This window comes from Gossypium raimondii, chromosome 5 (assembly GCF_025698545.1).
Source record: "Gossypium raimondii isolate GPD5lz chromosome 5, ASM2569854v1, whole genome shotgun sequence".
NCBI classification, from domain to species: domain Eukaryota; kingdom Viridiplantae; phylum Streptophyta; class Magnoliopsida; order Malvales; family Malvaceae; genus Gossypium; species Gossypium raimondii.
This window is the reverse complement of record NC_068569.1, coordinates 14979340-15044656: the sequence shown is the minus strand read 5'-3', so window position 1 is coordinate 15044656 and position 65317 is coordinate 14979340. Positions and strand designations below refer to the sequence as shown.

Here is a 65317-nt window from a genome sequence, read left to right as displayed (position 1 = left end):
ATTTAATCAGGTGTCGACCATTAATGTGTTAGCACAAAAAAATTTGAAAAAAAATACATAAATGCTGGCCATCTAGTGTCTAAAACCACAAAAGTTATTTTTTTAATAGAAAAAAATAGTGGTGTCGATCATCTACTTCTCATAATTCAATTTTACTGTTTATTTCAAATTATTTGAGTGAATTTTTTCTAATCAGAGTTATTTTTGAAAATATTGTTTTTTTGGGGGTCAAATGGGTAAAATAACCTTAAAAAGTGAAGAGTCGCTGTATGGCTGCCTCCTTGATTTGCTAGGTAGGGTGGCCGTGGAATGGACATTTTAGGCGTTCTAGCTGAATTTTAATGCATCAATCCCTCTTCATCTCCCGATAGGCATTATTACCGTTACATTTTAATTTATTATAGCCTGTAGGCATCGCTTTTTGATACCAATCTCAAGAGCAAGACTGAGCAGTGCACGCCTATCATCAATATTCTATTATTGTAATACTCAAAATAAATGCTTCAATTCCAAGGGTTTTTCAATATATTTTACTCTGACCCAGAGTTCTTTTTTTTTTTCCTTCTAATTTGCAATGTTTCTAACGTTTTGTTTTGGCACGTAAATTTGCAGCCAGAAATCATCAAAAGGGGAAAACGGGGAACCCACAACAACAACAACGCCAACGTCACCTCTTATAAACAGCACAATGGTCTACGAAGGTGCCTTGAATGAAAATGCAGCATCACCGTCCACGTGCACCCACGTGTTCGTCGGCATAACATTGTTTATGGCGTTTTGGTGGTCATGGCCTATTTCACTAACTTCATCCATATTAGAGGCCATATAGGGCTATAAACTTACGAAAGCCCCATCAATATTTGGGCCTTGTGACCCCAGTAGGCCCATGAGCGTGGGCCACTATGACGTGGGATCCGGGCAGGACTTAAAAGCTCATCCGTCAAATCAACGGAAGTTTGCCCAACCATTTGCTTTTCAACTTGCAACGGTCCAATGGAGCACTTGATGGGTGGGGCTGGGGGTGAAGAAGCTAATGAAGGAAAGGGAGGCTTTTAGGTTTATTTTAAAGTTATTTTAGGATGAATATTTTTTTTATAGTATATATTACAGGAGGGGAGGGGATGGGATTCTTTCGATTGTTGAATTCATGGAATGTATGGACTATATTAGTATTATCATGTACGCTGCCACTACCAACAACTGCAACATTTGCTTCCAAGCAAAATGAAATTATGACCTGTTTTATGTCGTATCCATTGGGAGTTTGATTAAATTAAATTAAAAGGATCGAGTGTTAAAGGCGTGCAAAGTGACTACTAATAAACCAGCTAAATAGCAATTATATTTGGGTACTGGAGGGGTTGCAATTAGTGTGGAGGGTGATTGTCAATTTTATCAGTTATTTTCCCACCCGCAATTTTATTTAATTTCTATTATTAGTATACCTTTTCATCGACAACTAGCATGCAGAATATGCAACCTTTTTTAAATTTCCTAATCAAAGCAATGGCTGTGAAGATAAGATCGTACAAATAATTGTTGCTTAATAATTCAAATGTTTGTATGCGCGTAGATGCTCTAATTGGCTGCAACATGTTGACGTCAATTAATCACAACCACAGCGTTTTGGTGGCACAACATTGTTTTTCCTTTTCCACCAATGTCATCTAAATCGGACTAGATCGTCATTCAAATTAAAAATCGATTGAATTAGTTGAGTAGAAATATTATTTTAACGAGATGGATTAAATTGATTGACTAGCAAAACATTTAAAACTGGATGGCTAAATAAATTGAATCGTTTTTTACTTTCTTTTTAATAATTTTTTGTTAAAAATTTTATGATTTTTATTAACTTATAAAATTAAACCAGACGAAGTAATAATTAATGATTTGAATGCATGTTTTATCCATTCCCCCAGGGCTACGGAAACTGTAGAACGCTCGATGGTAGCGTGATTAACTGTTTGTGTGCACTGATAAATTATAATCAGACAGATAAAACGTCTTAGTCAACTAAGCTGGCGAGGGAATCTCCATTAATTTAAGTGGATGAGATCCTTCGTGTAAGTTAGTAAACAAGAAATATGAACAATTAATAAATTTTATTGAGTTTCAACCGTCCAATTCAAGGGATGCAATTCTTTTTACATTTTATCACACTGTTATTGTCGAGTGCGAGAGGAGACCTGTGTGGATTATATTCATCTGCAAGTTTCAAAAGGAACAACTAGTTAAAAGTGGTCAGGTGTCTGCCTAACCGCGTTGAACTTTCGACAACCGAATCGATATCCACTGTTTTGAAATGTATAAAACGACATTCCCAGGTCATGAAAAAAAACGACCTCTTATGTTTTGCTGCATTGAACCTTTGACTGTCGCCTTTGATAAATGCATTTTGTCTGTCGAAGTCAATGACACAGCAATTGGCTTGCAAGTTGCAATGGCAGTTGATGAGAAAACATGTTGGTCCATCGAAAAAATCAATAAGGTAAGTAAAACAATACAGAATTTCAATTTCGTTTGGTGACAGGTTTAATTTAAAAGGAAATTATTGTTGATTTGGTATTAATTATTTAATTTACTTTGTATAATATACAATATTTTTAAAACATTTATAAAAATAACATTATTATATTAATTACATTCATCATATAATTAATTTATTTATATGAAGAGTAGAAATATGGTTTTGCAATATGTCTGCATATTAAACACAGTACAAATATATATATTTCAATATTGTATCATTACGTCAATTATGACTCCAACTTTTTATTTATTAAATATTATTTATTTTAAATATCATTTTCAACTAACAAGAATCTCATTTATTATTAATTATATTATTAAATTAACATTAAAAATAATTTATTATGTACTAAAAATTAAAAGGCATAATGTCAAATTTAGCCCTTGACATACGCTTTTTTTTCCTCAATGTGGCCCTTATTCTTTTTGGAAAAGAGTCAAAATGATGTTTTTTTTAATAAGAATACTAACTAAAATGTTAAATTTTAAATACGACAACCTACATGACATTCTATGTGTACTCTATGCTCTCTTTTTGAATTTTTATGATATTTTTATATTTTTAATTTCGATTTTGATTTTTGATTTTTATAATTTTTGAAATTTTTGTTAACGTGACATATAAAGCAAATGATATTATGTTAGCATGATATGCACATGGACTACTATGCGAGTTGCCACACCAACAATACTAAAGGTTAAATGCTAATTTTATCTCAAAAAAAAAAAAAGGTCAAATTGACAGAAAATGCAAACGTTAAGGCTTAAATTTATCATTATGCCAAATTAAAAAATATATATTAATAATTTTTATGTGATAATAACAAATATAAAATTCATTAACTATTAATTAATTTGATAATATATTAATGTGGTAATTAACTTGGTCATACCATTTAAATGTTCTACTAACACTACAGCAAAACAGGTTTTTAGTGGCGTTTGGACCAAAAACGCCGTAAAAGTTATACATTAGTGGCACTAATAGGAAAACACTATAAAAGGTTAGAGCTATAGCGGCGTTTATTAGAAAAACGCCCCAAAAGGTCAAGCAGTAGCGGTGTTTGTGAGAAAAACACCGCAAAAGGTCAAGCAGTAGAGGCATTTATGAGAAAAACGTCGTAAAAAACATTTTATTTTAAACAAAAACGGCGCCTTTTTGCTTCCTATCTATTTATTATTTAACTAGTTTCTTTATATTAATTAAAATATAATTTATTTTTAATTGAATATTTAAAATCTTCAGAAAAAATTAATGATACGTAGAAAAAATTTGAAAGTAAAAACATAGAAAAATATATGTTAAAAATGAAAAAATAAAATACTATTATTTAAAATAATTTTAAAATTTTTGGGTATATGATTGATTATTTTAATTATATATTAAATAATTTCTTATATAATTGTAAAGAGATAATATTAATTTTAATATATTAAAATTATCATTATAGTTTAAATTATTTAAGAGATAATAGATAAACTTTATATATATTAAAATTAAAAAATTACTAACCCATGCTTCTATAGAGAAACAAAATTAATTAGTAAATTGAAAAATTATTTACATTTCCTAAAATATTGAAAGAATATATAGTTACAAAGAGAATTTTTTTCTAAAGCTTTTTTTCATATTTTAAAATTTTTGTTTTGTTTTTGTTTTCTTGCATAAAAATTATATAAAATTTCAAAATTTATCTAATTCTTTTAAATATTACTTAAATTTTCAAAAATTATTTATTTAAAACTGATATGAAAGATATAATAATTCAATATAAAAAATGTAAAAAACTCAAGCATTAGCGGTGTTTATGAGAAAAACGTCGCAAAAGGTAAGCAATAGTGGCAAAAAATCATTTTATTTTAGGGTTTAAGGTTTAAGATTTAATGTTTAAGGTTTAGGGTTTTAATGTGTTAAGCAACTGACTCAATCCACGTCAACTTCCTCACCTAGCTGACATGGCTTGTTTCTTGTTTTTAATTCAAATAAGTTAGGATTAGATTTGTTTATTTTTTGAATAGTTTGAAAGATTCAAACCACTGTTGTATTCTATATCAAACACCTAGTTAAACACTTGTATTTATTTGTAATGCAAAGCAATGAAAAAGTACTCTTGCCATTCAAACCAAAATTGCTTCTCTTACATAATGTTCATGGTTTAGTGTTTTTGGGTTTAGGGATTAGTGTTTATGTTTTAGTGTTTGGTGTTTGGTGTTTAATGTTTATGGTTTAAGGTTTATGTTTTAGGATTTTAGGGTTTAGGATTCATTGTTTATGTTTTAGGGTTTAGGGATTTTGATAAAAATGACAAAAAAATCAATTTATTTTAAGGTTTAGGTAAGCAATAAAATTATTTTTTTAATTACTTGTGTACCTTGTAATATATATTATTAAATTAATATCAAAAGCTTATATAAGTAAAAAGGAGAGAGAAATTCATTATTCCCGCAGTTCTGCATATAAAAATCCACCTCTTGGTAATTTAGAATTTGAGAAGTTAAGCAGATTGAGTCTTAGCTCAATTAGTGTGAGCATTGTTGTCAATATAAGAGAACATGAGTTTGAGTGTGCTGAAATGTATTATCCTCCTGTTTATGAGTTGGGAATGAATTATGAGTAGTTGTAGACATAATATCAAAAAAGAATTTGAGAAGTTGAATTTTATCAAAATCAAATTGGATAAATTCTATCAGTTGCACAAAAAATTAAACTCGTGGATACAAACTCTTTGTAAGGAAGTTTGGTTTCACTTTTTAAAATTATTTTCGTACACAATTATAAAATTTTACAAATTAAATATACTGTTTGAAACAAAACAAACTTAATTTAAAGGAATTTAAGAAATAATTAAACCATAAATATTTATTAGTATCAAAGGCATTAGTGGCATTTATGATAAAAATGCCGCAAAAGGTAAGCAATAGCGGCGTTTTTAATAAAAAAGACCGCAAAAAAACATTTTACTTTAAACAAAACGGCGCCGTTTTTAGTGGCATTAACAATGCTAGGTGAACAACACTGCAATGGATCGAGCATTAGCAGCGTTAGGTAAAAGACGCTGCAAACGGTCATTTTGTTTTAAACGAAATTACGTCGTTTTGCTCTCCTCCATTTTATCCCAACCCATATACATGATACACCTTATTTTTTCCCCCTAAAAAATTTCCCTAATCCCTAAATTTTCCCCAAATCAAAATCCCAACCCATCTGTTGCATTGCCGTCAACCCGACTATCTGCTGCATCACCGTCGACTCGACCATCTATTGTGTTACCGTTGACTGTCCCCTCTGCTGCGTCACCGTCGCACTCCTTTGCCGCAACCAATCAATAAATTTCACTCCTCTGTCGTCGCTTTTAATTCTCTTCTAACATTCTTCAATGTTGTTTTAGAGAAAAAATGTATAAATTAGATTTTCTTAGATATAGACGAAAAAAAAAACTATAGTTTAGTGAAATCACTTTTACAGTAATGGGAAGGAAAACGGAATTTTTTGCGTGGGTTGGAATGAATTTTATGAATTTTATAATTATGAATTTTATAAACGATATGATTGTTAGTAGGAAAATAGATTAGTAGTTGATTATTGCTTCTTTTCCATAAATTCATTGTTGTCCATGGGCTTAATTTATTTTTTAGCCTTAGTTTGGTAATAGCTTTTAGGGATTGTAACGTTTTTTTTGTCCAGATTAGTTCATTAAGTCTCAACGTGAAAACAATTGAGGCGTTTAGCTCAAAACAGAGAAGCTGCAAAGAAAAGCCGTCTTAGAAAGAATGTAACATAAAAAAGACATATATACACTGAAATAAACACATACATTTGCGTGTAGTTTCTTACTTACGTGTCTATAACATATAAACTGATGCATATATATATATATATGTTTAAACAGGCATATGTTCAACAACTAGAGTCGAGTAGAATAAAGCTAACTTAACTTGAACAAGAACTTCAGAGAGCACGATCTCAGGTTTTTCTTTTTTCTATATTATATTGATTTCGATTTATATATATTTACTGTAATTTTCAAAATTTAAAACTTTAGTCTCAACCAAATGATAGTAGTTAAATCTGTTTGGAACTTTGAAACTTTAGTCTCCAGTAATTTACACTGTTATCTATTATCTGCCATCCAGTTTTCTTGTTTATTGCATTTAGAAGTCCTTTCTTTTCTGATTTTGTCATTGTTCTTCTATTTTAGTTGCTTTTGACATTGAAAAGATAGCTTTTTGGTGTGTTTGCTTAGCTTTAATCCACATTGTCTCAAGTAAGACAATTATGCTTCATTTCTTTCTTTGTTTTTAATTTTCTTATCTGAATTCTGGATTTTCATTGAAGTTTCAATTAAGTACATTGTGTTATTATGCTGGTTGTGGTGATAACTTTGGCGTAACTGGTTTTCAGATCACTTATTTAGTTTTTTATGTGATTAAAATAGCAACATATAGATATGTTTGTGAAATTTTTTATTGTTTCATTAGTCTTGTATTACTTTTGTTTATTTCATTGATTTGGTTTCTTGGTGGTGACAGCTTTGATTTGAAATTTTCTTTTGTTTGTGATAGTGATTTAAAACACACAAGTTTAAAATTGGTTAGAATTGCATGACTATTAGCTAGGGGACCCTGGAATCGGTTCTTCATTGGCTGCTTTGCTAAGGTCAAAAATGAATGTTAACAATGCCTGATAAAGGAAACTCGAACTTTAGCCTCGACCAAATGATAGTAGTTAAACCTGTTTGGAGTTTTATTTTGCTATTAGTCTTGTATTGCTGATTTTTCTTTCAAATATTGGATCATTTTACTTACTTTAGATTTGCCATCCAGTTTTTTATCATCCAGTTTTCTGCCATCTAGTTTTCTGTTATCTGCCATCCAGTTTGCTTAGCTTCAATCCACATTGTCTCAGGTAAGACAGTTTCCAATTTTTGCATGCTTTGCCATTTCATGAAATTATAAAAATGATATTGTCAAACTCAATTCCCTATTTGTTACTATTTGTATAATATTTGTAACTAAAATTAATATTATTTGTATATTCGATGTGATTGGGCTGATGTTAATACTGCTCACAAAATTAAAAAATATCAATTTGGTTTTACAATGGTGAACTTCTCTCGATGAATTCACACTAGACAACAGTTAATAGATGAGACGTATGTATTTTCTTCTCAAATGAAACAAGTTTTTTACTCGAAAGATCCAACTTATTAGGGTTTGTATGTTGTACTCCGTAACACCCCTAGAGACTTGTTTGACATGGGCAATGGAAGTAGAGATGGCATCGACGAAAGATCAGAAACTTTACATTTTTCAGAACAAAGCTTAAATGAAACTATCCCTAGTACTAGTACACAATTTCAATGGGTTCGCCAGGATGTGGATGAAGATATTTATGAATTATGATGTAGTAAGATTTTACGATTTTTTAATTATATGTAATATTATAATTTAAATCTTGATCTTGTTAAATATTTCAACTATTTTATATGTACTATTATTGTTGTTATTAGTTACTAAAATTTCAACTATTTTATGTATATTGCAGATAAAATACCTAGAAGAAGATTGTGATATCTAAGTACTGTTCAAAATCCTCCAAAATCGGAAGAAACAAATAATGAACAACAGACTGCTATTGGATCTTCGAATGTTCCGAATACAACTTACGAACCTGCAGAAATTCAAAGTAATGTTAACTTTAATTTACATGCGTGTATATGTCTTTTTGGGTTAAATAGCATGTATATGTCTTTTTGGCTATTGGAGGCCTTTATGTTTTATTGTGTATTTAGCCATTTGATTTGGCTTGAAGTTAGTATATTTTATTATGTAAATATGTAAATAACTTTATTGTATATGATGTATGGTTGTCATGTGAATGCCTTGTTTGTGAATTGGTATTTTGGGTACCAAATGATTGAGATTGATAAGTGGTATGCATGATATGTTTAGGCACAATGATGCATGTAAGTATTTGACCATTTAAGTATGTGTTGAGATACATAGATTGCTTAAGTATATGTGGTTAATTGAAGTGCTTGTGGAAATCATGTTGTATGTGTTGATATTACATGTTATAAACTTGATATTGGTTGGTATTGAATGCCTATTTATGCCATGGTTATATGCAAATTGATGTGTGTAGGTTGGTACCAATTTGGGTGGGAAATATGGCTTGAAAAATGACCTATTTTTATCCACACGGGTAGAGACACGGGCGTGTGTCATGCCATGGTTAAATGTGCTGTATCTCTTCTGAAAAATGCTGCATACCAGTGGTGGAGCACTTTAATTTCTGTATTACCTAGGAAACGTGTTACATGGGAATTCTTTCAGATAGAATTCAGAAAAAAGTATATAAGTCAACGATTCCTCGATCAAAAGTGTAAAGAATTTCTAGAGCTGAAACAGGGTCGTATGACCATATCTGAATATGAAAGAGAGCTTGTCAAATTAAGCAAGTATGCCCGTTAGTGCATTCCAACTGAAGTGGTTATGTGCAAATGTTTTGAAGATGAGTTGAATGAAGACATTAGCTTTTAGTTGGAATACTTGAACTGAAAGAGTTTGTTATGTTAGTCGGCAGAGCACACAAAGTCGAGAACTTAGTAAAGAAAAGAGAAAAGCTGAATTTGAAGATAGAGATTCGAGAAAGAGATTTACGAGAAATTTGTAACACTCCTTACCCAAGACCATCGTCGGAATCAAGTACGAGATGTTATCCAACTTAACTTACCAATTCGGAGCATAAAAATTTGCTTTTAAAATTAAATTCACTGTTCACAGCAAAACTGTCCATCTGTGCGACTGTCACCAATTTAATTATATATTGAGTTAAAAAACTCAAAATTTAAATCCGTAAATTTTTCATGAAACTAGACTCATATACCTTCTTACCATAAAATTTTTAGAATTTTTGGTATAGCCAATTAGTACAGTTTATTCATTGAAGTGTCCCCTGTTTCACTACTTGACAGTTCTGACCTCTTTGCACTAAAAATCAATTATCTCATTGTACAAAATTCATATAAGGTTAAAATTTATTTATTTTTAAAATAGACTCACTAAGGAATTTAGAAATATAAATTATGACCTATAATTCTTTCTGTGAAATTTATAATGATTTTCTAAACTCAAAACAGGGGACTTCAAAACCATTCTGACCCTGTCACACTAAAGTTAAAATATATCAGAATATAAAATTCCTTTGCCTATGACGTTTCTTTCATGTAAAATAGACTTGATAATATTTAATTCTATATATCATTCACTCTCTAATTCCATTTCTACTATTTATGGTGATTTTTCACATTCACGTCACTGCTGCTGTCAAAGAAACTGTTTCTTTGTATTAACTACCATTTACACGTATATAACACCAAAACATAATCTTTACTAACCATTTCAATAGCTAATCTTAGCCATATCATATGAACATACTCAAAATGATTAAAACTCTATACATGCCATAGTTTTAAACATTCTGAAAACACATAATACCGAGATGGTTATGATAGTGTGATACGAGCACCGACGATCCCAAATTCGAGCAAGCTTAAATCACTATAAAACAAAGGAAAGAAAGAAAGGTGTAAGCTACAATTAGCTTAGTAAGTTACATGTAAACAATAAGTACTCATTTAATAATTGACATTTCTCTCATACAACTAATCAAACATTTCTTAGCAATTTCAATCATTTACACATGCATAATCTTACCCATTTCACTTGCACATGCACTCATGCACTTAACATTTATCACATCTGCTCATTCTTTTAAAACGTACCTGCATACACACTTCATTTCATATTCACTTTAATTCATTATTAATCCCGTTGAACACTCGGAATATACACAGATACGTAGAGATTTAGCACATAAGTGTCACACTGATATGTAGTCGAAGCTACCACTGAAATGTAGCCGAAGCTACCACTGATATGTAGCCGAAGCTACCACTGATCAATAACACTGGAAATGTCCACGGGCCTGCTCACACAAGCTGTCAGGTGTCTGCAACACATGCTAGATCACCCAGCACCCAGGACTCACTGTAACACTGTAACACTGATCTCTAGTGACATGTCACTTGTATCCACTTCTATTCCTAAGTTCAACCGAGAATTTACACTTAACACTTTATTTTAAACACTTTATCACTTAAATAATTCATGAATAATTTTCCTTCCACATTCAATATTAATTAACATATCAAATATAATTCACAATTTATAAAAATATAACTATTATTTACACGTAACTTACCTCGGATGCAAAACGACTATTTTTGTAATTTAGTCGATAACTTTCTCTTTTCCCCGATCACTTCCACTATTTCTTCTTTCTTGATCTATATTAACACAATTTAATACATTTTATCAATATTCCATTCAAATACAATTCATACACAACATGTTGGCAAATTTACATTTTTCCCTATAACTTTTCAAAAATTCCACTTTTGTCCCAAAGCTCGTAAAAATAAAATTCACTAAATTCTTAAATTTCAAACTTTACTAAATCATATTTCATGCTCATAATAGCCCTCAATTTCACAAAATCACAACTTTATGCACACTTTACCATCCTTCACAATTTAGTCCTTTTTCAACATTTTCATCGAAATTCATCTAGTAAAACTTGTAATTAACACTTCAAACATTCATTATCTAGCATCACTAATCAATTTACAATTATATCATGAATGGGTCAATTTTTAAACTTTAGCTTCATTTAAATTAAATGGTAGAAACATGAAATTCAAGCATCAATAAGCATAAAAATATGAAAATAATTAAAAACGGGGCAAGAAATCACTTACAATTGAGCTTAGAAAGATCAAGAACCCTAGCTATGGTGACATGAATTTTTTTGGCAGCAAACTTCTGATTTTGAAGAAGATGGACACTTATTTTCTCTTTATTTTGTCTTTTTTCTCATTTTGGACAAAAATGCCCTTGACCCATTACTTAGATATTTTTTTCTAGAATTACCCTTTTGTGTCCATATCACTAATTTATGGTCTAATTGCCACATAAACACTTCCAATTACATGCAATAATTCAATTAAGTCATTTAATCACTAATTAGACACACTTTGCATTTTTCTCAATTTAGTCCTAAAAATTCAATCAGGCACTAAATCATTAAAATTTCCTATCCATATTTTCACACAATATTTCAATCAATCGAAAATTAATAAAACTTTATAAAATTAAACTATTTCACTTCGGATTTGTGGTTACAAAACTACTATTCTGATTAGGCCCTATTTCGGGCTATCACAAAAGTCTTATCAGTCAACATCGAAGAAATCTAAAGAATATCACTACCGTCCTACTGTGCCTGCGGGGCATTCTAATAGAGATAGAGATGTATGACACTCCAATCCTAAACCCCAGGTTATATTTGTAGCGAGTGTGGGTAGTGTTAGAAATGCTAGACCCGAGTGCAAATACTGCAACAGGCCACATTATGGCGAGTGTCAAGTGAAAAGCGGAGCATGTTTCAGTTGTGGTTCCTTCGACCACTATCTTAGAGATTGCCCTGAGAAGTCTGAGAAAGAAAAAGCACAAACTGCGAGGTCGAACAATACAGCTGCTAGAGGGAGACCACCCTGAAATACCAAAAATATTAGTGGTAGTCAAGGTGCAACGAGAGATTCTGCAATGAGATCTGAGGCATGGACGCCAGCCAGAGCTTATAATATTCGCACTCGCAAAGATGCATCTGCACCAGATATTATCACTGGTACTTTTTCTCTTTTTAACGCTAATGTAACTGTTTTGATTGATCCCGGATCAACCCATTTTTATGTGTGTACGAGTTTAGTGTCTAGTAAGAGTTTACCTGTTGAGTACATTGAATTCGTGGTTAAAGTGTCAAACCCTTTAAGTCAGTATGTCGAAATTGATAATGTTTGCAAGAATTGTCTTTTGATGACTCGGGGTTACAGTTTTTGGCCGATTTGATGCTTTTACCGTTTGATGAATTCGATGTGATTTTGGGTATGGATTGGCTGACTTTTCATGATGTGATTATAAATTGTAGACGAAGGCTTATTGTATTGAAATGTCAAAATGATGAAACTCTTTGTATTGAATCCAATGATTTGAGTGGGTTGCCTATTGTGATATCGACTATGTTAGCGCAAAAGTATGTGAGAAAAGGATGCGATGCTTACCTTGCATATGTATTGGATACTAAAGTGTCTGAATCGAAGATTGAATTAGTGCTAGAAGTTTGTGAATATCCAAATGTGTTTCCAGAAGAGTTACTCGGGTTACCACCGATTAGAGAGGTTGAGTTTGCTATTGAATTAGTACTGGGAACATCACCGATATTGATAGCTCCGTACAGAATGGCTCCTACAGAGTTGAAAGAGTTGAAACCTCAGTTGCAAGAGTTAACAGATAAAGGTTTTGCATGGCCGAGTTTCTCGCCTTGGGGTACACTAGTTTTATTCGTTAAAAAGAAAGATGGTTCAATGAGATTGTGTATTGACTATCGTCAGCTCAATAAAGTTACGATCAAGAATAAGTACCCATTGTTACGAATTGATGATTTATTTGATCAGCTGAAAGGTGCAACAATATTCTTAAATATTGATTTACATTCTAGTTATTATCAGTTGCGGGTTAAAGATTCGAATGTGCCGAAAACTGCGTTCAGAACCAGGTACGGGCACTATGAATTTCTTGTTATACCATTTTGGTTAACTAACGCTCCTGCAGTATTCATAGGTTTGATGAATCAAAATTTTAGACCGTATTTGGACAGATTTGTTGTTGTATTCATTGATGATATCTTTATTTATTCCTAGATGAGTCTGAGCATACCCAGCATTTAAGAATTGTGTTACAAACTTGTGAGATAACAACTGTTTGCTAAATTTAGCAAGTGTGAGTTTTGGCTCTGAGAAGTTAGGTTTTTGGGACACTTTTTTTCGGCGGAAGGCCTCAGAGTTGATCCGAGCAAGATTTCAGCAATTGTTGACTGGAAACCACCAAGAAACATATCCGAAGTCAAAAGTTTTCTGGGATTAGCTGGCTATTAGCAGAAATTTGTAAAAGGATTCTCGATGATAGCTACATCGATGACTCGATTATTGCAGAAAGATGTAAAGTTTGAGTGGTCTGAAAATGCCAACAAAGTTTTAATCAGTTGAAAGCACTGTTAACCGAAGCACCAATTTTAGTTCTGCCTGAGTCGGGTAAAGAATTTGTAATTTTTAGTGATGTGTCATTGAGCGGTTTGGGTTGTGTTTTAATGCAAGAAGACAAAATGATAGCTTATGCTTCCAGACAGTTAAAGCCGCATGAAAAGAATTATCTGACACACGACTTGGAGTTGGCCGCAATTGTGTTTGCTTTAAAGATTTGGCAACACCATTTGTTCGGTGAGAAATGCCACATATTTACTGATCACAAGAGTTTGAAGTATTTGATGTCACAAAAATATCTAAATTTAAGATAGCGAAGATGGCTCGAACTGTTGAAAGATTATTAACTAATTATTAATTATCATCCGGGTAAAGCGAATGTAGTTGCAGATGCTTTGAGTAGAAAATCCTTATTTGCCTTGAGATCGATGAGTACTTGATTGACTTTGTTAGATGATGAATCGATATTAGCTGAGTTAAAAGTTAAACCGATGTTTCTTTAGCAAATCTGCGAGGCTTAGAAATGTGATAATGACTTGCAAGCTAAAAGGTATGCTCACTAGTTTGGACACGGGCGAGGACACAGGAAAGGACACGGGCGTGTGGCCTCATTTCAAATGCCCACACAGCCTGGCCACATGGGTTTGTGTCCCCTGTACCTTTGAAAATTTTACATGTTTTTCGAAAAAGTTCTTGAGTACTCGGTTTAGTCCCGAACCATTTTTAATGTTTATTTTGGGCCTCGAGGGATCGTATTAGGGACTATATGAATGAATTTGAATGGTTATTGATTTAAATGTGAATTGTAGATGAGTTGTTTGTTTAATCTCCGTAACCTTGTTCCGGCGTCGGATTCGGGCTAAGGGTGCTACAAAAAACCCCGCTAAAGGCCATGTTCTATAGTGGCATTTGTGGGAAAAGCGCCGTTAAAGATCATGTTTTATAGCGGCGTTTTTCCACGTAAATGCCGCAAAATTTAGCAGCGTTTTTTTGTGGCGCATGTAAAAACGCTGTAAAAACGCCGCTAAAAATATGTTGTAGTGTAAAAAAACATCATATATATTATAAATTAATAAAAATTTTAAATTTATAAATTAATTGAATATATTTTGATAAATTAAAAAATAATAAAAGCTTATTTGTAATTAAATCAATCTAATTTTATCTATAAATCGAAATTTATTTTAAATACCATAATAATTAAATCATGTTATCAAAATTCTTCATAATTCATAGAAATTAAATGCTTTAGATAAACATTATATAAAAATAATAGTAATATATTGATAATATGCTTTAAACTAAATATATTTTATACTTATTTCTATATTTTATAATTATATGAAAAGAATTATTGGTAAATATGAATTCAACCAAATTCAATCGGTTTCATTCATATAAATAACTTGACTCAAATCTATTTAAAAAAATTAATCTAAAAAAGTTCAATTAAGAAATTAATATATTGTGTTACTTATATCTTTCATAGTTTTTAAATCTATAAAACCAATTAATTGTAATTTTAATTGTTTATTAATAATGTCTTTAATTATTATCAATATTGATATAAAACTATTATATGAGTTTTACTTTGATTTTCGATAACAAATTATCAATATAAAATATAAAATAACTACAATTTCATTTATTTTATTAATAATGTTTTCCTTATGCTATAGTTATTATAATTTAATTAGACTTTGTATTCATACTGAATTATACTTATTATTTAATACTAATTGTCACTTAATTAGAGCATAAAATTATCATTTAAATTAATATTATAGTTATATACCAATTAAAATTAAGATTTGACACTATAAAACTGAACAAGAGTTATAAAGTTTAATTTAATTATATTTTATACAAATTTAATTTACTTTCTAATTAATGACATTGTTATTTTATTTTAAATAGAAAAAATTTAAAATATAAAATGTTAGAAAATAGTTTTAATATTAAAACTAAAACTAAAAATTGAAATTATGTTTTAAAATTAATAATTAATTCAATAATTTTAATATATTATAATCATAATTAATTTTATTTATGCTAAACATCAAAATTAAATCACACTCAAATCTCAATTATCAAAATAATATTGATTTATTGAAATTCAATCTTTAATTTATATAAAATTTTAAGATAAAATTATTCTTTTAACTTTATTCAAACTCGTAATAAGTGTTAAAACAATACATCTTCAATTATAAGAAATAAAAATATTTCATTAAATAATATATATAAAACACGAGTTTGGAAAGACTTTTGAATTGGCATAATATCCTTTATTTTCTATCATATTACTAAATTAACTTTAAAAATAATTATAATTTAATTTAGACTTATTAGTTAAAAAATTGTGCTAATTTTAAAATAAATTTATTACTTGAATAGAACACTAATCATAAAATATAGAAAAAGATTGAATAATTATAATAATTATAATTATAATTTATAATGATTAGTTAAAGAAATGTGCTAATTTTTAAAAATATTTATTATTTAAATAGAACTTTAATTAAGCATAATTATAGAAAAAATTGTGATAATTAATTAATTTTATTAATGTAAAATAGAGATATTATTTGAATAGAATTCTAATCATCTTAACTATCACATAATTAATATTAGAGTTATGTACCAATTAAAATTTAAGTTTAGTTTTATAACTAACATGTAATAGTTAGATATATTCAATCAACAACTAAGAAAAATATAGGTAATAAAATGAAGATTTTAAAATTATATAAAAAGAATGGAAAATTAAAGTAATGGTTCTTGAAGAGCAATGTCGAATCATATTCGAACAACAATGACACTGAAAAGTGATCGAAAATTATTTTAATAGATGATGAAATGATATAATATCATGATATTATTTTTAAAATTTTTTCTAGAAGTTCATGTCGTGTGAAGCAAACGCTCTTAAAATCGTTGTTTTGTTTTATCTATTTGTTATTTGTTTGGTGCATGAGAAAATATTTTGTATGTTTATTTGGAAAAAATAAGAGTTAAATTTTAATAATTATTTTTAAATCATTATTATTAAATGCGTTTATTAATTTAATTTAAATATATTTCATATTTATCATGAATTGTTATTGTAATTGTTGTATAATTTTAAATTTGTATATTATTTAAAAATAATATAAGTTATCATAACAATAATTAAAATACAAGATTTAAAAATTAAATGCGTAAAAACATGTAAGATTAGAAATTAATACAATAAAAATGTATGAAGTAATAAGGATAATTAAGTCTTTTAGATTTAAAAACAAATTTATTTTAAAGAAAACTAAGTTAATTTCTAGGAAACAAAAAATCTCCCAAAAATTTGTCAGTGCCTTTTCTAGTAGCATCTTTGTAAGCATCTAGTCAGAAGGTCATGCCAAAGTTAAGGTGATTGATGGAGCAAGGGTCCCTTTCCATTTCTTAATTCGAACGAGTTTTTCCACAGCGACTATCTTTTGGAGATCTTAAATTAAAAAAATTTAGGCTTCGTCGTTGTTCTAAATCTCTTTCGTTTTCAGTAAATAATAAAGCAAAGGTTCGAAAAATACTGAGACTTTTTTTTTTTTTTTTTGCATTCCAGAGAGATAAATTGGGGATAATGTTCAACATAAAATTTGGGATAATTTGCTTTAACTCCTTTCCAATTGTTCTTCCCGGTCATATTTGCATCCACGTCATTGATTGTCCTTTTGACATCTTTCCCATATCTCTTTAACTAAAAAACTCGTGCATTCTCGAAAGAAAAGTTTTTTTTTTTAATTAGCTTAAAGGTTATGAGGCAAAAACTTTTGAGGTCCCATAAATCTATGAAATTTCTAAAGGTATCAATTTATATGATTCAACAACTTGGATATTGTGGGGATCCCTCGATGATTTTTGCCCTGAGAAAGTTGTGCTTCTTTGGTCCCGCCCCTATACAACATAATATCTAATCAACATGGCGGCAGTTATCCTAATCGTAATCTTCTACTTATCATGGATTGGGTACGAATCATCTTGACTATTCTTACGGATAATGTAAAGTCCAGAAAAAGAAAAGGGAAAAAAATAAAAGCGAGCAAAAGTTACTGCTTTTAGAGGGCCTCAAATCAGATATATAGGCTTCTGTTGGTATGACGCAAATCTTTACTAAAGTAATAGAATGGTGATAAAAAAGAAGTGATGGGGAAAATAAAAATTAAGTGAATAACAGTAAATGGTACTTTACACGATGGATAACATGTCAAAGGATCACAGATGTTGAATCTTCATAGAATTTCTTTTGCTATATCTAGTTGTGATCACTTGACTCCAGAGAGATTGAGAGTAATTTCTTAGCAGAAAAGCTGATCACTCCCCATGAATTCTAGCACTTTTGCATTATCCTTGGCTAGTTGACAACCAGACTACTTTTAATCTGTCATGAAAATGTCTTAGTTGATGACAAAGCTCACACACAATATCCTTTAAAATTTAACAGCTCTTCAGTCTTACCAACGGTGGAGAAACAAATGGACAACGTTGTACCTTTGGCTTCAGGTTCATGGTCAGCTCGATGCTAGGATTGTTGAGTTGAGAGATTGCTTCTTTATGGATGAGGTGTCTAAAAGAGGAAGCCAATTACTAGCTAGTGCCGGCTAAGCATCGAATACTTTTCCTCTGGTTATGTACACATGGGAATTAGGTTAGCTGCAGAAATTTTGGAACATGCAACGTAGACATTCCACTTTTGCATGTAAATGCAAGGAAAAAGAAATAAAAGTCGTGCATGCCCAACCGCTTGTTTAGGTACGGTAGCTGTAATATCCTGGTTAATATCAGCCACAAACAATTTTATATATATGAAAAAGGTTCTTCCCTGAGCAGCGGCATTTGGATGTCTTTGAGCAGCTTTAAATGAAGATGTACTTATTCTGACTGTGCAATGCTCTCAATCTATAACCATTTTCGTGAAAACCTGTTTTCTTGGGTTATTGGTTTATAGATGAAAAAGAAAAAGGGAAAAAAGTGAATTTTATATACAAGGGTCCAACAGAAGGGGAAAAAACCCGAAATAGAATCGATAAATTACAGTTTGACAGGCTAAACATACATGATGTTGGCAGATGATGTAGGGAAAATCTAGCTTTCCTGTCAAAACAGAATATTGGACTTATAAGGTACACATCTTCCTGTGTTTTGATTTCTTAAAGGTTAATCTTCATAATTAATTTGCAAGGTTAATTCTGAATAATAGTTCATGGTTACCATATAGCATTATATGGAACGTTTTACGTATAGCACTACGTAGACGTATTTAATGGAAACAGATTTTGAGTTTTTTTCCCCCTCAGGATGAACTTTTACGCATGCAACGTAGGCATTTTCACTTTAGCAAAACATTGGCATGTGCATTCAGACACGCCATTCATTTTCCAAAGCTTTCTCTTCTTTTCTTAAATGAAAAGAAAAAAATAAAAAAGTTTTCATATTTTAGTCCAGACATCATTGAGTATTTTATTTGTTTATGAATGAATCAATGGGCTGCAATTGCCAATTTTACATAGGCTCCCGCTCTTTCGGCCCTTGGTTATCATTTTCGACTTTAAACGGGGTTTAATTTGTTGTAGGAAATTGAAAATACATCATGTTTTCTTTTCCATCGCATTTTGATGGGGCAATAATAGCTAAAAGAACAATGAACAAAGGATAATGAGAACCAGCACTTATGTGTGGAGCTTTAGAACACTGTAATCGAGTTGAGTCGATCTAAGCTCGAATACTGTTAAATTTGAGTTTTGATTTAAGGTTTAAAACTCGATTCAAGTTCAATCGAACATCTATTTTTAAATACAAACTCGGCTCGAAATATAATCGAACTACTCAAGTTCAATTAATTTCATTTACCAATTTTTGTACTCAAGCTCGAGTTCAATTTAATAATTAAGCTTAGTGTTAATAATATCTATTAAAGGTAATAATGCAACTTAATAATATGAAAAGCTTGATAAGACTTATAAACTGTTCGCATCAAGTATTACAAAACTCGAATTCAACTTGAATAGTTCAAACTTGACTCAATAATTACTGAATCAAATCTAATTTTTTTTCAAATAGAACTCAAATAACTTATTAATATCAGCATCTCATTTATACCGCTAATGCTAATAATTCGAACGCTCTAATGATCCAAGCCCCACCAAGGCGGCGTCGTTGTTAATGCTGAATGATGGTGCGGGTGGGCAAATGAAGATTGTAAGGTCCCACAGGCAAGTGCTTTCTAGGGCAACACGTATCCGTTGACGCGGATTAGCATTAGCATCAGCATGACCAACTATTATTATACTGTAATTGCTTACTTAAAAGCAAAATCGGGTTCTTACTTTTCTGCAGTATTTAGCCTTTTAATGGCCTCGATCCCTAGGCTTCATGTATCCTCGAATAGATCCCAATGCCCAAATAAACTTTCAAGTACCAACATATATTTATGAGATTTATTATAATTTTCTTAGTTAACATATTAGTGGGAAATTTCCTAATGATCCAAAGCTCCAAAGTCGGAAGAGAAATTAAAGATTAGTGTTAATTAATTCACGTGTGTTAACCTTGAATTGGCGGGGAAAGTGGATCACGTAGATGAGTTTGTTGTTGACGGCGCTAGAAACGGGAAAGGATCTGCAGTGTCAAGTAGGGATGGTGTCGGTAAAATTTTTGCAAATTTTATAATGATTAGTATTAATATTATACTGTAAAGCAATGGGTAAAGAAGGCAGGCAGGCAGGCAAGGTCTGATAGCGAGGAATCTGATTCCTTTGGAAAATCAATATAGTTTGCAAAACTTTAGCCAAGAATGATAGCAACATCCATCATAATTTAAACCTCGGAAGCTTAGATTCTTTGCCATATATATTTCTTCAAGCACGTAGGTTTGTTAGGTTTGATCATAACTTAACCAAATAATTAAGATTCTTAATTAGGCCAATTCATCACTAGATCCTATTCTAAAGGAAATCTCTTGTCGACCCAAAATTGGCCAAAACAATTATATATATGTATAGCAGTTGAATTTTAGCTACTGGGATTCTCATTGCGGAAGTCGAGAAAAAAAAAAGAGAAAGATTTTCACATTACCAGCCAACAGAAATCCAACATGTTTGCAAAGCAAGACCGAAATTATATGTAAGGAAAGTAGTGTCCGATATGTTTTACATTTGATAGACCGCAAACAGATCATACAATTGAAGTTTTACTATCCAAACACACTAATGCTTGGTAAATTCGGCGGCGTTTTGTTTTCGTAATTAGGAATTTATTTATAAAATTTAGAGGTTTTCTCAAGACAAGTCACTGTAGTTTGTGCATCGATCTAAAGTATTTTTTTAAATACAGCTATCCATATGCACATCACGATGATTAATGTACATTAATGTATGGGATTATATAACTTTATTAAATTATCTACATTAACAATTTTATATTATTGAAATGACACATTAAAAATTCAATGAAAGTTATTATCAATTAGATTGTAATTTCTAAATGAAAAAGTAAATAACAAATTTTTGGAATAAAAGTAGATTTCAAATGTCTAGAAAGTATAGGGCTTGGACCAGAAATAGACCAAAAATATGAAAACAAAATTACTTACTAACTATTATTGATAAAAATATAGCCGGTTTATTGATAAAAAATTACATTAAAAAAAGTGGAAGTGGTTTTAAAAAATTTAAATTATTTATTTATTTTATATATAATATTAAAGATACATGATAGAGATAACTTGATTCAAATTCATGCTAAATGAGCGTCTCATAAAAATTTTAATCATCACTCTATTTAAATTAAAATAATTATTTAATTTTATTTATTGGCGTATAGTGTTGATTTAAAAGACGGACCAAAGTCGATTTTTGACTTTAAATTCCTTTTCATCTAAGAGCAAAAACAAATGCCGATTGAGTCTTAACTCAGTTGGCATCGACATTATTGCCAGTGTAAGAGGACGTGGATTTAAGTGCACTAAAACGTATTATCTTCTTATTTAAGAATTAGAGAGGGATTATGAATAATTCTAGGCATCATATAAAAAACTAAAGACTAAGATAAAAAAAAATTCTCAACCTGCTTACTTTATTTCACTGTTATAAAATTAACCATTTGTTAACAAATTAGTTACAAAAATATATTAGTTATTAACATAAAATAATTTTTAAAATTTATTCGGATGGAATCGAAATTGAAAATTTGAAGATTAAATTCAACTTAAATTGGGCTGAGTTGACCGGGCCGGATGGATCGCCCGGCCACGAAGACCTTTACTGCCAGAGTTTAGTTGCACCAAATAAATTCATTACTTTATTCAACGTTTGGTATTTGGTCAAAAATATTCGTCACTTAGAATGGTTAAAATCTTAGTACTAATAAATTTTGCTTTGAATTACAGAAATAAATACCGAAATATACTCTCTTTTTTTATGGAAAATATCAACTTTTTAGAAACTCTACCAAAATTAACGTGGTCGATCATTTTGTCCTTGTATAACAGTAGATTTTATTCCACTTTCTACCCTATTATCAAATATAATATTATCCATCTATATATATAGGACATGAATTTTTTTTCCTTTCATCATCTCATAAGAGACCTCAAACTTAACCCATTTCTTTTTGGGATATATGAAAAATCACCACCACTGTTTCAGGTGATGATCCCCAAACAACACCATTAAACCAACCCTTTATTTCATTTTCCCTTCCACTGATTATCATCACACTGGAAATGCAACCTTTTCTTCCTAAGAGAAAGGTATAATCTTTTCATCAGCATTCACCCGCCCCTTTTTTTTGGCGTAGTGAAATTTAAGTATTTAGTTGTACCCTCAAATTTTCATTACAGATGGATCTGATTTTCTCCATTGGTTTATTATGTCTGAGCTCCCTCTTCCCAGGTAACATTTTCAACATTCCATGTTTATATAACATAGAATCAATATTAGCGGCCGTAATATTAACACAGTCTGCATATATACACATATACGCAGGGATTTCAGGGACTACATTTACACTGGTGAATAAATGTGACCACACAGTTTGGCCTGGTATCCTTGGCAACTCCGACTTAGGTAGCACCGGGTTTGAGCTACCGTCTGGAGGGTCCAGGCCGTTTCAGGCACCGTCTGGTTGGTCAGGTAGGTTCTGGGGAAGATCAGGTTGCGCATCGGACCAAAATACTGGTCAACTCACCTGCCAAACCGGTGACTGTGGCTCAAACCAAATCGAATGCAATGGCAAAGGTGCAAGTCCCCCAGCCACCTTAGCAGAGTTCACGATCGGGTCAGGCACACAGGATTTCTACGACGTTAGCTTAGTTGACGGCTACAACTTGCCAATGATCGTGGAGCCAAGTGGTGGTTCAGGCTCCTGCTTGTCAACAGGGTGCGTCAATGACTTGAACCGGCAGTGCCCGGCGGAGTTAAGGGTCGGTTCCGGTGAGGCCTGTAAGAGTGCATGCGAAGCTTTTGGGACTCCCGAGTACTGCTGCAGCGGCGCCTACGCCACCCCGGACACCTGTAAACCGTCTGTTTATGCGGGGATGTTCAAAGCGGCTTGCCCAAGGTCGTATAGCTACGCGTATGATGATGCTACGAGTACGTTTACATGTACCGGCGCTGACTATACGATTACGTTCTGCCCTTCATCAACAAGGTAAGCACTATCGACTTAGAAATATTCCATTATTTCTATTTTTCTTTTAATTATCATATTTTTAAGTTGAAGTTATTTTAAAAACATTACAAAACTTTATCGGCGTTGTAGTTGGGGGTGAGATTCTCATTGAATCTGAAAGTGTGTTCTATAGTTGCTTTCATACCATTTTTTTTCTAAGCCTTAAATTTCCTTCTGTAAAGCACAAGTTTACAGGTCATGAGTCATTTAGTCATTGCCATTAGCTTGTGGCATACATTAAGGATCTTGCTGTCAATTGTTTAGCAATATTATGTCCAAAACGAGTCACTTTTTTAGTGTATAAATTTATTGTGAAATACTTTTCTGATTGATATATTAGAACCCATGAAAAAAAGGAGTATTAAAATAAATACAACTTTGTTCCATTTGTATCAGAACAGAATCTCCTTTTCAACTATTTCATTGCTGTAATTTTTAAAAGCTCCATTTAGGTTCAAATTCTATGTTCTCTAATATTTTCTCTATCTTTTCACTGTAATTTTGTTTTCTACAGTCAAAAATCTGCAAGCAGTACAAGCCCAACAACAGGCACAGCAAACACAACATATGGATCTATTACAGGGACAGGACAGGTTCCAAGTGATGACAATAGTTCATGGTTACCAGATTTTCTTACAGGAGAATCTTCCAGGACTCTTTCTTCTGGTGTTCTCCATACGACATTGTTGGCTTCAGCGATTTCTTTTATCTGCCTCTTTAGATTTTATTCATAATTTCAACCATCTTCAAACCTGAATGGAATTTTTATTTGGGATTTTTCTGGGGAGTACTACCATTGAAGATAGGATTATAAAAGCCCAAATTTCATGGCCATGTGTATAGAACAATAGACTACGGTTAATTTTGTTTTCCTTTACATTGGAAGAGTTGTACACCTAAAGCAACAGATTAGAAAAAAGAAAAGGAAGAGCTTTAGTCATTATTTTAAATTGATTAAGAAGACATTTGAAGAAATTTAAAAGTGTGTTACTTTACTGTGATTGTGAGCAATCTGGTTGGTTTTTTCTTTGTGGGTAGCTGATAAAGGAAGCCCTCCTTTGCTGGATTTGCAAGCTTGGTAGTTGGATTATTTATTTTAGCCGCAATGGAGTTTAGCAATTATGGTGTCCATGACAATGCCATCTTTCATATTTGTTTTTATGCATTTAAAGGTTGTGGTTATATATGCATGTCGTTTTCTTATTATTTTTTATATTATTATCTTGATTTTATTGGAAACTCTTTCATATTAAGTAATTACATTAAACTTCAATTAAATTAGAAGTCGAGTTGGGTCGAACCATAACTAAAAGACAATTATTTTATTTTTTTATATATAATATTTAAATTTAAAACTTTGTTTAAGGGATATCACTTGATCTAACAAGTATGAGTGATGAATAATAAATTAATAATTAATAATATGCGTGTCAATTACTAAAAAAACAGTTCCTTTATCATAAAAACTCAGAGGATGACAAAGGAAAAGGAATCCGTTCTGCCTTTTCTGACACTCCTTCTAAAGCAGTTGCCTTTTGATCACTTGCGGATTGAGGTTCTTCCTTGAGGCTTTAACTGCATGAACGTTAGTATCTTGCGTATATTTTTTGAGAAGAACAGAGTAAGAGTTGGCCGAAATCAACCATGGATTCTCTCACCAATGGTCTCTTTTTTTCTTTTTTATCTTTATCAGGAAGTGAATGAACTAAATCACAATCCAAGTACACGAAACTACGTAATGAACCCCTGAATTTATTGTTATATCTCAGTTTCAAGTGACCATTAATTAAATTATATTAAATAGTGTGATGGGAGTGGTCATCAGTCTAGCATTTTGTCCATGTGAATGTAGATATGCCAGTTGAATCTTGGGATAGAAAGGTAAAGATACCCAAATTTGGTTGGTAAAGCTTGAAAAAGCTACCGTTAAGATGCTATATTCAGTGGGTTGAGAAATTGGCAAAACCTTCGAGGGAGACCCTTCTGACCTCTCGCCTAGATTTTCCAAAGGAACAAAGCGACAATTCGTCTAGGAGTCCTTTCTAATTTCTTAAGAATGTCGATTACCATTTATTTGTTTTGTTTAAAAGAGTCCAAGTGGTCCAAAACCACAGCCCCGCAAGGAGAATTACGCCCGTGCATGACACTCAAAAATGGTTCCGTTCATCCGCTGAATGACATAAAATTGGAGGAATCGGAATAAACCTTTTAATTACAGATAAAATCTAAAGCAATGGCAACTGATTAAAATCTAATCTCTAACGAATCAAATCTGCCTCTTTTAAGCTCTCTTTCGGTAGTGCTTCTTTTCATTATTCGTTGGATGGTTGCGATGGAAAGCCAGGCTGCCAGCCAGCCAGCCTATGAGTAAAATTTGCCTGTCGAACTTTGTAATTTAGTAAAAACGTGGAATCTTTGTCGTCCAAAGCTTCAGTTCACTTCCATACAGTATTAAAAGGTATTATTCTTTCCGTAATCTTGATCATGAATAATTTCGGTTTTTAAGTTCATTTTGATAATAACATTCATAGTTATCCAAGGAAAAGAAAAAAACAGAAATCCAACAGTCTTAGTTTTCATACCGCTTGGACCTGCTGAGTTACTAAAAGCCGACACGAAGAAGAATCCTCAATGTAGTTAGGCATTTTAAGTATATAGCGAAGCCTGCATGGTTACCGAGTAAAATTGGGAAAGCCTGTTATTGAGGGTCACAAGCCCAAGGTCCATTTATATGACACGTGAGTACAAATTGCACATAGCTTAATTAATTACAGTACCTCAACAACAACTAAAGACAAAATTCCTGGTCGCTATTGTTATATTAACTCTATTGTCTTTAATGTTTTTCTTTTATCCAAGTTTCAGACTTAAAAAGGCTTGATGATGCAGTTTCTTCAGGTACCAATGACTGAACAAAAGTAATTACGAAGGGGAAAACTCAACAAAGTAGTATCCCATGGTTTCACGATACGACTCATCCTTAAGATCGGAAGCATCCTCTTTGACAGTTTCAGCTTCGCCTTTGGGACTGCCTGCATCTTCTTTTGTCCCAGACTGCGTCTCAGTTTCTTCTACATCATTTCCTCCTCTACTGTTGCATCAGGGCTGATATTTAGGCTAGATTTAACTGAGCTGTAGATGCGTGAGGCGAAATCCTTGGGGTCATGTAGATTGAAGCCACTCTCCATCGGTGCTGTCTGGTATATAAGCTGAGCTGTTTCCTTCACACCCTCATCCTGAAGATCCAGAAAAAAGGTTCAGTTGAAAGAGAGACTAGCAGAATCAAAAACGGGTTCTATATTTTAGTTAAAAGAGTGCATGCAGGAATAAACAGTCCCGATTTCAGATTTCACAGAGCGAGCATCACTTTGTGGCACATACCATGAACTCTTATAGTGCCATGGTGAATTGCTCCTATGTACTAACTACACATTCATGCTAGATTACTACAATGCTTGGAATACGATGTAGAGAGGAAAATTACTATAGCATATGAATTATATAGTGTCATTGAACATGCATGTTTCCGCTTGCATGTGTACATACCTCAGGGTCCTTGACAACTCTCTCACGAAGCTCCTTGATGATTGGGTGCCTTGGGTGATCTCAAGAACCCGCTTTCCGCGCATGTATGCTTGCTTGCTAGCATCTGATAGGATTTGAGATTGCATGATTCTCTCCATATTAGCGCTTCAGCCAAACTTCGATGTAGCAACCACACAAGGAGTGTTGTCCAAACGGTTGCTAATTTTTACCTCATCAACATTCTCGCGGGAAAGTGCACTCTTCCACCATTTGGTTAGTTCCTTAAATGACTCCTCGAGTTCTTCGTTCTTGGAGTCTTTCCCAATCTTTAGGCCTTCCTTGGACACATTTTGGAACTGCTTTCCTTCTTAATCCATCAGGTACTGCATCAGGTACTCATCATCGCCAGACTTCTCAACTTCTGCATCACCACCGATATTCAGTATCAATCATTAACCCAGAAATAACTTGGAACAAAAAGAGTTTCATTTGAAGGGACATTAGGCCACAGTACAGGATGAAGTGTTCGCAAATTAAATTCAAAGTAACTACTAAAGAAACAATTATAACATATCTTTATCATCTTTGCCACTGGACTCATCAGGATTCTCAGCTATTTTACGAATCATATCAAGGGCCTTCCTGATGAGAATCAACAAGACACATTGAGTGGTAATGTATCAGAATCAACAAGACCCTGCTCAATAGGTTATCCGATAAAAAACGAATCAGGTCACAAGAAAATAACTCAAAAACCTCATTAATGCATATTCCAGCCAGCTATGTAACTTGGCATGTCTTCAATTACCTTCAAAAACTCAAATACTTGGGCAAAGCTCATCAAATTCATTAGAGATAAAAACTCGTCTAACATACAACTTCAACTTCAAGTTGGCTTTGTTGGAGTTGTAGTAACTCTCATACAGATCATAAGGAGCCTAAGGAGACACAAACAGAACAGTCTTGAATTCAACATCACCTTCCGCAGTGAAATGGCTCTAGGCCATGGGCTTCTCATGGGTAAAGTCCTGCAGAGCACAAGAAATTACATTTACAAGAATAAATAAAAGTTACAAACTTCTCCATAGTATTTGAAGCATTCTAGAGCTAGGGCATCTGGTAAATTACCTTCGCTAAAGAGTGATAGAATTTCGTGTATTCTTCCTCTGTCACATCCTTTGGACTGCGCAACCATATAGCCTTAACATCATTCGGAAGGGCTCAATGTGTTTTACAGGAATTCTATACTTATCATGGTTTGGAATTAAAGTCTTCTAAGAGTGAGATTTTCTCCTATTGCATCTCAGCAGATATTCTTCGCGAGATTCATAAACAAATTGGCTTTAAGTTTGGGGTGCTTCCTATTAGATACCTTGGAATTCCTCTAGTCATAATGAGGCTTACAGAAATGAATAGCTTTCCTCTGATTGAAAAGATTAAAGCTCGAATACATGGGTGGGCAACAAAGAAGTTTACTTATGCATGTTGACATCAGCTCGTCCAGTACCCGGGATTTAAATGGACAACAATAATTAGACCAACGTCGAATTCTTTTCGACAGCCATGATAGCTGCAAAATTGAAATCAAAATTGAGGGAATAATCGACAACCGATTTGAAGAAGGTTGCGCACCAATAATAATTTAACGATCCAAGTAAAAAGCATTGGAAAGGCTGATTAGTAGCAAGCCGCGACCATTGAGAACAAATTGAAGTCATTTTGATAGTAACTAGAAGACAATTGAAGATGGCATAAGGCTTGCGGCCAAAAGGAAAAAGTGGAAGGAAGGGTGACGGCATGCTGAAATAATAAGAAAGAAGGGATTTGAACGTCCACGCTCAACCAACCATTATGGTATCTTGGGATAGTTATAAAAGAGGTGAGGGCCAAACCAGGTCCAAATTGTAGTAGGGTAGTAGGGATATAACAAATGTCAACCATTTCTTTTTCCCAAAGCTATTCTTAAAGCCCTTGATCAACTCTGAAAAATAAAGTAGCAACAAGTGCCAAGGTTAAAATGAATATTTGTAAGCCAAATCGTGAAAGTGGTTTGAGGGTTGAACTAGGTTTAGAAAGCTGGAATCAAGCAAGAGTGATGCAACAATTGTGGAGTATCTTAATCCAAACAATACATCTTCAGTGGCCTGGGTTAAAGCTTATGTTCTAAAAGGTAGAATTCTATTGCAAATTTCTCCAACTCAAGGTTGCAATTGGAGTTGGAGGAAATTTCTTAAGCTAAGGTGCAAATTGACCATATCATTGATCTAGGGAGTTGATTGTTTCCAACCACAAGTATCCAGTGAATTTAGTACTCGAGAAAGGAATGTAAATATCACATGGAGTAAGCTCCTGTAGTTTCCTTTTCACGTTTTTAAGCATTCATTTAGTCGGGCTTGAATGACAATTATGAATAGGTTGCCAACCAAAGACAAGTTTACTGGCTTGAAGTTTGCAATTTGATAGGTGTTTGTAGTCTTGCCACTTTGAGTTGGAGACAAGGAACCCAATTAATTGTATGGAGAGGGATTTTTAAGTTCGGTTCCATATAGAAGATTGTGACTTATTAAGAATGACACGTTTTTTAGTAATATTTTACATACAAAATAATATCTCTTACAAAAAAGTTAAGGAAATAGTTTTAATTTTGATTAATAAATGATAGAATTAAAAATATGGAGTAGTGAATAACAAAATTTATATAGCTTAAAATATTGATTGATTCTATTGTCACTCAACTTTCAAAAAATAACATATCAGTCACTACGTTATCAAAAAGTGACAATTCAGTCACCCACTAATATTTTCCGTTCAAACCTAATGGGACAGGTGACGCGGCCAGTTAACTTGCTACGTTTGATGTCACAGTGGAAACCCACCCAATTTAAGAAGAAATTGTGAAAAAAAACCCCAATAACAGAAGAAGAAGAGGATAAGGAGGAGAGAAGAGAAAAAAATTATAAAATCCCTCTTAAAGTCTCCAACGACCCCAATACAACCGACCCACAAATAAACCAGCAACATTGACGACACGTGCTCCTGCCACCACCATTTGCACCACTATTAAACTGGGTTAGGATTTTTTTTCCCCCAATATTCTTCTTCTTCTTCCCTTAATTTCTATTATTGTTCCAGAGTAATAATATAACACTGTATAGCTGACAGATTTCATAACGTTTTCATCTAAATTACATGTCCAAGGACCAGGACATAAACAAATGCCTGGACCATGCTTTACACTGAATAACACGATCGCCCAAATAAGTAGCATTTGATTTCAGTAACTAATGAACACATACAACTGGTACTTTGAGTGCAAAGTTCATGAAGTTCTTCATAAGTCCACATTTGCCATTATCACACTTTGTCAGTAGTCAGTTGTCGGTATTGCCATTTCGAATTGCACGACGAAGCTCAGCTTAGAAATCTATCGTGAGCCGATGAAGGCCGGTATTGTTTGTTGGGGACATCATCCGAGGAAAAGCAAGTCAAATGCATAAGGAATGGGGACCGTGAGAAGAAGAAGAGGTGAAGGATGAAAGAATACTTGATGGGAAGTCGAAATTCCTCCAGTGAATCACTAATTCTAGAGTCTGAATCGGTCTTTCGAAACAAAGAAAACCACAAGAAAAGGAAACAACCATTATGGAAGAAAATATCCATCAATAAACAAGAATGGAAACAAGGTCGGACATAAGGAGAAACAGGAGAAACAAAAATAAAAATAAAAATAAAAACGACATGACAAAGGATGCCCAATATGACACTCCCAAGAGCCCATAAACAACAAAGAGAAACACAGAATCGCTTGCAACCACAAATCTAAAAGAAAGTGCAACATTCACACATTAGTAGCTTTTTAACATCATATTAGCAAAGAACACGAGTGGTTCGGAAGTGGTGGAATTATTTTAAGAAGATTCATAACCCATGCTTGGGATGAGGAACCTTGGAATATATTAACAATAGAGTTCTTAGAAAACCAATGATTTATCCACTAGCATAATTCAGGCTGGTTTGTGCTAGTCATGAATTAACTTGGTCCAAACTAATCCTAAATATCTCATATGGGTTGAATATCTTCGATGATCTCGACAACCTTGTAATTCACTCATTCCAATCCCTTCAACTTAACTTATGCATACATCGCTTATCAAAGTGCAAGCATCAATCTTCGTGGGAATGGTTGTCTCATCCCCCAGCAAGGAAATTATCTCATAGTTAGCAGTTAGAGGCCACTATTCTACTTAGCCAGATCAACCAACTTCGACCACCTAGTCAAAACGAAACTGATAATAGCTACTACATTGAAGATGCCTTAGTTTACAAAAAATTGGTTCCCAAGAGCCCAAAGAAAACATCACCGGACTTCCACCATTCCTTTTGCCTAAATTAGGTTATGCTTAATTTCGGTTTTGGAAATAAATAACTAACAACCAGTATTTTTTCCTTGCCATCAACTAATGCAGAACTTTTGATGCAAAGATATGTTTGGATCAGTGCAAAGTAAATAAAACTAATGCAGACTTTTACAAGCCAGCCAACCATTTGACCCATCAGTCCATAAATCTCCAGAGATGAATTAGATCAAAAGATCAGCCAAAATGTGAGAAAAACAAGATAGAACATATCATGAATCTAATATCATATAGAACAAGAAAAGCCCTAACCAACTAATCCCCTTCCCCCCTTTTCTTTTTAGTCCAGGAGGTTTACAGAGATATATAGACCTAGAGTAGAATGTCTCTTGCAATAAAACCTTTATTAATTTTCTCAAAGTGATATCCTGTAGTTGAAAAGGAGACCTTTGTTGCTAATCACAGAAGTCTATCCAATTGCTCATATTATTTCCATTCTCCAACCATCTTCCATACATCATCTAATCACTAAAACTTTGCCCTTCTTAACATGCAAATAGTGTACCACTAGGAGATTTGGTCCACAGAAAGGACCAACAAGCCAATCAAATCAGATTCAAAAAGGGAAATTTTTTAAGTTTTCTATTCTTCCACTCACCAGACAAGTCAATGGATGTATCATACAAATATGATTCCTCAATTCATATCATACAAATGTTGTAATGAGCAATACAAACATACAAAACAGAACCATACAAAACAGAAACAACAAAAGCTGCTACAGCAATACAAACCTGCAATCGGGGAAAACATACAAACAAAACCATGAATACAAATGGAAAACTAACCTGTAATGAGCAAATCGGGACGACTGCGATGAAAAAGTGTTGGAACAAAGAACCTGTAATGAGAAAAGGGAAATCAGTTAGTGTTGAAACGAAACCATAACCAGCAAATAATGCAGGCAAACAAATAATGAAAAAAAATCATAACCAGCAAGAAACCCTATGCCGATTTACCAAGAAACTGAAACAATTGCAATAGTATTTATAAAAAAAATTGCAACAACACCCACTAATGCATGCAGAGAGGAAAGATGCCAAGATGAGAAATGATGACCGGCTGGAGATTACTCACTTGCCGCTTCAATGCCTCCGGAGATCTGAGACCGTTTAGCAGAGAAATATGCGAAGATGGAAGTCGGGACGGGCTGGAGCTTTGGTTCGCTGACAGCTTCTGTCGATGCTGGGAGGGAGAGGGTGGGTGGAGATTGGGAGAGGCTTGGGAGGGTAAAAGAGGACCGATTAGGTAATCTTTTCTTTTGGAAGGGATTACAAATCGGCGCTGCATAAGGGAAAATGGGGAATCCGTGCGGAACGTAATAGGCCCGTATTAGGGCAATACAACCAACCAAACACAGTAATCGGTGGGGCCACGGATTAGGGGTGTATTGGCTAATCCAATACACCCAACCAAACATACTCTAAATTTTCCAAGGCTAAACTTTGTCCCACAAATTCCTGAGATACTAAATCACACACAAAAAAAAAGAGCATTCTTTACCTAATTTTGGTTAATAACAATTCATAAGTAATCAGAACACAAAACAAAGATTGAAAAACAATAAGAAGAATAAAGTAGGAGAAAGAGAGAAAGATATGAGTTTTTAGTATTTTACCAATTTCTAAATGCTAATTTTGGTTTCAATTTACTTTTACTGTCTTCTCTTTTCTTTTCTGCCTAAGAAACAAACAAGGTGAAAAAGAAAAACACTCAAATAGAGAAGAAGAAAAAAAGAGCTTTTAAATCTGGGTTTGCCCTTTTATCTTTTGCTTCCCCACTGTTTTTTTCTTTTTTTGTTCTAGTCGAATACTGCAAATTAATGAAGGTGTAGAGCTTTTAGATCTAGGTTTCCCTTTTCATCTTTTGCTTCCCCACTGTTTTTCTTTTTCAGATTTGTTTTTTCTTCTTTTTCGTTGTTTCCACGTGGGATGCCAACATGGCAAGTTAACGGGTCACCTCAGTTTTTTGTTATGTTTGTAACGGTAGTAATTGTTTTATTATTTTTTGAAAGTTGAGTGATTGAATTGAAATTAAAGTGACTGTTGGTATAATTTATCATTATTTAAATCAATAAATTATCAAAAAAATCAAGTTAAATAATAATTAAAATACTTTTATATTTTTAAACGACAAAATGAATATTGGTTTTTAGTTAAAATAAACATAAATAATGTCTATTATGAATAATAAAAATAATTTGATTTAATATAATTTTAATAAAATACACAATAACATATTTATTTTTACCCTAAAAGAATAAAAAGTAAGCTACCATTATTTGTTAAGTTTTTCGTTTTGGTTATTCAATTAAAAACATTACAATTTAGTTATTAAATTATTCGAAAGTTTTATTTTAGTCATAGATTGTTAAGATCGATACTATATTATTTATTTTATTTGCACCAACTACATCAATCGAAACTTTTCTTTCCCTTTTTCTTATAATTAAGGTTTTTTTTCATAAAATAGCTTTAGACGTCACGAATATGCAAATAAAAATTCAAACAGTTTTTTTTACCTCCGATACTGATTATTAAATCAATTTGGATCTAAAGTATGTTCTTCTACTCGTCAATCATACTGATTGTCGAATCGTTGCTTAGAGACTACTCGTGAAACATTTAAAAAAAGATTTAAGAGTCTAGTAATTTAAATAAAAACTTTTGAATAATTCAGTAATTTAAATGAAAATTATGAATTTTTAATTAAAGAATGAAAACAAAATTTATATTTGAATAATTCAGTGATTTAAATGAAATTTATGAATTTTTAACTAAAGGATGAAAACGAAAATTTATACACTGTTTAATGTAGTTAAAAAAAAAAAACTAGCTTTTGTCTCTAGGGTTTATGAGTTTAGGTTTAAGCGAATACAGACACCTGGTGGAGCCAGTCTTTGGTTTCCATCTATTCTCCTTTCGAAGAGTTGCTTCCAGGGAAAAACACAAACTCCCTTGCTCCGAATCCAAACTCCATGGCTCCAAGCTTCATGTTCGAAGCCCCCAGCGACGAAGAACCCGAACTCTCTGAATCGAAGGATGAAGATAATGAAGAAGCTGAGGAGGAAGAAGAAGGAGATGAAGCAGAAGACAAACCTTCCAAACCAAAACCCAAATCCCAATCTCCATGGGACTTTGCTTCTTACTCTGAATCCGTCGCAGAAGAACACGCTCGCCGTGGTACCACCTCTGTTGACTTCAAAATCTCTAAAATCCTCCAACAAAGCTCAGCTCCAGCTCAGCAGGAGGAGACCTCCGATTCTGAATCCGACAAACAAGTATTTCTTTATCAGTTTGCTCTTTTATTATAAATTCCGAATCTGTTTTCTTCTGAATCAATAATTCTTATATATATATATATATCAGGTTGATTATAGGTCAGAAGATGAAGATGAGGAAAATAGCAATGCAAGAGACAATAAATCGTTCTTTGCACCAGCTGAAGGAGCGTCGTTTCATGCCAATTCTTTCATGGAGCTCAATCTTTCGCGTCCTTTGCTTCGTGCTTGTGAAACATTGGGTTACACCAAGCCTACGCCCATTCAGGTCTCCATTCTTCCTGATTTTTATATTTTAGTTTTATTAATCGAGTTTTGTTCAATGAAATTTTTTGGGTATTTCTCTTATAGGCTGCTTGTATACCCTTAGCCTTGACTGGGCGCGATATATGTGGTAGCGCAATTACTGGTTCTGGGAAGGTATATTTCTTTTAATTTGTATATCTTTCTATGCCGTTTATTATGTGATTGAATATTTGAATTTGTGCTTAACTGCTTTAAATTTGCGCTTCATGCAGACGGCTGCATTTGCCTTACCTACATTAGAAAGGCTGTTATTTCGTCCTAAAAGGGTTTCAGCTATACGGGTACTTATCCTTACTCCAGCTAGAGAGTTGGCCGTTCAGTAAGTGCTCATAATACTTTTGACCATTTTCTGGGTTCTATCACAAATTTATTCAGGGTTTTGCTTTTTCTTCATCCTTGCTTAGTGTTAGAGAATTAATATTCTTTTACAATTGGATTATGTTATCATAAGCTATTGAGCTGGTTTATGCATTTTCTCGCTTGGATGGTTTGTTGAACATATTTGTTAGGCTTGGCAATTTGGTCTTTATATCCTTCAAGTTGTGTTGACTATAAATATCTTTAATTTGTACTTTTGGGTAGTCATTACGGTTATCTTACTTTACCTTCGTTTGTTGCAGGGTTCACAGTATGATAGAGAAACTGGCCCAGTATACCGATATTAGATGCTGTCTGATTGTTGGTGGGCTTTCATTAAAGGTTTGACCCATGGATTTCCATCCTTAGCTGGTTTAATTTGCGCTCACTTTTTATACTGGCAAAAAGTTATATCTCCAATCCTTTCAGCACTCCATTTTAAGTGTTTCTTTATCTTTAACTTGGTCTAAAGTTATTCCACTCATTTCATTGCAATAAGACTGTAATCACCCTTTTCCATTTTCTTAAACAATTGACTGGTTTCTGAAACTTCTATCATTGATGCTTTTGGAATGACACATAAAAAGTATTCTTTTTTCAAATGAATCTACTTTGCTTCTTAGTGTGTCTGTTTATTTGGAAGCTGATGTTACAACTTTTGTTTCAATATGTGCATTCCTATGCTTATGTTGTCTTCCTTTATTTTATGTCAACTTTATAGGCACAAGAGACAGCTTTGAGATTAATGCCTGACATTGTTGTGGCTACTCCTGGACGCATGATAGATCATTTACGCAATACCATGTCTGTGGATTTGGATGATCTTGCAGTTTTGATCCTTGATGAGGCAGATCGTCTTCTGGAGCTCGGATTCAGTGCTGAAATTCATGAATTGGTACTCCTCCCTATCAGAAATATTTTTATATGACTTGCCAACTTGATGGATTTTGTATAATTTTTATGACGTAGTAGTACGAAGAGATAAAGTAGAACTGGTTTCCATCTTTGAAACAGTCACTTCCTAATCTTCCTTGCTCTGTTTGTCTGCGTTGAATTGAAATTTATTTTGGTGGATTTGTATTCATCTAATGCAACCATGTATAGGTTCGCCTTTGTCCTAAAAGGAGACAGACTATGCTGTTTTCAGCTACAATGACAGAGGAAGTTGATGAGCTTGTCAAGCTTTCTTTGACCAGACCCTTGCGTCTCTCAGCTGACTCATCAACTAAACGGCCATCAACATTGACCGAGGAGTAATCTCTGATATAAGTTCACATTCTATTTTGCTTGCTGGTTTCCCCTTTTCTTTATGTTGACTATGTTATTTTTATTTCTCATTAGGGTTGTAAGGATACGCCGAATGCGTGAAGTAAATCAAGAAGCAGTTCTTCTGTCATTGTGTACAAAGACCTTCACATCCAGAGTGATTATCTTCAGGTTATTATTACACATGTAGAAGGTCATGCTGATTTAACTATATACAAATGGGGAATTTAGGAAACTCAGATATTTGGGTAGTGTTGTATTTCATGAATCATTACACTTGTTCTGAGAAAAAAAATTAGGTTCAATAAAGAAAATATGATTTCTTTCTCTTTTGTTTCAGTTTAATTTATAACCAGGTTTTTGAACCAACCAGTTTTAGCTCACCCCTAGATACCAGGGCAAGCCCCTATGACTTTATAAATGATATTCCCTCTCATTTGGCAGTGGAACTAAGCAGGCTGCTCATAGGTTGAAGATTTTATTTCAGTTGGCTGGCCTTCAAGCAGCTGAGCTTCATGGAGATCTTACTCAAGTTCAGCGCCTTGATGTGAGTAATTTCTATTGTTGTTCTTTAGTCCCTGCCCTCAGTTCACTTTTCTTCTTTTTTCTTTTTTGTGGGGTATGTTAACTAGATTTTATCTTGAAGGTTATTCAAGTTGTGAAATCACTGAAAATGCCCCCTCTTTTTATTTTATCAAACCAAATCATTTTGGTTCACTGCTTGCTCATTTTCACTGATGGTTGTTTGTGTAGGCCTTGGAACGTTTTAGGAAGCAGGAAGTTGATTTTTTAATTGCAACTGATGTGGCTGCTCGTGTAAGTGCCTACACTGAAACTCATCCCTTCCCCTTATGCCCTCATAAGCTTGTAAACTTCCATGTGCTCATGTTTGATAGATCTTGGCCATTGTAAAGAGTCAATTTTACATATGTTAGATGATTGATGTATCTGCCCTTGCATGTACATCCATACATCTCTATTTTATGCAGCAGCTGTTTTGTTTTCTGACGCTTCTGCATGGTTGCAACTTGTAGGGACTTGATATAATTGGTGTTCAGACTGTTATTAATTATGCTTGTCCTCGAGATATTACAAGGTATTTCCACACTCCTTGAATTATGTTTGACCAGCACGAGTCATCTTTTTGTTTTCTACAAAAATTTGTGGAACTTTCTGTCTTGATGTGCACTATGCTCAATTGCAATCGGTTGGCTCCTTTGTTTTTTCTTTATGCAGTTACGTTCACCGAGTCGGTCGGACAGCAAGAGCTGGTAGAGAAGGATATGCCGTTACATTTGTTACTGACAATGACCGATCTCTATTAAAAGCTATTGTAAGTGATGATCATCCTGGTTTGCCATTTTTTACTTTTATTGGTTGCCTTCATTTGAGATCCTAGAATAGGCATTCAGTATCACTTTCTGCTTTATGAAAATTTTATGGAAGTTATTATGCATGTCACTAGTGGTTCCTATCATGTTACAGAATCATGATGGCCTTAATAAAAGATTAACTGTGAAACTTTGAATTGGACACTTTAAGGCCATATATCTTCTTCTCACTCCAATACCATATTAAACTTCAATTTCATGAACAATCTGGAACAGTTTCTCCTATTGGAGCAAGTAGCTGGACATTTTCTATCAGAAATTTCCCTTGCTTATAATTCTATATTGGTGGTTTGAATCTGACAGGCAAAGAGAGTAGGTTCAAAGTTGAAGAGCCGGATTGTTGCGGAGCAGTCTATCACTAAGTGGTCACAAAAAATTGAGGAGATGGAGGAGAAAGTCACTGAAGTTATTGAAGAGGAGAGGTTTGGTTTTGTTTCATTTTCAAAGTTTTTTTCTGTTCTCTTGGTACCACTATTTAGCTTCTGATTTTGGCAGGGCGGAGAGAGCCCTAAGAAAGGCTGAAATGGAAGCAACGAAGGTATGGGATCTTCTCATTTTCATGCTATTTATACCTAGATGTCCAGAAAATATAGTACCATTTCCAGAACCTAGTAAATAATTTCTTAATCTCATGTGCTTCTGTGATGCAAGGCTGAAAATATGATTGCACATAAGGATGAAATTTATGCACGACCTAAAAGAACCTGGTTTATGACAGAAAAGGAGAAAAAACTTGTAGCTAAGGAAGCAAAGGTAAATAATCCTTGCAAGTAAAAGTTTTATTTTCATGTATTGCTGTCGCTAGGCTGTATGCTGCATAATCTTTATTATAACCAAAATTTCTGTTTAGCTACTGTGATGGGAAAGAATTTTAGTGATGAGATTATCTCATCTCATTTGACAGGCATCTGTAGAGAAAGAAAAAGGTTCTGCAGATGCAATCATCAGTGCTCAACAAGCTGAGGACCTTAAGATGAAGGAAAAGAGGAAGCGAGAGCGTGAGGTCATACATCTTTCTCATTTCAAAACCTGCTTTTAGAACTTTTGCATTGTGCACAATGCTAACTTCTGCTGAACAGAAAAATTTACCTCGGAAGAAACGTCGAAAACTGGAAGCTGCCAGAGAAATGTTGGAGGATCAAAGCGAAATTAATGAACCAGATGTAAGCATCTCTTGCTTTTTTGGAAATATAATCCTTTTTAGGCTGTATAATGCTTATACACCGACCTTACATGTCACTAACTTTGCCATTGCGAGCCTTTCTAGACTCCCTGAACTGTTAAAATTGAGCGCAGTCAAAATGTTTATTTCTCACCACTAGGAGATGTTTTACTGTTTAAGTTTTTCTTTGTGTGTGTTAAGAGCTAGCAAGTTTTGTTTCTTTATTTTATGATATAGCTTGTGATACTCATATATGAGAATTGCAGGGTAGTGGGAAAAATAAGAAAGAGAAGGAAGGTATATCTTTGGTTGACTTGGCATACCGGCGAGCAAAAGCAGTAAAAGCTGTGAAGAAGGCTGTAGATTCTGGCAAAATTGTGAAGAAATCCAATAAATGCTCAAAGCAGTATAAACAAAGAACTCAATCAAGGACAGAGGAAATGCGGGAGCTATTCGAAAATGACATGAGTGAGAGAAGACAGAAAAGTTCTAGTAATGCCGGAAGGAAAAAGCCCAAAAGTTCATTTAAGAGCAAATCACGGTATGAAACATGATGCATTCCTCTAATAATTTTCTGTCTTGTTTCTTCGACTATCTATATTAACTGTGTTCTGGGTTCAAAATCATGTAGGAGAACTTAATTTCACGTATTAAACCAGAAAGTTGGTCATTTTTTGAATCGCTTTGGTGTTGTTTGCACAAATGTGTTTTAAGAAAAATAACACATTCTTCAGCACAATTTCTTAGAAACTGTTTCATGTCAAACTTGGTTTTATGGACAGCATTAGCATCTTTAGTTTCCGTCCCTCTTTTGCTCTAGGCAAGTTTTTCTTCCAAGTAGATTCTAGACCTACAATATCTGGAACACCTGTAAGGCAGATGTATGCTTGGTTCAATAATCTTCCTATTCTCAATATATTCGTAAATATGTGTCTTGAATTTTTAATTCGCTGGAGCTTTGCACCGGGGGTACTGTTTTTTACTAAATTTTCTTTCGTTTTCCAGTTACAAGCGCAAGTAGCCCAATTACAATATATTGGGCACACCAAAATTCGTAGCCATTTATGTTGGTGGGAGCAGCCCCATGGGTGAACGTTATGGTCCTTACACTTCCTCTTGAGAGGGAGAGCTAGCTTACTGCCAGAGACGGAGATGCCTGTATTTTCTACAGCCATTAATAGTGTTCAAATGTTACTAGTTTCTGCAGATGCTTTAGGAAATGCATTTGTTGGCCAAATTCTCGATTACATATTCAATCAAAGTCAATTTTGTTCTATTTGTTTTTGAAGTAGTTTCGTCAAACCTTTACATGCTTTTCGTGAAAAGAGCAACAATGCAAAGAACAGAAAAAAGTAAAGCTAATCATCTGAAAATGTTGCAAATGAATGAGCAACGAAGAAAAGGGAAAATAAATAAATAAATAAAGCATCTGAAGATGTGTAGCTTGGTTTCCTTTAGCGTTTTATCTAGCAGTATTCATTGATTCGGAATAATAAAAATGCAACCATCCGGAAAGGGGCAAAAATGAGAAAGTGAAGAACAATATATTAATTTTCTAGCTGTAAATTAGTGATGTTCAATAACCAAAATTGTTCTTGCCAAAAAGAAAATAAATGGTAAGAAAAGCTCAGTTTCTTTTTTATCTTTCTGTGACATAAAAGGAAAATAAGTTACACCTACATGTACCAAGCCTTCTATGGAATGCAGAAAAGGAAAACAATAAACTAAAACAATTAAAATCTAATTCCCTCCCTTTGGCAATCAAATCTCATGAATCATATTACATTTCTAATTTCCCGGCTTTATTCCGTTCAACTCCACTCCCACGAACTCCAATGGGCTATCTTTGGCAATGCAAGCATCAATTAATTTGGACTTATGAAATGACTCCCAAGAGAGGAAGGAGCAACATAAATATTAACTTACTGTTTCCATGGAAAATGCTGCTGTCTGTAGTTAAATGCGTATGGTTCCCATCCACCATCTGGTTCCTTCCTTTTTACCCCAACCCCGGAACTAGAGGAGGCTTGTGTGTTTGCCCTCAAATGTTCTTCTATTGACCTACCATGAACAGGCATGAATGGCTGCCTTAAACCCATGGAATCTGTATTTCCTCCCTCAATTGCTAATCTGGAATTCAGGTCAAAATTAGGCCGTGAGGGGCCTGAACCATTTAAACCAGCAGCTGCATTGCTCATGTTCATAATGACTTGTGCCTGAGAGTAAGCTATTGGAACCGCTGATGTAGAGCCCATAATTTGAGGCACAACAGGTGAAGCTATTGGAACCGCTGATGTAGAGCCCATAATTTGAGGCACAACAGGTGCACCTGAATCAACAATAAAGGGGATTGAGCCACTAGCCCCATAAATGGCAGAAGGGAAGGGCATATTTGGCGCCATTGGCAGTAAATTAGAGCTAAAAGCAGGGGAATGTGTATACGAGGCAGTGGGAACCAACCCCATAAACCCTGCACTTCTTGTGATGCTCCCATCAGTTGCAGGCCCAAGAACCTTGCCATTTGGAAAGGACACAACCTGAGAAACAAAGTCCTTCCTATTGACTTCCACTCTAGTACCCATGATAGAAATAACAGGATCATTTAGTTTAGGCCCTCCATGAGCAATTGAAGATCTACCAGGAAATGGCCCTTGTTCTAAAGCATTATTGTGATTGCATGGCCTGTCATTCAAATCAAAGTTCCTCAGAGAAGGCTGCATTGATGATGATGACGAAGCAGGTGATTGGCTGTAATGTCCATTCCTGTCACAAAAGAGTGGTTCCTTGACTCTTGAATCTAGTGCTGGACCGTCACCATCATCACTGACACAATTTAAATCCAGCTCAAGTCTCTCGGATTTTCTCCGACTAGCTTTCAGTGAAGATTCTGCAAAATAGAGACCTGATGAGGCTGTAACCTGTTTCCCGGACATTAGTTCAGCACCTTTTTCATCGCCAGCCTCAGCAACATTGAGATCAAAATCAAGGCAATCCAACCTCCGTTTTGAGCTACTGCTTGTCCCTCCAAGGGATAGTCTCTTATCACCATCAGAGTTACGTCGAGGTGATGCTGGGCGAAAAGCACTTGTGGCAGCAGATCCTTTCCATCCAAGAGTCCCCTCGAACTGCAAAGGAGCTGCAGGTATGCCACGCACTGCTGCTGCCCTAGAAGCAGAAACCACTGAAATGGGAGTGGAGATGGAAGTCACTGCACGTTCTGTATCATCAGAACAGACTTCTTGGTTCAGATCAAAATCACATAGACTTTTCTCTGTGATCGGCTCAGGATCTTGAGCCATGGTCACCTGAGAGGATTCCATGTCACGCGAGTGATTTTCTGGTTCATTATCTGCATCATCTGAATTAATAAGGAGCCCCTCCCCCTCAGTATGCGCTCCAGCAGACCGAATGGGTCCGGTTGACACCTCCTTTGGCAAGACCTCGGTGGGTAGGTCTTGCTTTCTATTTATGGATTCTGGGGTACTGGGTTGCCTAATACCACCTTCTGATATCTTCTCTGAAGAGCTGCTGGAAGGTTCTCTGTCATCTATGACTTCTCGCTCCACTTCTTGAGCAACTTTTCGGGCAACTTCTAGAGCATCAACTATGCCATACTCTAGATCAATATCAGATGTTGTATCGGTCACACCATGACTACTGGTAAACCTGGAACCACTTCTCAAATCCTCAAGTTCACAATTCTCCTTATCTTCATCTGCTGTTCCAATGGCTGCCATTCTCGAAAACGTAGTTTCCAGATCCCCAGGCTTTTCATACAAGAGCTCATTGTCAGAGGAGCTCCGTGACGTGCTCAAATGTGACTCGCTGTCTTTACCAGCAATCTTGAATAGCTCTGAGCCACTGCTGGAATGATTCATAACAGCCACATCAGACATTGCCTTCTTTGGCTCAGATGCATGCATCCTCTCATCAGTAAGATCAACAGAATTTAGGACATGAAACCTATTGGCTTCAGTATCAGTATGGGAACTGGGTCCTGTTGTAACCTCCAGAGCTGTTCCAACACCAGCATTAGACGAAACCAGAGCATGTTCCACAGTACTAGAGTTTGAAACTGTCATAGCATCTGAAGCTTCAATATTTTCTTGCTTTGAATCTGCTAAACTGCAGGCCTCATGGGAAGCAGTTTCTTCCACAGTTTTTGCTTGTAGTTCTTTCACAGGATTTAACACAGAAGAGGAGGCCATATGACTCTCAGATCTGTTTTCCGTGTCTGAATAGTCTGAATTTATGTGGGACTTGAGCTCATCATTAGTAGTTTCAACATGTAAATCTTTAGTACTTTGTGGTTGAACACCATCTAGGCTTGAAGGAAGGTTTTCACTTTTAGCAGCATCTGCTCCATCTTTTTCCCCATGGGCACTTCCTCTTGAAACAGGACTGTCTTTGGCAGAATCTAGCCCATTATTTTCTCCGGTAACAGTAGCAGCGTCTGAAATCTCATACTCATGTCCACCACTATCGACATGATCAGAAACTGTACCTCGTTTCCACTTATCAAAGAGCAACCTAGCACTGTCCTGAACTCGAGAGCTATTGTGGCTCAGAAGATTCTTGACCGTAATCCAGATCTCCGAAGAAATTGACCTTTCCTTATCTCTATGCAACTTTTCAAGTGCTCGTAAGAGTGCAGTAATTGATTCTTCCACAAAACTATCACTCGAGTCATTACCAAATTCTTGAGCATCCTTTAGCCATCTGCCTATAAAACAAAGTCCATCTAGCTGAATAAAAAGATCAAGACAATCTTTATTCTCAGTGGCCGCAATTGTGCTTGCAACAGCAGTCCACTGTCTGGTTGCATCACCAACATTTTTCACAACAGATTCTTTCTCTTTTTTCATTACAGATACTAGCTCCTCAACTCGTGAAGGGACCGTGAGTCCATCTTTCATCTCAGCCAGGGTAAAAAAATCCTCAAGCGTCATGGCGTTTTAGATGCAAAACCACCAAACAAAGAGAACTCTATAACGTACTGACAATTTTTGTTCCATCTAGAACAGGAATGAAACTTCAAGAGAGCATCTAAAAGGAAACCTGTAAAATGGCATGACATAAATGGTTAATTCTGTAGCTCCTGATGTTATCAATTAATTGGTGTTGATTCTGTAGCATCTAAAAGTAAAGTTCTTTTTCAATTAATTGGTATCAAAATAAAAAGGAAAGGAACATTGATGTTATCAATTCATCATCAAAATAAAATGGTAAAAAATGGGCTAAAACAACCATATCATACCTTCCAAGCAAGCTGATCATGTAAAATCATATTAATTGTCAACAAAAGATTCGAAAATGATAAATTATGGCACTCCTCAACACCTGAAATAAAAGAATTGCTAAAATCTCAAGCTTTTAAAATTATCAACAAAAACCCAGTTGATTTTTAAATAAATTGAATTTCAGTTCTAAAACAGTTATTTCTAAAACAGAAATAACTCAAAAACAAAATAACATACAAAAACCTACTCGTAAGTTGTAGGCTAATAAACTGAAAACCTGAAGAAACAATTAAATAGTTCACCAAATTTCCTCTAAAACAGTTAACACGTCACGGAATATCAATTACAATAGAAAGTGAAGATCTAACCCTAAAAATCAAAGCTCAGAAGAAACAGCATTACAAAACCCTAGCTTTTCTGCTGTACATCATGACGAGTGATGTGAATTGAGTTAAGATAATCTCAATTAATGCAGAGATATAACTGATTTTAATAACGCTAAACCTCAATGTGAAAATAAAATCGATAACAGCCCATTTGTTTTACTTTTAAAAGAAAAAGCAAGATACCTAAACAATAACAAGCGTTAAGCGTAGTTACCTTCATAAAAAATCTTCAAAAAAAGGCAAAGAAAACGAAACCCTAGCTCTGAAGCTGAGCTCCATTAGAAAGACGACAGCACACCTTTTTCTCCCTCAAAAAGAAAAAAAGAAAATCTATCTGAAAGTTTTCGACCCTTCGCTTTGAGCTTTCCCTCCCCGTGGAAATCTTTTTTTTTTTTCCTTTTTTGGGGATTTTATTTACTTAATTTTAATTTTAATTTTTTTTTTATCTCGCTCTCTTAAAAACCCTCGTTTCGTCGTCTGTTTAATTCTTTTTTCCCTTTCCCGAACCAGGTTGAGAGAGAGAGAGAGCGACGTTTATTCCTCGTAATATTTTTCTTTAATTTTTTTAAAAATTTGATTTTAGGTTTAGGCTAATTTGGTTTTTACACTGTCAAATCTGCGGTGGGTTTTAGTCTTAGTTTCGCAGTTAAGAGAATGGCACGTGCAGTGCAGTGTGTGCGAAATTATGTGCCGGTCGGATAAAGAAAATTCAATTAAGACTGTAATTTTGAATTTCATTCTTCTTTACTTTATGAAAATAAAAAGTCCTCTTACTTTAGTTTATTTAATGGTTGAATTTTACTAATTTATCAAGTATAAATTATTAAATTATCAATTCTTACTAATTTTAGGGTAAATTATTTAAATTGGTCACCCAATTTTTAGGATGTTTCTATTTTAATCATCCAAAATAAAATCTTTACAATTTGGTCACTTAACTTTTAGGTTACTTTTTATTTTAGTTACCAAAGCATTAGATTTCTAATGGCGATTAACTATACATGCACATCATATTTGTGCTTTTATTTTGGTCACCTAAAAAATACATTTTAAGTATTGATTGGGATAAAAATCAAAGATTAAAGTGAAAACGGTAGAAACAAAATTATCAGATTATAATTGTTTATTCCATTGCTTTGAAAGTTCTAAATTTGGATTTGAAATATAATTTTTAAATATTAAGATTCAAAATTATTGCGATAAATCGATTGATAATATATAAAAAAATTAACAATTTATTTAATTTATTTGATTGTTTTGAAATTATTTTAGAAAATATCAATGAAAATTGTTTTTAATACTTGTTTACGACACCCAAATTTATTTTGATTATATAGTATTAAATTTTCCATGTTAAGTTAAAAGTAATCTAAAAAAATAATCTAAAAAATTATTACAGTCGGGTTGAGCTCGAATTTAACATTTTTAATATGGGTCAAGCACTCGGGTTTAGGCCCATTTTTTAAGTCGGGCTGAGCATGAGCCTAGAAAACAGGCCTAAAATTCTGCATTGACTTGGCCCAAACCTGACTTAGCCAATGATCAAGTCAATGCTTGGGTGACTAAAATGAAAGTACCTAAAAATTGAGTGATCAAATAGCAATGATTTCGTTTTGGATAAACACCCTAAAAGTTGGGTGACTAACTAGAAATTTACCCATTTTTTTATATAAATTATTGAGTAACTGATTTTCAAGTCAGTGTTCAATTATAAATTTTAACATGATTACTCAATTTCACTAATTTTTGTAAAATACAATGGTTGAATTTTAACAAATTATAATAAACAATAATTATTTAATTTTTATAAAAAGGAGGGATAAAATTCAAAATTATGGCTTCCTGAGAAACAGTCAATTCGAGTGCTGCTTTTTTCTTTTTAGAAATATTATTACCTTTTATGAAGAGTTTGGGTTTCGAGTGGTGGACTTGACACGGTCTAAAGCGTAAAAGCCCCCCTCACCCCACCCACCTCTTGAAAACGAGAGGGAGAAGATTGAAGGCCTTTGTTGTCACCTCTCACTTGTCACCTTCAATTGAAAACTATTTTTAGCTCATCCATCCAGGGGGAGGGAATTCCATACTGTCGTGTCCAATATACATTCGATGTGGACTTCTAACTAAAAAACTTGATTGCACCCAATGTCCCCATATCAAGCCCACTGATTCTTTCAGTAAATTATATTATTATTATTATTAACCAGTGTTCAAAATTTCAATTACATCAAGTGTCAACTGTGTTGTTGCTTATGATACCGCTGCATGGTGGGCCAATATTCAACAAAGCTTCCTGAATCGAGAAAGTGGGTTTAGGGCGACGACTGACAAAGGATAGAAAAAAAAGATAAGGCCAAAAAGATTTGAGGTAATCAGTAGGATTCAGACATCCCACTCAATTAATTAATTTTATTTGTAGTTCTAATCAAAATGTTTACAAATTCTGACAGCTTGACAAACTTTTCTTTTATGACACTTTAAATAAATATAGCGAGTACTCTTTGTTTCTTGTGAAAAAAGAAAGGTGGAGAGCACTGCTGGGGTCTTACCTTTTGGTTGCTTCATCTTCCTCCATTCTCCAGACGAGTTGGTAAAATTTCTGTTCTTGAAACATGGCACTATTTTTGAGATCCAAACAAAATGGTGTCCCTTGGGAATAAACTAATTAACTTATGCTGCTACATTCCAAAGTAGTCATCTGTTTCCTGGTTATGTGCATCGCTTTAGTTTTTCTCGCTTGGGAAATTGGAGAAATTTGTTTGCAGTCTGCAATGGAGGGGCTGAATACTTTTGTTAACAGTTACTATTTTTTCTCACCTGTTGCCTTTAGTTGTAATAACAGCTACACTTCTTCCCCGCTTTTGGACGAATAAATGGCATCTACTTGTCCAAGAAAAAATGTAATAACAAAAAGGGAACTGACCCTTTGTGGCTCGTGGACATATCAGACATGGACAAGCTTGGTTTGAGCGCTGAACCAAAGATGAAAAGCATTAACTTTCATTAATCATCAATTTCGATATCCAGTCCCAGGAGAAAGCGACAAGGCCATCTGATGCTTTCTTATATAAAAACTGTGAGTCGAGACCATTGTAGATTTGGGCTCAACTAAACTTAGGTTCTATTTGGTATTAATATTGGTACAGTTTTACAGATAAAAACCCCAATTTTATAGCAAAAGTGATGCTAAACAAATATATTTATAATGTTTTAGGGTTTAGGGTTTATATGTAAAAGTATGAATTTGAATGGACAATAATTTTTTAATTATATTAATAAATTATAATTTAATTATAATTAGTTAGTTTTAAATTGACAAAAAAAGCTTTGTTAATTCATATTTTTATTAATAATAATTACGGCATATTATTTATTATTAATAAGTAGAACTTGAGTTTATTTCAAATTAATAAAAAGGGATTTTTTATGATGATAATTAGATACATATATTTGAAAAAACGTGTTTTTTCCTAATTGTATTCTACTCTAATTCTGTAGGAATCACATCATATTTTTTAATAATAATAATTTAAAAAATAGTTAATACAATTTTAAAAAAATTGAATTTTAATTCGAATGAAATTCTAAGAATATTAGTTATATATCTATTAAAATTTAAGTTTAATCTCCATAAATAGCATTTAGTAACGAAAAGTTATATGCCGCATTCAAGAAGGATGAATAGTTCAATCTATTGACTCTTTCACAATTGGTTGGACTGTAGGTGCGATAAGCAACTAGACAAGCTAAAATACAACTAATCGAGATGGATCCTGTGAATATTGAGAACCATGAAGTTAACCCCTTGGGGTTGGTGATCAAACCATTGATGATTCAAGCACCTTAACAATAGAGGAGTAGTTGTATTGATTACTACATGCCTTTGCATGAGGGATATCACTCGAGCATTGCCAGACTTGCTATTGAGGCGAATAATTTTAATATCGGTGTTGGGACTATGCAGTTATTTCGGAACAAGTTCTTCGGGATATCGAGTGAAGGCCCTGATTCTCATCTATGAACTTTTTTAGAGATATGTGATATATTGAAATATAACGGGGTATCCAACAAGACGGTCGGACTTCAATTGTTTAACTTTCTTCCTTATGGGACCAATTGGTGGAAAAAAATTTAGCTAGATATTTTCCTCTCTCTAAGATAACTAAACTTTTGAAGGATATTCATCCTTTCACTCAATACGATAAAAAGACCTTATATGATGCTTGGGAAAGATACAAAGAACTTTTCAAAAAGTGCCTACACTATGTTTTGAAAAGTGCTCAACAAATTCTTATCTTTTACAATGGGCTAGACGTTGCAACAAAAATTCAAGTTGATGGTGCATTTGGAGGTTCATTGGTGCGAAAGCTTTCGAAAGATGCTTATGCAATTCTGGAAGAATTAACATCCCAAAATTACGAGGTTTATGAGCGGACTGCACCGAAGAAATCAATGAGAGTTAATGAACTGGGTCAAACTTTCAATCTTTCTACACAGTTGAATGCGGTCAATAAAAGGTTAGATGTTGTCTCTACAACATAGTAGACCGAGTAAATCAATGAACAGTGCAATGTTAGGTTGTGATTATTGTGCAGGTGCCCATCCTACCAAGCAGTGTTATGAATATGTTGAATAGGTAAATTACATGGGTATCCAGAACTTTCAGCAGAACAACGCCTTTGGCAACACCTATAATCCTGAATGGAGAAATCATCCAAACTACTTATAAAGGAATAATCAAGAAGAAAATAATGTACCGCTTAAACAGAATGCTCCACTGGAGCAAAAACAACCACAAAGTTAGCAAATTCCACCTAAAAAAACAATAGAGGAACTATTGTTGGAATCTATGCAGAAAAATGATGCAAGAAGTGACCATTAGATCGTTGGAAGCACAAATAGGCCAATTGGTAACTACTTTGAGAACTCTATCGATTAATACACAACCAAATCCTAAGATGAATAACCAGAATGAACGTATAAGTTGATCCGTTTTAGAATGTTTAAAAATTAAGTTTTTAAAAAGTGATGCAAAAGTAATCATTTGGCTTGAGATTTAGACAAGATAACAATTTTTTTTATCTATCTAAATTTATGGCATCATAATTTTTATTATTTTAATATATACTTTTTGACATTCTAATCTCTTTCAACATTTTTCCTTCTATTTTTCCATAAATTTTTGTGATCCAAACTTTTTTTTAAATTAAAATTTTACAACACATGCTAAGCAGACCCTTAAAAAGCTCACCAAACTGAACTAAACTTCAGCCTAGTGTAAAGGAATTAGATACTGTGATTATTGGATTTTAATCACAACCAAGATTTAAGAAACCAAATCTAAACTATATATATTGTGTGTATGGCCCAGATGGAACCACTGAAGTTCAACTTCATTAACATCCTAAAATGGAAAATTTTATATTTAGATATTTTAGAAATTTTAAATTTTAAACTAATAAAAGTAAAATTGTACTTTAATCCCTTTAGAATTGATAAAATTTGATTTAATTCTTTAAAAATCATAAAAATATAGACTATTAAATTGGTGAAATTATATTTTATTATTGTAAAATTATAATTTAATTTTGGCTCCCTAAAAGAATTTTCTGGTTTTAGCCTTGTAAATTTAATAACCTACATCATTATAAATTTTAAAGGATTAAATCAAATTTTATCATCTTTAGGAGAGACTAAGTGTAATTTTACTCTTACTTATTTAAAATTTTAAAAAAACTTAAATAAAAAAAATTATTTTAGAGGCCCCTGTTCAGACACCATTAAGCAAACAAAAACTCAAAATGGCCCACATTTTTTCAGGACAAAGCAAGCCATACATAAAACAAAAAAAAAAAAAGGTGTCACACTAGAGATGAAGATTACTCTTCAGTGAGCGTAGTAGAAAAATGCTGCCCTGAGACCTTTGCCTCTCAGAAGCAACCAAGTTCTCCCCACTTCCATTTCCCTGCAGAAAGATTTAAAGAGATAAGTTTCTACGTTGGAATGAACAAATATAAATTTATTATTATTACTATTATTCTTAATATATTTTTGTAATATCTAATTTTAGCCCGGACTCACATATGGAAACATAATTTCGAGGATATGCAATCTTAGATATGATATGTAATCTTAGAAGATATGATTTTATAATTTTAGAGATTTAATTTGTAGATACCCTTTAATCTTCGCCGTTGATGTAATTGATCTGTACCGTTGGATTTGGGAAGGCTCAGCTATAAATAGAGGCCTCTCCCTTCATTGTAAAAAAAAGAATCAATAAAAAAGGGAGAACGATTGGCAGTTTTTTAAAGGTGGCTTATTGTTTTTTTTCTTTTTCGATTATTTTTTACTTATTTACGATTTTAAAAAAAGGGAGAAGGTGATACCTAGAGGTGCTCATGGGTCGGGCGGCCCGGCCCGGCCCGACGGCCCGCCCGAAATATGGGAGGGTTTGGGTAAAAATATAGGCCCAAAATATAGGCTTGGGCAAAAAAACAAGGCCCGATTAAAAAACGGGCCGGGCCTCGGGCACAACTTTTTTGGCCCGACCCGGCCCGAATATAATAAATATTTTTATTATTTTTTATTTTTTAATTTTAAAATACTTTTTTTAAATTTTTTAAATTTTAAAATTTTTTTAAAATACTTTTTTAATTTTTTTTAATTTTAAAATATTTTTAAAATACTTTTTTTTAATTTTTGTTTTAATTTTTAAAATAAATTTTTGGTATTTATTTAAAAAACGGGCCGGGCCGGGCCCGGGCTTATGATTTTTTTCCCGGGCCAGGCCTGGGCAAAATTTTAGGCCCATATTTCGGGCCGGGCCTAGGACTCGGGCCGAAATTTTTTATGGGCCCGGCCCATGAGCACCTCTAGTGATACCACTGCGAATTTTATTTATTTATTTATTTTATTTAGCCCTAATAAAGTGACGCGTTTCAAAGGATGGAGATATTTTCCCATTCGAGCCCTATGAGTTATTCGCGCCTTTTAATTGGGCCCTTCATTTAAAAAAAAAATTATATTGATTTTCAATTTAATCCTTAATCTTTCATTTTAGGTTTTTAGTCTATTTTATTAATTTTGTTATTTTTATTTTTATTATATTATTATATATTATTATTATACCTACATATATGTGCGCATATGCATTTTAATATATATACATATATATTTTAAACGTTTTAATATATATACATATTATATTTTTATTATTTTATTTTCATAATTTTTATACATATATATATATATATACACATTTATATTTCATAATATTTATACGTTTGCCTATATTCTATGATTTTTATATGTTTATACATTTTGTAATATATACACATATATTTATACTCCATTCAAAGCTTATTATAAATATTTTCTACGTTTTTATATTATACTTATATATTTCATTTTTGTAAATGCATGAATATATTTTATATGTATATATTTATATTTTCCTTGTTTTCATAAATGCATTATGTATTTTATATATATAAGTTTTATAACCCATAATTTTATGAGTAAATTATCTTTATGTCTTTTATTCTTCATAATTTTAAATGTATATATATTTTGTACCTTTTTCTCTTTATATTTTTTGTTTATTTCATTTATTTGCTTATTGATTTATGTTTTCATTTATATTCATTTGATATTTTACATGTCGTTGTTTATGTACATTAATTTCGTTTATTTCTATGCCATTGTTGTATTTATTATTACATTTTATATTTAATGTAGCATCACATCATTTTTTTTCGATTTTAAAATTTTTAAAATTGAGATAACACTCGTATTTAGGATTTTCAAGGAAATTGAGCCCTAGCGTATTGGGTTCCGATTTTCTTCGTTGAATCCAACGATCGAGGGTTGCTCATTAATAAAAATATATAAAATAAAAAGCTTATTGTTGAGGAGTTAAATATGTTGTATCCTAACGTATTGGATGTGATGTATTGATTTCTCGAGACAAAGATTTTTTGAAAAAATAATAATAAAGGAAATATTTCAAGTTTGGGATTTTGAGGAATTGTGCCCTAACGTATTGGGCCGCGATTTCTTAAATCTTAAACAAATGAATATTCTTTCAAATTTTTATTACACGAGTTTTAGACTAATTCATTTTTGAGGAAATTAGAATGATGTGCCCTAACGCATTGGGTGTGACATTTTCTTTCTCCGAAATGATAAGGGTCTTAATAAGTAACGTTTTTAAGTTTTTACTAAGGATTATATTTTTCAAATTTTCGACATTAAGACACTAATTAATTAACTAGGTACTAATTTTGGGCGTTACGAGGGTGCTAATCCTTCCTCGTACGTAACTGACTCTCGAATCCGTTTTTCTAAAACTCGTAGACCAAAGCCATTTTTTTAGGTGATCCAATCACACCTTAATAAAAGATTGATGGCGACTCCCAATTTTCATTTTTTAAAAGTCGACAACCTAAAATTTTTGTTTTTCGAAAAAATGGTTTCGACAATTTTCATCTCCGTTTTATGGTCTGTGGAATTTAATTCCACCCAATAGTTATAATCGTCGATAATTCTCCCACTGGAAGTACAAAATGCTTTACCTATGCACCCATGGTTCAGTTTATCATCTTTAATAGCTCTTCCTTATCAAAGTTCTAAAACAGTTTGCCTTGATTTTGATTAATGAAGAAACAATATTAAGTTCCATATTTACCGTGAAAACCTCGAATGACTTAAACTAGTTGAATATAGTTAATAGGAAATGGTCTAGAATGGTAAAAGGAAAAATAGTATCACGCACCAGGATAAGATTTACAGCTTTTAGAAATGTACAAATTGACCTTCTCAAACTAAAGTTAGGAAAGTAAAATTATATTACGCGTATATTGAATCATAGATCACATTGGACCTTAAGAAGTTGCTAACACACCGTTATTATCAGCTAGATGACATGTCAGAAGATGCGAGTTAAATAATTTTTATTATTTCTAAAGTTTGGTCGGATTTACTTGCTATTTTTCTTTTTATATTGTAGGTTTCAGATGAAGAATAGATCGTCAATATTTGTTTTAAAATTTCAAACAATAAACAGTCTGCTCCACTGCAATTTTGTGACCGGTAGAATAGAATGGTTAAACTCCTAAAAATAAGAGTGTGATTTAAGGGGGAAAAAAGAGGAGAAAAGAGTAAGAAATCTACTTGGAGGCTAAGAAACAATTCTTTCAGTGGACTTTAAGTTTGTAAAATCGAGAAGAAAAAAAGGCCTAGAGCATTTGACATTAATTTGATAATTATTTTTATCTATAGATTATTTCTTCTTGTTTTTATTCAATGCAAGTTTGTTTTAGATTTTTCTTGTGATATTTTCTCAAATCAACATGAACTAAATTCTATTTTTTTTTGGAATGAAAATGAATCCTATTTTATAGTTAAGTCAATATTTTCTCTTCAATTGTTTCGATCTTTGTTAATTATTTATTCAGTCCCATGCTTATTTAGATCTAGACTGAATAGATTAAAATTAAGATTAAGTTTAATAGCACCAATGAACGAGTTAATTTGCAACAAAGATAGAAATATACTTGCCCAACATAGGAATATATTAGAAGGGTCCAGTTTTCTATATATAAAAATCTAGTTAATACCATTGAATCTTAGGTTAATTTTACATAAATTGAACAAGAGAATTGATTAACAAAAATAGATGAAGTAGAATTCTAAGATTTTAAAATTGATTAAGAAATTTAGTAATTTTCATTATTTTAATTTAATTTTACTTCATTAATCCAAATTAGATAAAAATTAAATAATTGGTATTTAACAACTTCAAATAACAATATTTTCTTATTGCTATATTACTTAGTTTGACAAATCACATGTATAGCATGTAATTAACTTTTAAAATGATGCAAAAGTAGTCTTTTGGCTTGATTTTTAAATAAAAAGAATATTTTCATCTATCTAAATTTTTCGCATCATAATTTTTTTATTAATTTTTGTAACAATGTCACATTTTTTTACTATAATTTTAAAATACATCCTTTTGTGATCCAAACTTTTGTTCCAACACAAATACTAAGCAAACTGAACTAAACTTCAGGCTAGTGTAAAGGAACTAGATACTGTGATTACTGGATTTTAATTACGACCATATTTAAGAATGCAAATCAAAACTATATATACTGTATATGGCCCAAAAAGCCACTGACGTTCAACTTCAGGAGGCATCATCGGCAGTAAGCATTAATATTTTTCTGAAAAGAGTACAGACACCATTAACCAAACAAATACCATTGCCTAAACTGTAGAGTCCAAACAAAAACCTTAAAATGCCCCACATTTTTACAGGAAAAAGCAAGCCATACGTAAAACATAAAAGGTGTTACACTAGAGATGAAGATTACTCTTTAGTAAGCGTAGTAGAGAAATGCTGCCCTGAGTCCTTTGCCTCTCGGAAGCAGCCAAATTCTTCCCACCTCCACTTCCCTGCAGAAAGATTTAAAGAGATGTTTCTCCATTGGAATAAACAAATATAAGTTGTTATTATTATATTTATTAATTAACATATTTCATCTCCATTTTATGGTCCGTGAAATTAATCCCACCCAACCGCTGTAATATCCGATATTCAAATCTGAATTCTCTACCTGAAAGTGCAATATGCTTTGCACCTATGGTTCAGTTTATTATCTTTACTAGCTCCCTTTTCAAAGTTTTATTTAGATCACGATGAAAACCAAAACAATAGATCACGAGCATTATCAACTGACCTTCGGTTTGTCAAACTCATCAGCATCACAGGTGCTGATTTCTCTGACTAGAACGGATGATTTAGGCAAAAGTCTCCTGTTTGTGCAATATATAGCAAGGGCCCGAGGGTGATTAAAAAAAAATCATGAGCAAGTAATTATGTCAAACAAGATAGATATTAACACCAACGAGAAGCCAGGCAATTACTGTGATATGAAATCCACCAAACGTACCTTTTTGGCTTCTCCTTCTTTGAAGAGTTGCAGGAGATATTAGGTCTTATTCCACTATCGGGGACATCAACATGGTCTTGCTTTTGAGTTGGTTGAACATCCTTAAGTGATACAAGCAGCTCCAGTGAGTCCTAAAGAGAGCAAGAAATGTTGTCAAAGAAAAAGAAAAAACTAATGGTCAATTTTAACATAAATGCAGGACGTGGAACAGACACTAATCTCATCGTTTTCACCAAGCTGACAACCTGGCTGCACAGATGTACTGCTTTCATTGCTTGAATTTCTGACTGCAACACCTAAAAGGCTTAAATTATCAGTCATATTAGACTCATGGTGAAACAACAGACTGAAGGAGAAGGAAATAAAAAAATCAACCAACAAATCAACAGAACATGTATGATAGGACCCTTATCTAGTTTGCAACCACGAGAGAAACGGTAACAAGGGCCCTTTTAGATGTAAAATGTTTCATTATCGTGGTCCATAATATAAAAGTTGAGTTTCTAAATCAGACCTGTTATGCATGAATTATGATCAAGACGCTCAGTAACCACATTATTTAGCTCACTTAAATCCTTGTGAATATTTCCAGTCCCAGGAGAGCTTTCGTGAATCTAATTTGGACACCATACAATATTTTTGTCAATGCCACTCCGAATTATGCATGGCATATATATAATCTGGCAATCCTGATCCAGAAATTGGTGATACCCCTACCTGAGAACTCTGATAGTTATCATTTGGAACACAAGTGCTTGGAAAACTAGCATCCGTTTCCAAACTTCTTACCTGACCACCCAAGAAAACAAATCCATCTTACAGAAGCTTTACGAAAAAGAACGGGAAATTTTCTTTCCACCAAAGGTAATTTCTCAAAAAAAAAAAAAAAAATTAGTGTCAGCCTACCATGGCTTCATGCTCTTGCTCTTCATCAATGTATTCAGGCCCACTCAAGTTTGAAGGAATATTCTGATTTAATACCTTTATACACAACAAAATATAGGTTAGATAATATAAAGCAAAAGACATATTTCGACCTTTTCACCCTAGACATGCAATGACAAGAAACCTGTAAGGAGCTCTAATTATACAACTGAATCCCCACATGACAAGGTATTATCAATTTTAAGAAGCAAGAACCGGAGTACCAGAATATTGGAAACATGTTATTTGAGAAGAAAATTTGACCTTAAATAAGACACCTTTTGAATGGGAGGACCGTGCACATAATAACATAAAAGTTGGATTAATATTAATCAATGGCTATTATCCATGTACCTCAGAACACATGTCCTGCTTTTGACTTGGAGAAGGGTTGCCTATTTCTCCTGTGCACTTTTTATTTCTCTGAATATTGCAAAAATCTTGTTCAAGTAAATAAACTCCGTGAAACATAATTTGGTAGATATTGTAAGAAGAAAATCTATTCAAATTCTTTCGTAGATGAAAAATAGATATAAGAAACCAGAAAGATACTAAATGAACAAAAACCACATAAACATCAGAGAAAGTACTTGGTCCTCTCCTGGAGTACATTCAAATTTTCTGGGACTGCTACTGCATTCAGATTTGATGTGATCGGAAGAATTCAAATCCAATTTTTCCTAATACAATAGATAAAAGTTCAAATCAAAATCTTCACTATTAGCATTATTATGCAGGAACCAATTCCGTAAGTTAATGAAAGTAAGAAAACAGTTACTAGAAATTTTGTAAAACATTTTAAATAATACCTAATTACATACATACCTCATCAATACCACAAGATGTCTGTTGTTCAGAATGCACCATAGACTCAAAATTCTCGACTACTTTTACTATAGTTGATGCCATTAAATTGTCCTTAGAGCAAGTACAGCAGGATCTCAAATTCTTCAGCTCTTTCTCCATCTCAATAGATCTTTTCTTCTCATTCCTAAGATTTTCTCTTAGAATCTGGTTTTCACTCTCTGCAACCTGATTATGACAGGGCCTATAATTAAGTTATCATTGAGTTCATACTTAAAATCCATACTAAGCTTCATAAGATTCAGTGGAAGATTATCAAATCAAACCACCCATAACTCACCTTGAGTTTTTCATTGTATTGCTTCAAAACATTCCATAAAGCTTTGGCAAAACTTTGCATAATCTGATGAGTTCTCTCCTTCTTCAAGTCATCAGAATTCAATTTTAGAGATGTACTACTTTTTAAGTCTGCACTGCAGCTTGTCAGATCCCCTATAACGCAATTAGAAATCATGTTAAAAATTCATAAAGGAAATATCAAAAAGTAGATAAACGGAAAAAGAACAAAAATAAAAGAAGAAACAACCTTCATCAGGAAGCCGGTTTTCATGTCCAACAATCTTTCTTTCCATCTAAAAACAAATTTATGTGAATAAATGATAAAGCATGCTTATAATGGTTTAGTCTCTAAAATCACACTTTCATGATATGATGCAATGAACATGGAAAACCTCAAATGACTTACGGCTATAAACTTGTTGAATATAGTTAATAGGAAATGCTCTAGAATGTTAAAGGAAAACGAGCATCGTGCTCCAAGATAGGAATTAAAGTTAGAAATGTGCAACCTGACATTCTCAAACTAAAGTTAGGAAAGTAAAATTATACTATGCGTATACCATATCATAGATCACATTGGACCTTAAGAAATTGCTAACACACCTTGATTATCAGCTAGATGACATGTCAGAAGAAAAGGAGGAGAAAGCAAGGCTAGCGCAATCAGGAAAAAACAAACAACACTCTTAAGGGGATAGAAAATACCATCGACGCATCAAAGTTGCCAAGTTTCATTCTCTTGGACTGCTCCGCTTTAGAGGTTGTTTGTAATTGTCTCTTGTTACAGAGCAGATTGGGCTGTGGCTCGATGTTAGTGAACCTAAAAGAAAGATATAAATACAGTAAAAGCCTATAGGTTAAATTTAGAATGAAAACTGAGGGAAAAGAGAGAGAATTACTTGATTTTCATATAAGGTGAAGCTTGTCTTAGTAAGTATGATGCATCTATATAGTCATCTTCCCCAGATTTTACTGTTAAAATCTGGCAACACAATAAAAATTCCAACAATTGAATAGCTGGTGAAATCAAGATGAGATAAAAATGAAATTGAAACATGAAGACCACATACCAGTGTCATCCTCTTCTTGCCTTCCAAATAATCTCGCAGGTACCTCGTCAGCTGCATGAAAATAAAGCCATACAAATTACCAACTATCACTGCTAAACATGTAAAGTTAAAAGAAGATCATGCATCTATTGGAAAATATGAGTTAAATGGGAAAAATAAAACTATATCAAATAATTTAAACATATGAATTAATCAAATAAAGCATTACCAAAGAATTTTGGAAGTGCTTCTGGAGTGCCTTCTTGGGATTCTTCTGGTGCTCAAACAAAGACTGAATATAGAGATAAAGAAAAGTCAAACAAATGCTGAAAGAGTAAGATAGAGAAAGATGATTTTAAAGTAAGCTATGGAGAAGTGAATCAACAACATAAACTACAACAAACGTCAAGCAGATATGTGATTGAGAAACACTGATCAACAAGAGACTTGAGAATGCCTATAAGGTCAAGGAAACACGTTGAAGGCACTTACTCTTAGGCACAAACCAAAAACCATGGATGTATTATTGATAAAATTGCTTTCAGCCAATCTTGCTCCCTGCAATAAGATATTTGTTTCAGAAAGCTTACATGCAATTTTCATTAATAGCCAAGCTAACATTAATCTGGATACACGAGTCAATGACCTTTTCTAATACTAATAGACTCCCTCAAAATTGTTGAACTATCATATATCAATCCAACTCATCACAATCTAATTTTGCATTGTGTACAAAAATTTAAAACACAAATGCTTACATCAGCACCTCAAAATACCGTCCAAAACCAAATCTAAAATAGTTGCAAAACTTTCCTGACGTCCCATCCCAGAATTATGCATTTAGCTAAGTTAAAACTTCCATTGAAATGATACAAAAATTTATTGGCAAACAAAAATTTAGAAGCTTACGCTAAGTTTAAATAGCAGTATTACATATATTTACGAGCATTTATAGATACAACGGTTATTTATAGATACTACACATGACTCTTTTTTCATAGAATTTTCTACCTGATTTCCAGTTCGTTTTTCTCTTTCAGCTCCTGCAAGATCAACAATAGATAAAACAGCAGAATTTGATTGCTCATCAGTTTCTACATCAGCTATTTCAGATCCTCCCCGTATGTTGATGATGCACTGGGAACGGCTGCAATGACGCCAACGAGGAATCAATTAATAAAAGTTGCATTTTGATCAATTTAAACGTGTAGTAATCAGATAATAAAATGACAGTGTAATTTGTCATTCACCTTGACTGGCTGTTGGCATTTGTTGTAGCTGTAGAACGCTTCAGAAGAGCTCGAGCTATCAACAGCTCTGCCTCCGCAACATCATGAATTGGAACCTGTTTGCATCAATAAAGGAAACATCATATCAACTATTTTCCCACCATAAATACATAGGAAAAGAAAGGGAAAAAAACCTCTAGAAGCCCTTTAATGGCTGACTGCTGCGTAGAAAGATCTGGTTTATCTGAGGATAAATCACATATCCTCTCGACTTTGCCTCGCTCCGCACATATTTCAAAAATCGACAAGTAAAATCGCCTGCAAAGGTTTTATACCTATAAAAATAAATGCATAATTCAATGTCAAATGTTTCATTTATAGATTTGGGAGATCCTAGATCACCTTGAGGACTGGGAGTCACACCCTTGAGCGGACTTGAAAATCCGTTTGAGTGTCAGAGGAACCATACCAGGCTCCCTGGGACTACCGAAAACTGTATGAGTCTTGCCGGAGCCCGTTGGTCCCAATGCAGCCAACATTCCACTTTTACCGCCGAGGAAGTCCTCAACCAACGGGTTCACCATCTTCTCGAACACTTCGGACTACACCAAGTTGCCAAAATCAACTCCATCAGAATAAATTGTATACTATTAAAAAAGATGCATATCAAAATAATATAATTACGGAAGGAAAAGCATATACCTGAGTCGATTCAGCTGAAAACACGTAAGAAAACCCTTCGAAGACCTCCGATTTAATCCTTTTAGTTTCTTGTAGCGGCGGAGGAGGTAATAAAGTAACCGAACGAAAATCCTCGCTCACCGTAATACAACTCTCATTACTTTTCTTCTTTGAAATTTTCTTCTCTTTGACGCTATTCTTCTTGGATATATTTTGAGGCCATGCATTTTTCTGCCTCGACTTTGCATATTGTTCACCCGCATTTTTGGTTGAGCCTTTCAGAGGCACGAGAGGACGGATTCTCAAATACACCTTAAGGTTTTCTAGGACTGAATGTTGCGGCGGTGAAGGCGAGGTAGCTGTGATGATGGTGGGAGAATTTTGCTGGATTTTTTCTGAAAGAATGTCTTGAAATGGAAAAGAAGAAATTTGAGGTAAATCAGAGGAGGAAGTGGACTGGGAGGGAAGTCGAGATGTACTAAATAAGGACGTATCCCTGGCCTTACGGCGTGGATTTCGACGGACGGTGACGGAGGAAGAACATGGTGTTGTAGTATTCGTCTCCATTGCACTTCTCTCACCGCTCTCACTGTTCAAGCAAAGATGGCGGAAAATAAATATGATTTGAATTTTCGGGGAAAATCGAAAGGTCAAAGGAGATATCATTATGGACTACAATTTGAAACTTCGTTTTACGAATTTAGGCCCAATAGTTAAAACTAGACTCGAGGGGAGGCTCAATTAGCCTATTTGCTTTTTCTTATTATTATTAAGCCTAATAGTTGAAGGAAATTGGGAGGTTGAATTTGAATCAAACTTGCATGGGAAGGTTAGTAGTCAGTTACAGTGAAGCTGCTAAAGAGAGCTTAAATAAAGAGCTTTTTAAACAGGTTAGGTCAAACCTCAGACAAATATATGGTACAAAAAGTATGCAATAACAGCGGTACGATTACAAATATAAGAAAATGAACACACAACACAATTATCCCCCGTTATGGAAGGTCAACGTGACATTTTTCTAATACCCAAAACCTTGCATGGTTAGAAAATTATTACAGTTTCCTATGTTCTTTTTTTTTTATTTTTACTACAACGGCCAGTGAGCTGAAGACTGACCAAATGCAATGAGCATCAAGTGGAAAGTAGGCATGGCCTTGGGGTAGACTGTGGAGTATTGGTGAGCAAGTGCACAACTTCTCTCATGGTGGGCCTAGCAGAGCTCTGCTCTTCGACGCATTTCATGGCTACCTTGAACAGATGGATGACACCCGTCAATGGGTACTCACTCAACCTGGGGTCTACAATTGCCAACACTGAAGCAGGATCAGCGTGTTGTGGTATGGTCTTCCTGACCCACCACACAATGTCCACCCCGTCTCCAAATTCCCCCACGGGTTTCCTTCCTGCTATCAGCTCCAGCAGCACCACACCAAAACTGTACACATCGCTTTTCTCATCCACCTTCAGTGTGTAAGCGTACTCTGTTGTGTGTATATATATCATTAGTAGTACTTTTATCTAAGCCCATAGCAGGCAAAATTATACTGGTTTATAATCTATGCTAGGCTGCTCGTTAGCTTGGCCCAAAAGTATTTTATTACATACATATGGCAGATAACGTAATGCAATGTAAGGCGAAAAAAAAATGGGTGAATTCAAACCTGGTGCGATGTAGCCGTAGGAACCAGCAATGGAGGACATGCACTCGGAGGCATCAGCATCCTGCAAAAACTTAGCCAGGCCGAAATCAGCAACATGAGCTTCGTAATATTCATCGAGCAGTATATTGTTGGACTTCACATCCCTATGTATAATCAGGGGCGAGCAATCATGGTGAAGATAACACAGTCCCTTGGCAGCCTCCACGGCAATTGAATACCTCCTCTCCCATTGCAAATGAGCACCCTTTGACCCATGCAACATTTCTCCCAAGCTCCCATTGGGCATATACTCGTACAGCAACAGATTCGTGTCCTTGTTCGATACGTAACCCAACAGTCTCACAATGTTCCGGTGCTTGATTCGGCCCAGAGTTTGAATCTCCGCCGAGAACCCGTAGTCGCGTCTTCCAGTTCCACGACCCACCAACCTTTTAATTGCAACAAGGAGACCATCTGGCATGGAACCGCGATACACGATCCCAGCTCCACCTTTCCCTATAATGTTCTCTTCCTGCAAGCAATCCAGCACGTCCTCGGCTTTGAAATTTAGCTTTTGGAAAGCAGTGAGCTTCCATGCTCGTGATTTCTCGAGCTTCTTCTTTCTCATTCTATACACTGTGACGACCGTCAGCAACAAAGCTGTGATTAGCGTGATGATTGTGATAATGAGCTTTGAAGCAGTGAAAGATGCTGCTTGCCCATGACCTGAACCTTTAGCTTGGTTCATTAAAGATGGACAAGTACTGCGGCGCAGTAGACAGAGATTGGGGTTCCCAATAAACGAGCTGCCGTTGAAGGCTAAAAATTGGCCGCCGGTGGGGATTCTACCAATGAAATTATTAAAAGAAAGATCAAGGGTTGTGAGACTTATCATGTCTCGGATTTCACCAGGGATTTCACCGGTTAGCTGGTTTCTCGAGAAATTGAGAATGCTCAAATCCATCAAATTTTTAATCCCTTTTGGAATTTCACCAATGAGATTGTTCTGACTGAAATCAATTGCAGTAAGTGAAGCACACTGAGAGATCGAAGGAGGGATTTCACCAGTAAGATTGTTGTCACTGAGGTCGATCTTTGAAAGTAGCTTGATTTTAAAGATTTCCTCAGGAATTTCACCTGAAAACTTGTTCATTCCAAGAGATAGAATTTGCAAAGATCCCAAATTACCGATTGCTGGAGGGATTTTACCAGTGATCTTATTATTTGAAACTTTTAACTGATTTAACGAAGCACCCAACATTTGGGATGGGAATTCACCGGAGAAGAAATTGTTGTCGGCCTCGAACATAGTCAGCAAGGGCAAGTTGAAAATCCCAGCCGGAATTGATCCATTGAGAAGGTTATTCATGATACGAATCTTGGTAAGAGACTTGCAGTCACCGAGTCCTTCAGGGAGTGAACCAAAGAAGAAATTATCCATCAGAACTAACCAATCCAACCTCCCTCCCTTACACAAGTCCCGTGGTATGTTCCCAGTGAGGTGATTGGAAGCAACGTCAAGCCTATAAAGCTTCCCGTTGCGGCCAAGGTTCTCCGGTAATTCAAGCGTGAAGTTGTTCCCCCACAGTTCAAGCACTTCGAGGTGGGGAAAATCACCAACGAATGATGGGATTGGACCGTAGAGATTGTTTTTAAACAAGTTGATGAGTGTAATGTTTTGCAAGGCAGAGAAACTCAAGGGTATCTCCCCTGTTAGCTCGTTTATGGAAAGATCAAGCGATTTCAAGCTGATCAAACCGGAGAGTTGAGGAGGAATATGGCCCGTCAGATTGTTCTGCTGAAAGAACAACGTGTGCAAGTGTTTCAAATTGCTCAAGCTCGCAGGAATCTCGCCGGTGAGGTTGCAGGCTGCCATATCGAGGAGTTGGAGTTGACTCAATGATCCAAACTCGTGAGGAATTCCTCCGTCGTAGGAGTTGAAATATCCAAGATACAAGTGTTTCAGATTCTTTAGACGAGATAAAAATGCAGGACTTTTACCCTTCAAACCAATGGCGTTTAGACCCAAGTATTCCAAGCTCTGGATGTCAGAGTACTTCTCCGGTATCTCTCCCGTGAAATAGTTGCCTCCAAAACATAGATGCTTTAGATTTTTCAGGTTCACCACCTCAAGGGGAAGACGACCCGTGAAGTTATTGTTATAAGCATCGAGAATCTCAAGCTGAGTCATACCTGTTAGTATTTCTCCAGGGAAATCCCCTTCGAAAGCATTGTTGGAGATGTTGAATATCCTGAGAGAGGTCAAGTTCCTCATCGTCACTGGAATACTCCCAGTAAGATTAACCATTGAAATAGTGAGGTCCACCAGCTTGTTCAAAAGCCCAATCTCCGGAGGAATGGAGCCAAATAGAGGATGAAACGACACATTGAGAGCAACAACACGGGAGTCCTCATCGCATTTAACGCCGGAGAAATTGCAATGAGCCGACGGAGAAGAAGAGGATCCCCAGTCCTGGAGGCCAGAACCTTTGGGTCCAATCATGGAAGACTTGAGCTTCAACAGAACTTCAAGATTACTGTAACCATTGATGGTGGTAGAGATTAGTAGAAGAATGAGGGAAATACAGAGAAGAAAATAACTGTAAAGGCTTCTCATTTCTCGGTATTCCACAGTTCCTCTCTTTGCTGAGAGAGAGAGAGAGAGAGAGAAGAGAATGTAGCTTTAACTCTATGCAGTGCAACTCAATCCTGAGAAGCTACGTTAAGTAGAGTTGTGCAGTGCTTTGTAAAGCGAATCGTAGTCCCCGAAGTATCGAATTTTTAGATATGAAATTAAACAAATACAAAATTTCAAAAGTCAGAGAGTGAGAGTACTGATTGCATGGAACCCGTAACACCCTGCAACCCAGTATGGCTCCTGGTTCCCACCGTACATTCCAATATTTCACGATGGTAGCACACGATGCGTTGACAGTGATTTCGATTTTGCCTTATTCAAAACAAATCCATTG

At 34.0% G+C, this 65317-nt stretch overlaps 6 protein-coding genes and 1 pseudogene across 12 annotated transcripts in view; 3 read left to right on the top strand and 4 right to left on the bottom strand.

Annotated features, from left to right (window-relative positions):
* Nucleotides 1-1252, top strand: part of LOC105768914 (pathogenesis-related thaumatin-like protein 3.5) — a 3103-nt gene extending 1851 nt beyond the window's left edge. Inside the window, exon 3 of the mRNA XM_012589181.2 lies at nt 613-1252. Coding sequence (XP_012444635.1) covers nt 613-829 — 217 coding nt within the window. The 3' untranslated portion in view covers nt 830-1252. The remainder of the gene's footprint in view (nt 1-612) is intronic.
* Nucleotides 1253-22293: 21041 nt separating this feature from the next.
* Nucleotides 22294-24525, top strand: LOC105768915 (thaumatin-like protein 1). Its single transcript, XM_012589182.2, has 4 exons — nt 22294-22476; nt 22567-22618; nt 22712-23375; nt 23911-24525. The coding sequence occupies exons 1-4, from the start codon at nt 22450-22452 to the stop codon at nt 24128-24130; spliced, it is 963 nt and encodes a 320-aa protein (XP_012444636.1). The 5' UTR covers nt 22294-22449; the 3' UTR covers nt 24131-24525.
* Nucleotides 24526-26076: 1551 nt separating this feature from the next.
* On the bottom strand, nt 26077-28313 carry LOC128040993 (endoplasmin homolog; annotated as a pseudogene).
* A 5878-nt stretch (nt 28314-34191) lies between these two features.
* On the top strand, nt 34192-40374 carry LOC105768910 (DEAD-box ATP-dependent RNA helicase 28). Its single transcript, XM_012589179.2, has 19 exons — nt 34192-34616; nt 34705-34884; nt 34968-35036; nt 35135-35241; nt 35543-35621; nt 36001-36174; nt 36384-36532; nt 36621-36716; nt 36990-37092; nt 37299-37361; nt 37580-37641; nt 37782-37878; nt 38240-38358; nt 38432-38474; nt 38588-38689; nt 38841-38939; nt 39016-39099; nt 39365-39639; nt 40104-40374. The coding sequence occupies exons 1-19, from the start codon at nt 34314-34316 to the stop codon at nt 40117-40119; spliced, it is 2220 nt and encodes a 739-aa protein (XP_012444633.1). The 5' UTR covers nt 34192-34313; the 3' UTR covers nt 40120-40374.
* A 249-nt stretch (nt 40375-40623) lies between these two features.
* On the bottom strand, nt 40624-45289 carry LOC105768909 (uncharacterized). Of its 2 annotated transcripts, XM_012589175.2 has the most exons (3): nt 44939-45289; nt 44356-44438; nt 40624-44156 (listed from the first exon to the last, which is right to left on the bottom strand). In XM_012589175.2, exon 3 carries the CDS (start codon nt 44045-44047, stop codon nt 41021-41023), a length of 3027 nt encoding a protein of 1008 aa, XP_012444629.1. In that variant the 5' UTR covers nt 44048-44156; nt 44356-44438; nt 44939-45289; the 3' UTR covers nt 40624-41020. The 2 variants fall into 2 exon arrangements, with proteins under 2 accessions (XP_012444629.1, XP_012444631.1); XM_012589177.2 differs by lacking the exon at nt 44356-44438.
* Nucleotides 45290-54883: 9594 nt separating this feature from the next.
* Nucleotides 54884-61357, bottom strand: LOC105769419 (kinesin-like protein KIN-6). 6 transcript variants are annotated; one of them, XM_012590040.2, is made up of 22 exons: nt 60727-61356; nt 60427-60626; nt 60219-60342; nt 60046-60140; nt 59807-59942; nt 59288-59353; nt 59025-59087; nt 58817-58867; nt 58646-58728; nt 58452-58566; nt 57994-58039; nt 57748-57899; nt 57429-57635; nt 57194-57283; nt 56958-57026; nt 56586-56660; nt 56397-56468; nt 56194-56293; nt 55893-55966; nt 55680-55810; nt 55467-55542; nt 54884-55182 (listed from the first exon to the last, which is right to left on the bottom strand). In XM_012590040.2, the coding sequence occupies exons 1-22, from the start codon at nt 61270-61272 to the stop codon at nt 55084-55086; spliced, it is 2670 nt and encodes an 889-aa protein (XP_012445494.2). In that variant the 5' UTR covers nt 61273-61356; the 3' UTR covers nt 54884-55083. The 6 variants fall into 6 exon arrangements, 3 of the variants coding, with proteins under 3 accessions (XP_012445494.2, XP_012445495.2, XP_012445493.2); XM_012590039.2 differs by having other exon boundaries at nt 54913-55182; nt 55893-55975; nt 60727-61355; XM_012590041.2 differs by lacking the exon at nt 56194-56293 and having other exon boundaries at nt 55925-55975; nt 60727-61357.
* A 264-nt stretch (nt 61358-61621) lies between these two features.
* Nucleotides 61622-65068, bottom strand: LOC105769418 (receptor protein kinase CLAVATA1). The gene is made up of 2 exons (XM_012590038.2): nt 62367-65068; nt 61622-62186 (listed from the first exon to the last, which is right to left on the bottom strand). Exons 1-2 carry the CDS (start codon nt 64960-64962, stop codon nt 61837-61839), a joined length of 2946 nt encoding a protein of 981 aa, XP_012445492.1. The 5' UTR covers nt 64963-65068; the 3' UTR covers nt 61622-61836.
* Nucleotides 65069-65317: the final 249 nt, after the last annotated feature.

Coding starts and splice junctions, on each gene's coding strand:
- LOC105768915 (XM_012589182.2), top strand. CDS start 22,450: ATGCAACCTTTTCTTCCTAAGAGAAAG. Junction 22,477..22,566: donor CTTTTCTTCCTAAGAGAAAG/GTATAATCTTTT, acceptor TTTTCATTACAG/ATGGATCTGATTTTCTCCAT. Junction 22,619..22,711: donor TCTGAGCTCCCTCTTCCCAG/GTAACATTTTCA, acceptor ACATATACGCAG/GGATTTCAGGGACTACATTT.
- LOC105768909 (XM_012589175.2), bottom strand. CDS start 44,047: ATGACGCTTGAGGATTTTTTTACCCTGGCTGAGATGAAAGATGGACTC.
- LOC105769419 (XM_012590039.2), bottom strand. CDS start 61,272: ATGGAGACGAATACTACAACACCATGTTCTTCCTCCGTCACCGTCCGT. Junction 58,729..58,816: donor GCAAGAAGAGGATGACACTG/GTATGTGGTCTT, acceptor TTGTGTTGCCAG/ATTTTAACAGTAAAATCTGG. Junction 57,900..57,993: donor AAACCGGCTTCCTGATGAAG/GTTGTTTCTTCT, acceptor ATTGCGTTATAG/GGGATCTGACAAGCTGCAGT.
- LOC105768910 (XM_012589179.2), top strand. CDS start 34,314: ATGGCTCCAAGCTTCATGTTCGAAGCCCCCAGCGACGAAGAACCCGAA. Junction 36,717..36,989: donor TCCAGAGTGATTATCTTCAG/GTTATTATTACA, acceptor CTCATTTGGCAG/TGGAACTAAGCAGGCTGCTC. Junction 38,475..38,587: donor CTGAAATGGAAGCAACGAAG/GTATGGGATCTT, acceptor CTGTGATGCAAG/GCTGAAAATATGATTGCACA.
- LOC105769418 (XM_012590038.2), bottom strand. CDS start 64,962: ATGAGAAGCCTTTACAGTTATTTTCTTCTCTGTATTTCCCTCATTCTT. Junction 62,187..62,366: donor CTACGGCTACATCGCACCAG/GTTTGAATTCAC, acceptor TACACACAACAG/AGTACGCTTACACACTGAAG.